Raw genomic sequence first — 72,089 nt, 5'->3', positions numbered from 1 at the left:
GTTAAACCAGAGTAAATAATATAATATTAGAAAATATATTATAATAAAAATTAATAATATATATTTTTAATAATTAAAAACACTCAATCTTTAAATTTTTAATTTTATATACTTTATTTGATTTTTCAAAATAAACTTTATTTGATTTTATAAATATTTAAAATATAATTAAATTTAATATTTAAAATTTTAGTTTTATAACTATACTAATTTCCTAACTATTTAAAATATTAAGAAAAACTAAAAAAAAAAAAACCCTCATGCTTCTCTCGGGACTCGCAAAAGGTATACATGTGCATCTCTCTCTTGCTTCGTCATTTTCCCCTTGCTCCTCTTTCCCTTTACTTCCTTCTAAGTTCTGAGTCCACGGCATTTGTTTTTTTTTTTAGTTGATTTCTGTTTAAATCAGCCGGCTGTGTCTCCCGGTTTTCGATTAGACTGACAGGGTTACCATGTTTATGACCTGGTCTTTTATATCCGAGCCAAAAAGGTATGACCAGATTGGCTTTGGACGGTTCCCAATTTTTCCGGTTGAACTGGCCGTGCCATTCCAAGTTTGACAACATTGTCGACAGTAGACTAATGAAAATACTTTCATTGATAAATTGTAGTCTTCTTGAGGATTGATCTTGTTTCCTACTTGTCACAAGCTCTCCTTGTAATGCTTTGATTGAAGAAAGCTTGGACATTATTGAACCACTTATGTGCATAGACTAATAGGAGTTTACCAGTCCTGTCATGCCCGTGAGAATCCCAAGGGAAGAAGGCTTTATAAGGATATTAACATATTTAGGAAAATATTGGTTGTAACCAAATTGACGCCCAAATCATGAGGACTATAAGGTTATGTGTAAATATCCCAAGCACAACGCAATGGAAGAACTCAACAACGAAGACAAATTACATACTCTATGGTATAAGAATCTAAAGCTTCTGGCCTAATAGAATATTTAGAGTCTCACATTCTCTCACCATTATGTTATAGAAACGGAAATGGACGCCATACAAAACTTTCTTCATGGCTAATAAATTTCCTCACATTCAAAGGACAATCAAATGGGATGGGAGAAGCATTCATATAATACAACATCCCTGGTATTTCCAAAAGTCGTGGAATAGTAGGTGTGCCATCATGAATTTTCCTTCGAAGATATATTCTAGGGAAGTGACATCCGCCCCATGCATATAGAAAATGAGAAGGAAAAATTTTCATAGGAAATCCGGGACCTATTCTATTATTGACCATGGCATTCAATCCCAAATATATGCGTACTAAAACAGCGGGAGCAAAAGCAATCTTCTTCCCATACACAATAATAGAAGCCATCATAAAAACTCCTGGTCTAATTACATTATAGTTGCTTGAAATAGAAAATCCAAAGAACCACAAAAGCAGCTAAACCAGTCTCAGTCCGTCCCAGGTACTCCACCAGTCAAAAAAATTTCTTGAATTGATGAAAATTATCTTATTAAATTAACAATATATATGTACTATGTATGTACATCAGAAATCATGTAGTGTTACTATTACTATACAATCATTTGTATCAAACAACAATTCAAGGCTAAGTAGAAGGAACTTATTTACATATTATCTTCCAAAGAAACTAAATAAGTAGTTCTTTGTAGATTTGGTGATTGACCCAAGTCCAATCACAGTTATCTAAGGAACCCTTCTTAAAAAAGAACCATAGCTCATGATCTTCATCATATCTTCAACTTCCTTCTCCGAACTTTGACTAAGCTTCGTAGTTTGTTCTATCTACAAAAGATATGAAGCAAGAAATGTAAGTTAATTAACAATAAATAATAAATTCTCTTCAATTAGCAAAGGAGAATTTTTATTTTCAGTTAAAAGAGTTGTATGCATTACATTCTCTAGTGTGATTTGTGCCACCTCTCTTTTCTTTTGTGTTTGCATTCTTCTTTGATATTCTAACCTGTCCTTCTCTGCTCAATAGGAAAAGAAAGTTCAATGAAAATTCATATATATAACATCTTCATTTCATGATAAATTGTACTGAATTTCACTTAACATTACATCGCTTTCAAACCAAAATGAAAAATTTGCATGAGTAAATTACTTTGATTTCATTTGAACCTATGGCATAAGTGAACTAAGAGTGGTAACACCACAATATGTTGAAAGAATATTGGCTTTTCAAAAAGATCATGCTATGACTAGATTAAATTGAATTATAAGCCTAAAGTGTATAATGCTCAATAGGTAATTTTTCGGAAACAGGGACATTCGTATTATAAAATAATCAATAAGCATTGAATAGTAAAGTTCTAATTCAGAAATATATTTGTATATATATATCTCTGAAAATGATTGTAATTAACTACCTTTTTGGTGTGGTTGCTCTAAACTTTCTATTTCTGTTTTCATCTACACCTTTAGATCAACTTGTATGTCTTGGATACATAAATAAGTCATAATATGAAACTAGTGTTGATTTAAGTTATAGAAGGAACAAACATTACAAAAGATATGATCAGAAAATGCATCAAGTTGAAGTGCTTTTTGAGCTTTGATAATAGTATCTGCGAAATGAGCCTTCATCTTTGCTATACGAAGAGCTTTAGATGGTGAAATTTGCTCCTCCATCAAGTCATTATTTTTTCCTGAATGTTAAAAACACCAACCATCATGTAATGTAATGTAATGTAATTTAATCAAAAGAACAAATCCATTAAATCACTAGAAGAAAAGAAATTAAACTTGTTTGTGAAAGAACAGGATAAGGATTTGGTTGAGCCTTGGCTTCACAAACTATAGCAGCATCGAGACAATATAATAATCTTAGAAACTGAGAAGCACCATAAAGTTACCAGATAAGATCATAGCATTATGCTTTCTATACAATAGGAAGGCTGGAAAGTTGTTGAATTGGCTTTACATGGATGAAGATCCAAAGGCTGGTCATCATGTTTTTCTTCTAACACAATAATTACAGCTTCCTCAGAAATTCCAATAACAATCAGCAACGTTGCTGATTGTTATTAGAAACTTTACTACAATTATCTATACCTTTGCATGCCATGGAAATCTTTGTTTCGACGATCAATCGATGAGTTTGCAAACCCTGCTTGCCCTCCATTGCTTTTGATAATAAATTTTTGTTAATAATCACAACCTATTTAGACATACTTAACGTGAATATCATGGATTGAAAAATAATAACCATAATACTTGTTATGATCAAGTCTAGCAACTAATACCTTTTGTTTCTTTCCTAGCTAAGGTTGTGTCATATCAATCCACCACTTGTTCCTCATCTTCCAACCTACATTAAATATGTTATTCAGTTCTTTGGCTTTGATATGAACTTCATCGCTGGAAGGATGGTTTTGCATTGCATTAGCAAGAGTCTGCTTAACATCTGCAGTGAACCGAGACATAGTCGGGTAGGCCTTGCAATCTAGTTTCCATTCTGTTCTGTGTAAATTCAAGTGTTTCTGAAGAAGAACAATTGTGTGATTCATTAGTTTCTTCAAAATAATACTACATTGTTTCTTTTGAGCAGGATCCATTCTCTCATTGTCTTCATTGTTGGTCAGTTGCATGATGGTTATTGATTCTGAACTCCCACTACAAGGAAAAATGCTATTTGTGTCACATAAATTTGCGACATGTAAAAGTGTTGAAAATTTGCCACACAAATTGCAACAATGTGTGACAAAAAAACCAAAAATGTTGGAGAAAGAAACAAATTGTGTCACTAAAAAATGACAATCTAATAACATTGCAAAATTTGTCGTAAAATTTTAGAACCAGCATGTAATTGGTTTTCAACACAGATTGCGACATAATATTTACAATGATCTATCAGTGTTGCAAAATGTGTAACAAAGTTTATCAATAAAAAAGTAATCAGGGGTCTATTTGTTTATTCCAAACATAATACAAACCAGAGATTTGAAATAAATATTTTTTTAAACGGATTTTAAAATATGGTATTTTTTTCTATTCAACTAACTTGGATTAGCTTGCATATAAAAATAATTCATTTAATTCAGGCAAAAAAAAAAAACCACAAAACCCTTCTACAACACTGAAGCCCATCGTCTCACGGCGAAGCCCTTCTACTGATCCCTCCCCTCCCTCATCCTCCACGGCCTCCACTCCTACATCCACCTCGACTCCCCCTCTGTCTCCTCCCTCTAAGAAGCCATATGCCATCTCGACACCCCTCTTTAACCCCAGCCATGCCGCTCCCGTTCCAAACCTCATCTCCGCTCCGACGATTTCAACGAATCCAAGGCCCAGCTCCTCCACCTCTGCCTCTCCGACTCCGACCTCCGTTTTCTCATCTGCTCCGCCTTCCTCTCCTCCGCTGCCACCCTCCCCAACCTCCCCTCCCCTCCTTCCCCTGATCCCCTTCCTTGCTGCCATCCTCGCCTTCTTCCACCTCCTCTTTGCCCTCCTCAAGCTCTCCTTCAATCACTCCTCCTCAAAGCAATCTGAGAAGAACCTGAGTCTTCTCTCCAGATTCATAGGTTTTCTATTCTTCATTTGGTTCTTTCCATCTCACTCGCTAATTAACTTCGATCTCGGCCTATCTGAGATTGCAAGACTCGCACTGGCGACGATCACAATGTGCTTTCCATGCTAATTTTCTGCCCTGCCTTGAGATTCTCACAGGCATTTTGGTTGGGGATAAAGCAGCTCCAGTGGAAACTCTCCGTCATCTCCTGCCCGCCTCCGTCCGATTCCTCTTAGGTAGTGCCCTGGATATCCCAGGATAGGGATGGGATATCCAAGACTACAACCCTATCCATGTGTTTGGTTTTCTGGATGAGGATGGCGCCCATCCCTGAAAATGGGATGAGTGGCGTCCCACCAATTTGATGGGATGCCACTCATCCCACCATTTCATCCCTTTCTCTCTCTCTCTCTCTCTCTCTTTCTCTCTTTCTCTCATCCCTCTTCATCTCTCTTAATATTTTAAATTAAGTATATTCAACTCAAAAAATTAAGTTAAATAATAAATAAATATATTATTTATTAATAATCCATTAAAATAATTTAAGTTAAATAAAATATATATCCATTAATTATCCGTTATTTAAAAAATCAAATATTTCTTAAAAAATTTAAATTTAAATAAATTAAAAAATCATCCATTAATTGAATTAAATTAAACAATTTAAAAATATTTTTTAATGATAATTTGAAAATACATTCTTTGTTTTTAACCTTCTGGTTATTCATAATAGTTTCTGTTTATTATGTTATTCATTAATAATCCATTAAAAATATTTCATGTTAAATAAATAAAAAATTTATCTATTAATATCTGTTATTTAAATCAAATGCTTACTTAAAAATGGATATCCAAAACTTTACATATCCTTATCCCTCTAACCAAACACCAAACAATCTTTATCCTTACTATTAAATCCCTCCTTCCAAACCAATGTTGTCAGACCCGGACCGGCCCGGCCGGTTCAACCGGAAAAACCGGGAACCGGCCATGTGGCCGGCCCGGGTATACCCCATTGACCCGGGTATTAAAAAACCCGGTATTAGCCCGGTGACCCGGGAGGTTCAACCGGGAACCGGTTGACCCGGCCGGGTCAATCGGGTCACAATGTTTAATTTTTTCTACAATATTTAATAATTTATTATTATTTTCTCATTAAAAACCACAAAATCATGTATATTTATTAATATTAATTTATAATTTATAATCAATAAATAGAATTACAATATATATATATACCAACAAAAATTAACATTTAAAAATAAAAATATATTAATGTATTATGTAAATACTTTCTAAAAATTTAATTTATTAAAAAATAAAACAATAAATGAGTGTAATTTTATTATAAAAATATAAAATTAAAGTATTCTAATTAAATAAAAAATATAAGAAAATTTAAAACAAAATAAAAACTCAATTGAGATATAAGAATTAGTGAATTAAATTTCTTATTTATTTTAACAAAATAAACCAATAAACAAATAAATAAATAAATAACACCGAGAGAAGTTTGATAATTATATATTAATATATTAAATTTGTAAATATTTAAAAAATGTAAAAATAAATGACAAAATTAGAAAACTCTACTGTATATAAGGTCATTTATCAATTTAAATATCAAATTTGAGTATGTTTTTATAATATAATTATGGATTTAATATTATATTTGCTTATTATTAATTATTATAATATTTTTTTTTTATATTTAATTATTGACCCCGGTTCAACCCCGGTTCGACCCGATTGAACCCATTGACCCCTGACCCCTGGGCTTAGCCGGGTCATTGCCCGGGCCGGGTCTGACAACCTTGTTCCAAACACTTAAACATGAATATTCCCATCCATGGATATTTTATCCATCGATATCTCCCATCCATGGAATATTATATCCCACTATCCAAACACTACCTTAATGTGTAATAGATTCAAATGGTAAGATGATATATCGCCGTCTATAGCACTGGATTCTCATGTTTCTGAGGATGCTTTTGATCATTTGGTTTGCTATTTCTTGTGGATTGATGGCAAGATGTTCAGTTTTATGGATATTTTGATGGTTTTTTATTTTTTATTTTCTTGTTGATCTCTTAATATGATTTTTATAATAACGACAAGAGACTAATGCAGGCCAACTTTTGCTAAATTTTTTTGTTGTATGTATAAGACATGGCACTGTTGCTTATTCCTTGCTCTATGTATGCATTATTATAATGCAAAATGCTTTTCTCATACTCATATTTTTTTATTTTGCCTTGTGTTTCAGCATGTGTTTAAGATGGAGCAGGAAGAATACAAAATAAGGAGATCATTTGGAGCTACATCGAGTTTATAGATAACCAAGATATCTTAGATTTGATTGAAAAGGTTTGTTTACTCAACTTTGAATGTTGAAGTACTGTCATCTGCTATTTTGGTCTCTTCTTGATGGATAGATTATTCTTTTGGTTTGTCCAAAAATTTCTATCAACTTTGAATGCTGACACCCTGCCATCTTTTTTGGTGTGTGTATATATATATGGTGAAAATTTTATATCTAGAATTTAAAAATCAAATTCATACTCATGTTGCTGTAATTTCTTAATGAATGTGGCTAGATTTTTTATCTGGGTTGTTCTAGTTCTAGATACCTTCACCGACATTAAAAGTAGAAATGTGTGAAACTTAAATAATGGTTGTGATTAAGATAAAAGAAGACTTGGTTGATGATTAGAATCTCGCCAATCAGATTATGTGATTTACTTTTATATGTGCATACTTACACAAGTTAGACTTGGGTTTAAATGAACTTTCAACTTTTTGCTTCTTTTCTACAGAAGCCGCTGGGAATAATCTCACTTTTGGATGAAGCTTGGTAAAGATTTTTTTTTTTTAATTTTGTTTTAATACATTCATTGCTATGCAAATTAATGAGATCTATGATCAATTTACCTCTTTTTTCAGTATGTTTCCTAAATCAACTCATGGAACTTTTCCAACCAAACTGTTTTAAAGCTTTCGAACACATCCTAGATTGGAGAAGTCAAAATTTTCTGAGACCAATTTTACATTATTTCACTATGCAGGAAAGGTATACCTTGTACATTAATCATAGTATATCACATAACTTGGATGCAGCTGTTAGATGTTAACCTGAAGAATAATATTCAATTATGCATGGTATTTGTTCTATTTTCTCCTATCATTTCTTGTGTCTTCTTGTGCTGGTGAATTATCAAACTGAATTTTAGATAAGATTCAAGATTATGTTGTTGTAGAACACTGCAATCTGCTATCGTCTTCAAAATGCACTTTCATTTTGGGACTTTTCTCTTTGTTACTAGAAGAGCCTTTAAGATCATCCTACAAATTTTCTTCTGTAGCATCCAGAGTTAAGGTGCCATTTTTTGGGTTTATGGAATCTATTTTTATCTATGGAATGCATGGTTTTCTTTTTCGGTGTGATCTTCATATGATATGATATGATACAGGCAATGAAATGGAGGAATTTGAAGATGATTTATTAAATGTGAGAAGCACATTGCATGACGATTTGTGCTATGAAATGAAGATACTTGTATTTATGATCCATAATGACTAAGGTTACTGATACATTATCTTGTATCGGATTAGGACATCTTTAGGTCAAGATGAACTCTTAAGTGGAAAAACCTCTGCATAATTTATCCAATTGATTGAACCATGTCTAGGTTTGTTGCAGCCATTTGAAATCATTACTTTTAGCTGCTTGGTTTTCTATATGTGATGGCTTACATGTATTTCTCTTTACAGTTGCCATATTGTGTTGTTAATCTTAGCTATATCCTTTTTTTACTTAATAATTTTACATTCTACTGAAATGCAACAAGGTATTCACTTATTTGGTATGGTTTGTCTTCTTTCCACGTAGCAACAACTGCAAGCACTCATGGAGACACTAAATGCCAGAGAACCTCATTATGTCCGTTGTGTTAAGCCCAACTCTCTCTGAACCGACCTCAAAAGTTTGAGAATCAAAGTGTTATACATCAATTACGTTGTGGGGCTAGTGCCATCTTGTTGTGTTTTTTCTCCTACATATTTCTTTGAGATTTATTTGAAGTCTAGTTTGATTTATTTAATTTTGAAGTACATTGAGTGATGGAAAAAAAAAACCATGGTTTCAGATATTTATATTATGCATCACACTATGCTCTAAGTCTGATTGTCATGTTATATTTGTGATTGCTAAAGAAGCCAGAGATGCTAAAATTCAGGTCAGCACCTTTTAATTTATCTAGTCTATTATTTTTTTTATTTTGTTATTGTTTATTTTTGTACATTCAATCATGGTCATAGAAAAATAGAATTTTTATTGATCTCACTATAAGTATACATATAATTACAAAACAAATAGGCATAATAATCAAACTAAAAAGATATAGATTTTATGATATCTGTTGGATAGTTTTAACTGAACTTCATAAGGATATACTTAAAAGGGCAACAATCAGATAGGTTCGGCTCACAGATGGGCCAGGCTCGATCGTTGTCTGGTCAATCTCGAGTGGAACGATATTTTTAAATCTTATACCCTCTCTCACCTTAATCGGTCCTTTTCTGATCATTCTCCGCTTTTTCTCACTGCTAATCTTTCTACTATTTCCAAAACGATCTCCTTTAAGTTTGAAAATTTCTGGTTGGATTACTTCGGTTGTCATAATTGTATTCGTGATGCCTGGAATTTTACTCCGCGGGGCAACCCTATGCATGCGTTTTCTCATCTTCTCTCTCGTACTAGATTTTATCTCAAACGTTGGAGCAATTCTGGAGTTAACAATCTGGACACTGCTATTTCTAACACTGAAAGGGATATTGCTTCTCTCGAGCTTTCTGATCTAGATTCCAATTCTCAATTTGTTCTTAAAGGTCTTTATGCTAAATTATCTGCTCTTCAGCGTCAAAACAATATTAAATGGGCACAGCGTGCTCGTTTTAATTGGGTCTCTGACGGTGATAAAAATACTAGCTTCTTTCATGCTCTTCATCGAACTCGTTCTCATCATAATCATATTTCTCAAATTGAGGATGCTAATGGTGGTGTTTTTAGGGACCCTGTTGGCGTTGAACAAGCTTTCATGAACTTTTATAAAAATCTTTGGAGCGTTCCTTCTGGCTTCCTTTCCAGCAACCCGGACGAACTCCCCCCTGATATTCCCAGAATCTCTGACTCTAACGGTGCTTTTCTTATTCATAATGTGACTATTGAAGAAGTTCATCAATCTTTACTTGATCTTCCTTCAGGTAAGTACCCTGGACCTGATGGGTTTAACGTGGAATTTTTTAAAGCTTTCTGGCCTGTTGTGGGTAGTTATTTATTTGGGGCTATCCAACATTTCTTCAAAACCTCTTTTATCCCTTCTTCTTGGGGCAAAACCTTCGTTGCTCTCATTCCTAAGAAAGATAACCCTAAGTCGGTTTCGGATTTCCGTCCTATTTCGCTTTGCAATGTTTGTTTTAAAATTCTCTCGAAGTTGCTTGCCAATAGATTGAAAAGAATTATTACTAGCATCATAGGTTGTGAGCAAGCGGGGTTTGTTGCTAATCGCTCCCCTTCTGATAACATTATTACTGCTCAAGAGGTTGCTCACTCGATTGAATCTGATACCCATAGCCCCCCTAGGATGATAATTAAACTTGATATCGAAAAGGCTTATGATACTCTAAGTTGGAGTGCAATTCTTTCCATTCTTATTAAAATGAATTTTCCTCCTCTTTGGGTTTCTTGGATTGATTCTTGTCTGCATGCTTGTTCTTTTTCCATTCTGGTTAATGGCAAACCAACTCCTTGGTTTAGTTCTTCTAGAGGTGTCCGTCAAGGCGATCCCATCTCTTCTTACTTATTTATTATTGTTTCCCAAACTTTTACAACCATGCTTAACTGTAGCCTTCAGAATAATCTTATTCCTGGTTTCAACAGTAACTTGATTCACAATTTTAATCATTTAATGTATGCTGATGACTTGATTTTAGTCACTATTGCCTCTAGGAGAGTCGCCAGAAATATCAATACATGCCTAAATTATTACTGCAGTTTCTCTGGTCAAAGGCCTAATTATAACAAATCTCAACTTTTCTTCCCCTCTTGGATGAACAAGCATATACTCAACCGAATCTGCAACATTTTGAACTTAAAACAGGAGTCTTTCCCTTTTAAATATCTTGGGGTGCTTATTTCTCCAAAACGTTTAGCTCCTATTACTTTTCAACCTATGGTTGATAAGGTGACTAGGTTGGCTCACAATTGGTCCAATTTTCACCTCACCCCTGCAGCCAAAGAGATCCTGATCAATTCTGTCATGCTTTCAATCCCAGTCTACACTTTAATTGTTTATCCCATTCCTGATTCAATCCTTTCTGATATTTCCAAAGTTGTTAGGAAATTCTTTTGGAATATGAATGGAAATGGAAAGGGCATCCATAATGTGAGTTGGAGTACTTTAACAGAAGGTAAGTCTGAGGGGGGCTTAGGTATTAAGAACCTCAATCTTGCTAAACATTCTCTCATGTCTAAAAACATCTTCAAATATTTAAACAAACATGATTGTATTTGGGTTGATATCTTACTGTACAAATATGGGACAATTAATTTTTGGCTAGACTCTGTGCCGGCTAAATGTTCTTGGTTCTTTAGGGGTCTTTGTAAATCAGCAGCTTTTATTAAATATCATTGCAAAATTAACAAAGTCAACCATTTGAGAACATCCTTGCTCTGGGATCCCTGGTTATATGATATTCCTGTTGCTTTAAAACCCACTTTCCTTAATATGGATGTTGATTTTGATGCTATTTCTTTCTCTGATATCATTATTAATGAACAATGAGTCCGATTCGGATATGAATCATATTTTTTTGGTACCAATCTTTGAGGGATTTCTCGTGTTCTCCTTCTCCTATTGCTATTGATTACAACTCTGAGAATCATTGGACCTGGTTTTCTGTTGAATCTCACACTAAAATATCTTCTGCTATTTATCATACTTTGAACAAGCATTCTGGTTGTTCTGATGACTGGGATGGTTGGAACATTGTTTGGCATATTCCAGTTGCTCCTAGAATTAAACACTTTATCTGGCTATGCTTGAGAGGTAGGCTTTCTACATCTGCTTTTCTTCACAACATTCACCTTGGTCCTGATAGCTCTTGTGTTTTTTGTGGTTTACATCGTGAGACTACTGATCACCTGTTATGCCAGTGTGATAGAATCCAAGCAATTTGGGATCAGGTTAATCGTCTGGTTAATTTATCTATTACATTCATTAATGGTTTTTCCTCAGGCATTTGGGTTACTGATTACATGCATTCTGCATATACTTTAGCATTAATTGCTGCCTGTGCTTGGTTCATTTGGTTGTGCCGTTGCGATTACATCTTCAGGGACATTCGTCCCATTTTCCCTAACATTGTTCTCAAGGCTGCTGCCCATGTGGATGAGTTCTACTGGAGCAATTATGTTCTCATGGGTAGAAAATTATTACTGTCTAACTTCTCCTCTGCCGATGACAACTTCTTGTTCACTCATGCAACAACAAATCAAACTCTTAAGGTAAATTCGGTTGGCTTTTTCTTTTCCTCTGCTAACTATAAAATCTCTTTTGCTGGCAGCTCCTCCCGCCAACTCTCTGATAGCATCTTCGCCCCGATCCTTGCCATTGAAGTTGCTCTCCAGATTGCCTTGGATCTTCATATCCCTGTGAAACACATTCTCTGCGACCACGCTGCGGTCATTCATCTTCTCCAGTGCTTTGATCACGTCTCGTCTTGGAGAATTGAAGCACAAGTTAACAATTTGAAATTCCTTCTTGACATGTGCGGGCATCCTCATATTCATATCATCCCCTCATTTGTCGATTATCCGGCAGCGAATCTTGCTTCGTTTGGCACGCTTCATCAACATCTTAATTTGTTTTTGTTCGGCAAAGACCTTCCTTTTTGGATTATGAAATCGTTTAGAAAGTTTGGTTTTTTCTTTTAAATTGTTTCTAGTTTTTCCTCAATCTGTAGTCTTGTTCTTCTTGAGTTTCTTTCAATAAATTAGCTTCTCCTTTTGGAGAGGTTCTTCCAAAAAAAAAACTGTGGAAAGTTCTGAAGCATGTAAGTATTTTCTGTGGTTTTTTTCCTTGAAAGTTCAGCATCAAATAAGTTTAGGCTGTTTTATTATTAATTAACTAATTAATTTTTATTTTCTAGATTCAACTTCAATGGTTGTATTTGTGTTTAGGATGTGGTTGCTAAGGTGCCTGATATCATATGTCAATGTGTAAGTTGAGATGAAGCTGCTTTAGTTGTGGCTCAGAAGGTATATTTCCTTCTCCCATATTTAACATAGAAAAAATTTATGTTATTCTTTTGTTCATTCTTGTTCATGTAAATTCTCCATTGGAATCTTCAACTAGCAATGAGACTGGAATCCGGGCATAATCCATGCAATACAATATCATCTATTTATTAGAATCTTTAGGATTATATACTGTCAAGTAGTGTGCAGTACTCAAACTATTTTTTATTTGTAGTTCTTCATACTGGAATTTGATACGTTACTTCTACAACATTATGCTTGATATATTTGAATTGGTTAGTTTGTTAATGTTTCAGATGGTTGATGCATTCATGGCTGTGAGACCACTTCTCTTCATGTTCAACTAAATAGAGCATCAAATAGAGCCAGGTTCTCTCCCTTTCTTTGTTCAGGGACTTCAGATCAAAGAAACTTAATTTATTGGGAATGCGATTCATTTTTTCTCAATTTTATGGGAAGTCATTTTGTAGGTGAATAATTTTGTACCACATAGAACTTTAAAATGGATGAAGTAATGGTCATAGAAATTAAGTTACACTTATTTGTCTCACCAGCAATGCTTCTCATTTGGTCAAATGAATTGTGAAATTATTAATCAACCAGTAATAAATAATCACTTGAATTTCTGCAACTTCAGCAGAGATATCTGTGTCTTTTCCGTGAAGGATTTGCAATGCTGTTGAACTTCCAGCACAAATAAATAACTGTAGCACAAGTACAAAAGGTGGGCTTTCAGCTAAATATTTATCTCACTTACTAATCACTCATTTATCTTATTTTAGTGCACATAAACAATAATATTAAACAAAATCACCAAAAAAAAAAGAAAAAAAGAAAAATTGAATTTTGCTTGTTAATAATTTTATAGCTTGATTCAGTATAGGAATTGGAGTTTGGACAAATTCTATGGTCTAACTTTTCAATGGTCTTTGTTAATTTTAATATTGAGATGTTTATTAATGTCTTTGGTTTACACTTGATGTTAGTGGTTATATGTTATTATTGAGTGAGTTATTATTTGATTGTTCTTCCTAACTAATGACATTTTATGGACTTGATTGTTATTTGTAGGGAAATGGGGCGAAAACATGTTGCATCATTTATTCATTCTGATTTTAGGTGAAATGTTGCTTCTACAACTCTATTATCTGTTGGCAGGACTGGAGAGTCTGCTTCTCATGTCCCTCATTTTTCAGAGGATGTTGGACAGCCTCAACCTTCAGCCCAATAGCAAGATAAGGGTTTCGATGAAATTTCAACAAAATGAATGTGATATTTTGCATTATTACATTAGATACTTACACTATGATATTTTTTATAAGAATGTCTTATTAGATGTTTGAACTATTACATTTCGTATTAGTTTGTTGTCTTAGACGTTTGGACTACTATATTTTATATTGGATTGTTGTTCTGGATATTTATATATCAAAATATTTATTTTGCAAAATACTATAAAAGTTATTGTTGAGTATTGTAAATAAGGCTTTAAAACATGTTTGTAAAAAATGTTCCAAAAATTATTGCAAATAATCACAAATTATGTCACAGTTTTGTTTGTTATGAGTAATTAATTTGCAACATAATTTGCTACAATAAAAATGTGTTGTAAAATGCCCGCAAAGTCACAACATAATTTGTGACACAATTTGCGACAATCAAAATGTGTTGTAAAATTTGTTGGAAAAAGTCTCACAAATTTGCAACACAATTTGTGACACAAAAGTTTTGCAACAATCAAAATGTGTCGCAAGATTTATTGCAAAAGTTTTACACATTTGTGACATAATTTGCGATGCACAAAATGTGTGGCAAAAAAGTGTTCACATATCGTTGCAAATTGAATTGCAAATACTGTCTCAGAAAACTAATGAATTGCGACGAAATTCGCAACGTTTTCATTTTGTCGCAAAGTTTGCGACACATTTTTTCAAACGTGTCGCAAAAATTTGCGACATTTGAAGCGCGACATATTTTATTGTGTCAGATTATATTGCAAATTGCGATCTGCAATACATTTTAAATTGTGTCATAAAAATATATCGCAAATAGCAGTTTTTGTTGTAGTGTCCATTTCCTTCTAATAGTAGTTGAAGCACAAGTGGATGCAGCCATCTTTCAAATGATTTTTGTTCACAACTCTATGTATATGAGAAATCAATGCAGATTAAATCAAACCGGAAGGTCTTCACAAATAAATCAAACTATTGAAAGGAAAGCTATTTCTATAGCCTATGTAGACCAAATCCTTGTCAAACCCAAACTAGATAATTCTATTCGAACTCAAACTCAAATAAAAACACTCAAAATTTTTCACATTAAAGCTTTACATAAGTTTAACCCCTAACTTATTTAGACTAAGTGATCAAAAAGCTAATCTCGGGCGGGAAAATTTTTGGGGCACTTTTTTTATAGTACCCCTGAAATATTTTGTATATATTTTGGCAAATTCATCCTCCTAAATCTGTTAAAATTTTGATTTTTTTTTCATTGATGTTCAATCAACTTGATTAAAAACAAAAAGAATTTTACAATTTGGTTCTTTTCAAAATTCAAATTGGGAGCCAAAAAATTTGCCAAAGAACACCCTAACTTATTGAGAAGTAATAAGAAACCATTTGATCTGGAAAGTAGAAGCCCAAAAAACCGAGGTTGTTTTTCATTTTGACCCTTTTTTTTTTAAATATTAAAGCAGCATTTTTAAAAATTGTTATTATTTTTTAATGGTAATAATACTTTTAAAAACCCATTTATTTTTAAAAATATATTATAAAATGGCATTTAAATATTTTTTAAAAGGTCATTTGTGTTTTAATCTTTTTAAAATCTTTTTAAAATTTTTAAACTTATTCGAATATAAAACAAAGAACGAAAACTTAAGAAATTAATAATAATTTTTATTTTATTTACAAATTTGTTTATTTGAATATTTTTTTGCAGTTTTTTAAAAAATACATTCATGTACGAATATAAAATACAACTATCATTTTATTTATATTGCATATTTTTAGATACAGAGTATGTATTACACCAAGAATTATTATATCAATGTAAACCATATAATTGCGTAAGATGTGTATCAACTTGTTATTGATTATTTTCTTTAAATAAAATTTTATACTTTAAAAAATAATTTCATAGACTTTTTTAATTATGCATCAATTACATTATAAATAATTTAACCAAACTTAACCAATATAATACAGTGGTACTGTTTTTATAGGATTTTTCTAATCCTAATTTTAATATAAATATAATTTTATTCAACATAAAGAAGATAATTATAGGAGAGGGAGATAATCTTAAAAAAAATAATTATCTATCAATATCCGTTTTTTTATTTTTAAATTCGGATAAATATAAATAAATGAAACGTTATAGAAGATTAGATTTAAAAAAATAATAAAAAAATAAATCCGAAAGAAAACCGACAGATAAATCCTTAAATAATCTCCCAATATCTTTAAAAAAAAAATATGTAACCATAGAATTTAAAATGATTTGATTTTTAAATTTGAAAAAATAATAATAAATCTTAAAAAAATGAAAAAAAAATAAATCCTTAAAAATCTCTATATAAATCTGAGAATTAAAAGAAAATCGGATTTATTATAAAAATCTAAATAAATAAATCCAAGAAGAAATATTTAGAAATAATAATTAATACGAAAAAAAAGAGATAAATGACTTATTAAAAAAAAAGACAGTTTATAATCAGAAGATACAGCATATGAAAAGCGAAGAAAAAAACGGAGACGAGGATAGACTAAAGGTCAAAATGAGGAAGAGGACAAATTTGATAGAGTGATATGTTAGATGTATATTTTTATGTATGTACATTGTGTATGTATATGTGTACATACATACATATAGTTATATTTGTATATTTATTTGTTCTATAAATATGACCCAAAGGGGTCATGGTGTGCTGGCTAAATACATATCCTCTTCCTCTATCATGGTATCAGATGCTGGTGGCCGGCGGATCTGGCGGACAGTTGATCCGTTTGTTTTCTGTTGCTCTCCAACGAAGCATTTTGTTTTGTTTCTTCTTGATTACTTAGTTCATTCTGATATTCTTGCCTTTCTGCTGACGAATCTTACACACGTTACCACAGTCAGTCACCTGAGCTGACCTGACCACAGGCACCCATCCGCGCCGGACATGTCTCAGTTGCTCTCCTCCCGCCTCCGTACTCATCATCATCACAGCTTCTAATTATCTCCATCGCTGCTTCCTCACTATCTTTGCTTCTTTGCTCCGAGGTTGCCGCCGGATCATCACTGCCTCATTCGCTTCTTTGTCCAGAGATCATCACTGCTTCCTCGCCGCGCTCATTCCCTGTATCTTTGTCTTCTCCACCGACGAGCAGACGACCAGACCAGACAACCAATGCGAAGTCCAGAGATTTTAATTTTTGTGTTTGTTTTGATTCTCCGTACGAATCTCTATATAATATATAATATTGAAAAAAGAAAACAAAAAAACAAAAAAAAATCAAAAAAACCTTAGTTTTTTTTATTCTCTTGTTATCTTTGACATATATATATATATATATATTATATTTTAAAAAAAAACAACCCTATTATGTTTCATACTTTACTAGCATCTAATATTATTTAATATTCCTACATTTCCAAAAAAATAAGAAAATTGGCATCAACTTCCGCTGCTCCACATTTCTTAGCTCAAGTCGATATCAAACTAAGCGACTCTAATTACCGAGAATGGTTTACCACTGTTCGCATCCTTTTATTTGGTATGGATCTACCTGACCATGTCGACGGTACTTCTCCCCAACCCTCCACTCCTGATATATCATGGACTCTTGTTGATCATCGTACCATGACCATTATCATGTGAGATTGATGTCCGTATGGAAATTGGACACCTTCCCACTGCTCATGCAATGTGGAAACACTTAGCTCATATGTTTGAGCATTCCAGCTCTGCTCGTCAGTATGCTATTTTACAGGACCTTACTCACATTCAGCAGCGTGAGTGTTCCGTCAGAGAATATGTCACTGACCTACGGTCTTTATGGCGTTAGATTGATTCATTGGAGACGTCTACGTGCCTCACATGCAAAGAATTTCTAATGCAGAGAACACTTAGTCTCGCCAAATACAGCGCACCTTCGAATTTCTAATGCTATTCGAATTTCTGCAATAACAATATGAATTTCTAATCCAGATTTTGAGGCTGTTCGCAACCAACTGCTCAATCGAGACCCTCTTCCATCATTTGACGATGTTATTCATAGTGTTATTACAGACCCTGTTCTTGCTGTGACCTCTCCACGTGCCATTAAAGTACCTTCTGCGCAACCAGCTCCTGTTTCATCGATCTCCATTCAGTCTTCTGTTATTTGTCATTACTGCAAGCGTCCTAGTCATATGAAGAATCAGTGTCTGAAGCTTCAGCAAAGACAACAGCAACAGTCCTCACAGTCTCGTCCTCCGCCTCAATCTCCTGCGTCCTCCCCTCATGCTGCTTCTGTCTCTGCTTCCAATTCTCCTTCCTCTATTGATCTTCTTTCTCAGGTTGCTTAGCTTACTGAGCAGATTCATGCTATGCAGCGCACTCTGCCCCCCAACATTTCCTCTGCTATGTCTGTTGCCTCTAGTATGTCTTCCTCCTCCTGGATTTTAGATTCTAGTGCCACTCATCATATGACTGTCGATACTTCTAGCCTAGTCTCCATTACTATGCTCATACTTTTTGTTCTTCTGCTCATTGTCGAGAGAAACAAACTTACTCCCCATTCTACCATGTGTATTTTTCTTGGATATAGCTCTGAACATAAGGGCTAGCTATCGCTGTTATGATCCCCATTCTCACCGTATTCGTATTTCCCATCATGTCACTTTTCTTGAAGATACCCCTTACTTTTCTTCATCCTTCCCAAATCTTTCATTTCTTCAATCTTCCACTACCACTGCATCCTCTTCTCTCTCCTCCATGGTTCTTCCGAGTTCTACCACAACTGCCAATTAGTGCCCTTTTCCAAACGTCTCCATAGACACTGCCTCTGTTCCTTCTTCCCCTTCCTCTGGGTGCATTAATAATTCTGGTGATTCTGGCGATTCGACTTCTCTCTCCGCCGACCCATCCTCTCCTGAAGATGTTCCTATTATTCCTCGTCGTTACCCAGACCATCCTCGTCGGCCTCCTGCTCGGTACACCCTTTCTCTCTCATCTTCTTATTCTCCCGATTTCCAAGCCTTTCTTGCCACTATGTGTATATACATACATATAGTTATTTTTGTATATTTATTTGTTCTATAAATATGACCCAAATGGGTCATCTATGGTGTGCTGGCAAAATACATATCCTCTTCTTCTATCAAAATCGATCGGCAACAAAACAAAGTAAGCTCTTCTTCCTCATTAGAACGCATAATATGTTGGAATAATTAATGCATGTGTTCTTTTGGCTTCGCTAGTATATATTATACACGATGCCTATATCCCATGCATGCATATGTGTAACCCATATGCTACATGACTTTCTTATTTCCTTGAGTCTATTAAAAAAAAACCTTATGGGCCCACCATTTACTACTTTGGGTAAATTTTTTAGTAGGACACTAAACTTTGGCTCATTTTCACTTTGATCACCGAACTTCAATTTGTATCAATTTAGTCACTCAACTGTAATTTTATTTCAACCGGTAATAAATCAAGGATTTCAACCCCCAATTGATTGCATGGATGTTTAAAAATCTAAGTTAGTCCTCCCATTGACACATTATTAAGTCTATTAGAGGTGTCCACATCATCGAAAAAGAGTCATATTATTCATTTGGAGGTTAAAATCTCTTGATTTACTACCAAGTGAAATGAAATTAAAATTGAGTGATCAAATTGATACAAATTGAAGTTCAATGATCAAAGTGAAAATGAGTCAAAGTTTAGTGATTTACTTTGGAATTAATCATGAAATGCAAATGTGAGACCCCTCATCACAGATGCATCTTAATCCTCTCCACTTGCACACACGTTTCTCTTCCCTTTTTCTTGTCTCTCTATCCCTTCGTTATATGTTGTCTTTTCTCTCAATTAGTGGCGGAACCAAGTGGGGTGAGTGGGGGCTTCAACCCCCCATTGGCGCCGAGAAGGCCGCTGTGAAGTTGTCTTTTGTTAGACTGTGCCTAAGAGGGAAGCCCCCTCCCAACCTCAAGGAAGAAAATTTCATATAGTTCAGCCCTTTGCCTTGGGCCTTGGAATGGGCAGTTGGGTTGTGATGTGCTCCGTAGCTCCTGAGTCCCGAGTCTGAACATCCTCATTCCTCACCATGATCAAGTCACCGGTGGGAGACTGCAGTCGGCAGGAGATGGTTTGAAAGTGTGAAGTCTGGAGTTCTGAATTCTAAATTGAAGAAGAGGCAGGCTGTAGGAATGAAGCAAGGATGAAGATGTTGAAGAGTCAAAGACTCAAAAACTCATAGTCAAAGTCACACAAGACTTTAAGTTTGGATCCAAAATCCAGATCCGATAAGGTGATTGTTATCGGGTCGTCACTTATCAGACTTAAACTAAAGTTCGATCCGAATCTAATACCCAAATTGGCATACCCTCAACAGTTCAAAATCAGGTCTTTGCTTAAAATCTCTCTTTTCTTGATGATCATTTGATTGTGAATTTGTGAGGCTGAGCAACTGAAGTTTGAGCAAGTGACTAGTTAGCATGAATTTAGAAATACAAAATCTTGTAATTTGTCTTCAATCTTGATTATTGAGATCGGTCTCCACTCACTAAGTGTAGGTTTGTTTTTTATTTCCTTTTTTTAAGTTTTTGTTTGAATTGGTTTTTTTAGTTCTGATCATTACATTGATCACTTTTTTTTATAGAAATTCTTATATTCAATCCAAAATCCAGATTTGGCTTTTTTGAGAAGAAAGACTATTTGCAATTATTTGTAAGTTGGATTCATTAGAATCATTATATACATCACCTGTTTTTCTTTTGCAAGCAATTATTCATTTATTTGTGAGTTGGATTCCATATTGTAATTATTTATTTCTTGCAATGAAACTTATGTTAATGATTGTGAAATGTGAATATGTAGTGGCATCAGTGCATGAGTTTGAAGATTTAAGCTCATTTGAGTTTCTTGTGGTTTATGTTGACAATGTATGCATTAATATGTTCTTTTGTTGTTATACTTTGTTTTCACAAGCCACAACAGTCAACAGTCATGAGTATTCAAGAATAATTTGTTGTTATACTTTGTTTTCTACCAATTGAATGTTCAGAAAAAAAAGGAAATTGGGAAGTTGGAATTGTATAAGATTTTTAAGGTTAGTGATGGCATCTTTTTTATGGTATTTTGGGATGGATTAAAATTTGTTTTTCTATTTCAAGTGAAGACTATGAAGTCATCTTTATTCATTTTAGATGAGCATTGAGCAGTCACCCCATCCTATTTTAATCCCAACAAATTAAACCATCAGATATTTGATTATTAGTGCATCAGCAAATTTTAGATAGCATGTATTGGTGATGACACATTCATGGCATGTTAATGGATTCTTACTTTGATTAGAAATACAACTTAATTTTAGTCAAAAGGTGAATGCAACTATGCAAGTGTCTATATATGTGAATGTGATAGCATAAATATTGATTTCTAGAAAGGCATCTAGTTTCCATTGTCTCACAAATTTTCTTTATGTCTTCAAACAACCAATGAATAAAATGACTTTTATACAATACCTTATCGGGATTTATGCTGATGATTGTGAAAACTTCAAACCTCAAAGTTGACTAAGTCTATGATGTTGTTGATTGGCATGGCTATGTTATATCATTATTATTATTTAGATGTGTTGTTTGAAGTAGGTTATCATTATTATTATCATTTTTTTATACATGTTTATTTTGTCTTTGGATAGTATTATATACTTTCAAAGCCAATTGGACATGGATAAAATTTTAATTAAACAACCGCGAAGTGAAGGGTCCTCTAGTTCTCCAAAAGCACCACTAGCCTCCGAATCAAGCAAGAAAAACACCAATGTGAATTTCAATTCAAATGGCATTGTTAGTGACCTGGGACTATGAAAACTGATTGAAGACTTTGATGTTGGGGTTAGAGATCAAGTTAGAAGGGAATATTTAACTAGAGGTCCTTGTCAACCAATTGGCCATAATTTCCCACAAAAAGAGTATGGTAAACAAAGGAGGAGTTTTCAAGATGCATGGTTTAAACAACATCCATGGTTAGAATATAGTGTGACCAAAGATGCAGCATTTTGTTTTTGGTGTTATCTTTTCACACCAAGTAGAGGAAACTGAATATGAGAAGATGCATTCACTAAAATAGGGTTCTATAATTGGAAAAAAGCTTTAGAGAAATTCATTGAGCATGTTGGTGCTATGAATAGTGTGCATAATGATGCAAGAGTATAGTTTCAGAGTTTCCAAAATCAAAGGCAGAGTGTGTCACACCAATTGGCTACACATTCACATGAGATGAAGGTTGAATACCACACTCGTTTAACTGTTGTTTTAGATGTGACACGTTTTCTCTTGAAGCAAGGATTGGCTTTTCGTGGACATGATGAATCCTCAAGCTCATTAAACAAAGGCAATTTCCTTGAGCTACTAGAGTGGTATAGTCTACGGAATGATAAGGTTTTTAGAAAAGTTAATCAAAATTCCCCTGGAAACAATCAAATGACTTCTCCAAAGGTTCAGAAGGAGTTAGCAAATGCTTGTGCAATGGAGATTGCATGTGCTACCATTGATGACATTGGAGATAACTATTTCTTCCTTATGATTAATGAAAGCTGGGATGTGTCAGTGAAGGAGAAAATGGGAGTTGTTTTGAGATATGTAAATAAGAATAGATGTGTGATAGAGCGGTTCCTCACTGTGGTTCACTTGTCAGATATCTCATCCATATCATTGAAGAATGCCATTGACAATCTATTTGCCAAACATGGATTATCTCTTTCAAGACTGAGGGGATAAGAATATGATGGGCTTCAAATATGCGAGGTGAATTCAATGGGTTGAAAGCACTTATCCTTAGAGAAAATCCATATGCAAGATTTATCCATTGGTTTGCTCATCAGCTCCAATTAGTGATTGTTGTTGTTGCAAAAGACAATCTAATTGTGATTGATTTTTTTCAATATGTTACAATGATCATTAATGCGGTTGGAGCATTGTGCAAAAGAAGAGACCAACTTCGGCAACATCACCATGATAGATTGGTTGAGCAATTAGAAATGATGGAAAATAGTAAGTGGTAGAGGAAAAAATCAAGAATCCAGTTTAGCAAGACTGGGGGATACTCGTTGGGATCACATTACACTACTATTCTCCATCTAATCTCAATATGGACTTCAATGTTAGAGGTACTACAAAACATACATGATGATGGTGTTGCTAATGATAATAGAGGTATAATGGCAAGCTTAATTGAAAAAATGAAAAATTATCAATTTGTGTTTGTGATGTATTTGATGAGGCGTTTATTGGGGATCGCAAATGAGTTATCTCTTGCCTTACAACAAAAAGATCAAAATATTGTTTAAACTATACGTTTGATTGAAGTTGTAAAGACTCGACTTCAAGACTTTAGGGAGACAGGATGGGAGACATTTTTGGAGGAAGTTAGATATTTTTGTGAAGGAAACTCAATTCTGATGCCTAATATGGAGGATAATATGCGAATCCATGGTCCTTCAAAAAGGGAAGGGCAAGTCATTACTCATTTTCACTATTATCGTATTGAAATTTTTTGTGAGGTCAGTATTTTTAATATTTATTATGCTTTTGTAAATATCATTAATGTATTATTTTAGTAATTTTTGTGATTTTATTATTGTTATGATGTTAGGTTATTGATTTAATTGCTCAAGAAATGCAAAAATGTTTCCCAGAAGCTAGCACAGAGTAACTTCTTCTCATGTCCTGTCTTGATCCAAGGGATTCAACATCCACAAGTTACTTCATATTGCAGAACTTTATCCTGAAGATTTCACAATAACTGAGCGCATGATGCTTGAGGATCAACTTACTACTTTCATTTACAATGTGCGGAATGATGATGATTTTATAGATATAGGGGACTTGGGAGGCTTTGCTAGAAAGATGGTTGAGACAGGTAAACATGCTATTTATCCACTCATTGATCACCTAATCAAATTACCGTTAGTTTTACTTGTTACGACAGCTAGTGTTGAGAGGGTGTTTTCAGCTATGAATGTTGTGAAAATTGACCTGCGCAACGAAATGGGGGATAAGTGGATGAATGATATCCTTGTTGTCTATATCGAGCGGGAGATTTTTCAACTATTGATAATGAAGTGATTCTACAACATTTTCAGAAAATGCAAACTCGACGAATGCAACTACTTCCTCTTAATCGCATACCTCGCATTTCTAGCAATAACACTGGGGTTGGTTATAGTTCAAGCGTCTATCAATAGCTATTTTATGCTTTCCTGTCCAACTTATGTATTCAAAGTATGGTTGTTTTAATTAAAACTTAAATTATCTCATTATCTTATATTTTAGACAAATGTTTTTGTAGATGTAATTTCTATTTTACATTTTGAATTAGCCCCCCTTCTAGTAAATCCTGGTTCCGCCATAATGATGGTGCTATTAAGGCTTTCCGGTGTGAATTTTTTTTAGCACTAACCTTTTTTGATAATTCCTCTGGCTAGTAAATAGTGTACAAGCTTGCACTAACACCTATAAAACATGTGAGAACCTCCCCCTAGCTACTTTCATCATCTCTTCAATAAAATATTCCACCCTTTCATAGCACAAGAACCACATTCACCTACCTTCTGGTTACCAGTCTAACTATTTGATGCACTAATGCATGTTTCTCTCAGCCCCTTTTTCTAGAATCTCCAACTGTTTCACCTACAATCATACGGGCATGCTCTAAGTATGCACCTTGTGGTTTTACTTATCTTGGAGCCATGATTAATAGAATAATGTGGTTCTTATATTGATTGTAAAAAAAAAGGAAGTTGGATATGACAATACTAGGTTACCTAGTTCGGATCATTTGTTAATCTTTAGTTAGGCTTGCATGCTACTCCTTATTTCATGAATGGTTAGGCAAATATGTTTTGATTGCTTAATTGAAATGTTGTAGTGTGTGGATTCTTAGAGGTGTTTAAGTGGATGTACACCATTATCCAAATATGAATTAAAAAAAAAAAGAGTTTAGATTTTGCTTGTGAGGACATAATTGTATAACGCATGGCAGGGAAGGATATAGAAATATGAACATAGGAGGGTTTATTACCAGATTTACAAAACATGGTAGAAAAATAAATAAATAAATAAATAAAAGGGGCCACATGAAAAGTTCCAACAAAATAACAAAGAAAAGTTATTATAAAAAAACTACAAAATATGGGCTCCATGTGCAAAATCATCAAGAAAATGTGAAAAATAAAAATTCAAGGTGTATTTGCAAAATTTTTAGGGCCTAATTACATAAATCCTTAAATTTGTGAAAAGAAAGGAATTTGAGGGCTAATGTGCAAAATTATCATGAGAGGGGTTAAAATGAAAAAAAATGAGAAGAATGGGATTCTAGTGAAAGTCAAGGGTATCAATGTAAATTTGCATGCCCATTTCCACAAACTTATGCCGAGTCGAGTGTAGTGATAGAGAGCTCTCCTTGAGAGTTTTCTCATTATCTCTTGAGACTCTCTTGAGTTAAGTGGAATATTTTGAAGACCACAAACTCATGCTGAATCCAATGTAGTGGTAAAGAGCCCTCCTTGAGAGATTGCTTGGTTGGGGGCTTTTGGAGCGATGAAGTGTGTTTGGTTGTGGAGTAAGGAAGAGGAGCAGTATGGAGAGGTGCTTCACCCCTCCAAACCCCTCTTATCCCATCCCTCCAAATTGGAGTCTTTTGGAGGGGTGGAGCTATTTAACAAAAATTTAAAACTTAAATATCTATGAAAAGGCCAAATTGCCCCTTACCAATTTAAGAAATTACCATAATATCTTTTTAAAACCAAATTTTCTCTCATATTATTTTTATTTTCTCTTTTTTTTAATGTGTCAATTTAAAATTAATAATATATTTTTTTAGATAATAATAATAATAATATAAAATTATAAAAAATTAGTGATTATAGTATTAATTTAGTAATATTATTATACAAATAATATTATTACTAATATTAATATTAATATTAACAAAGTTTGTACAAAATAATCCTAGAAGTATAAAAAAAAATTAATATGATCAATTTTATATAAAAAGGTAAATTGGTAAAATGCGCATCTCACCCTTCCTCACTCCTCTTCAATCCTCTTTCTAACCAATAAAAAAAATAGATTACCCCTCCACACACCTCTATTTAACCAATCATAAAATATTTCAAACCCTCCATTCTCCTCCCCTCCTTACTCCCCTTCACCCCCCTCCTTCCTCTTCCTCCTTTGAACCAAACAAGGGGTGAGAGTTTCCTCATTACCTCTTAAGACTCTCTTGAGTGACCAGAATATTTTGAAGACCACAAAACTCTTACTGAGTCCAATGTAGTGGTAGAGAGCTTTTCTTGTGAGAGTTTCCTCATTACCTCTTGAGACTCTCTTGAGTGAGTGGAAAATGCTATGAAGGCCACGAGTCTCATACTGAGTCCAATATAATGGTAGAGAGCTCTATTTGTGAGTTTCCTTATTAGCTCTTGAGACTCTCTTGAATGGTTGGAAAATGATATGAAAACCACGAGTGTCATGCTAAGTCCAATGTAGTGGTAGAGAGCTCTCCTTGAGAGTTTCCTCATTACCTCTTGAGACTCTCTTAAGTGAGTGGAGTATTTTGAAAACCACAAAACTCTTGCTGAGTCCAATGTAGTGGTAGGGAGCTTTCCTTGTGAGAGATTCCTCATTGTCTCTTTAGACTCTCTTGAGTGAGTGAAAAATGCTATGAAGACCACAAGTCTCATGCTGAGTCCAATGTAGTGGTAGAGAGCTTTCCTTGTGAGAATTTTCTCATTACCTCTTGAGACTCTCTTGAGTGAGTGGAAAATGTTTTGAAGACCATAAACTTTTTCTGAGTCCAATGTAATAGTAGAGAGCTCTCCTTGGAGTGTTTTCTCATTACCTCTTGAGACTCTCTTGAGTGAGTGGAAAATCCTATGAAGACCACAAGTCTCACGCTGAGTCCAATGTAATGGAGGCTCTTCGTGTGAGAGTTTCCTCATTACCTCTTAAAACTCTCTTGAGTGAGTGAAAAATGCTACGAAGACCACAAGTCTCATGTTGAGTCTAATGTAGTAGTAGAGAGCTATCCTTGTGAGAGTTTCCTCATTACCTCTTAAGACTCTCTTAAGTGAGTGAAAAATCCTATGAAGACCACAAGTCTCATGTTGAGTCCAATGTAGTGGTAGATAGCTCTCCTTGTGAGTTTCCTCATTACCTCTTGAAACTCTCTTAAGTGAATGAAAAATGCTACGAATACCACAAGTCTCATGCTGAGTCCAATGTAGTAGTAGAGAGCTTTCCTTGTGAGAGTTTCCTCATTACCTCTTCAGACTCTCTTGAGTGAGTGGAAAATGCTATGAAGACCACAAATCTCATGCTGAGTCTAATGCAGTGGTAGAAAGCTCCCCTTGTAGAGTTTTCTCCTTACCTCTTGAGACTCTCTTGAGTGAGTGGAAAATATTTTGAATACCACAAACTTTTGTTGAGTCCAATGTAGTGGCCAATGTAGTTGTAGAGAACCCTCCTAGTGAGAGTCTCCTCATTACTTCTTGAGACCTTCTTGATGAAGTGGAAAATATTTGAGTGAGGAAAAAAAACTTCTTAAGTAAAATTATCTTAAAGATCTATATTCGAAAATAGTGGTCTTTTCCAAGCAACAAAAAAATTATTGAATGATGCTCACACCTCACATGTCAAACAAAAAAAAAGGGAAAAAAAAAGGGCACTCTCAAATTGGCTAAAAAAAAAGATTCACAGAGTAAAAAAAAAGAAAGATATTTAAGAAGCAGAAAAAAAAATGTTTCGAGTGAATTTACAAAAAATGTTTCCTTGATAATGATAAAGAAAGAGGTTTCACAAGTGTGAGACACCGAGCCTTCAAACTCCAAAACTAAAAAAAAAAATCAAGTTTATGATTCACAAACAAATGGGGATCATCATTCAAAATCCATAAAATATTCTTAAAAAAAAAGGCAAAGCAATCAAGTTAGTGAGCGAATCATATGAATGGTCATGACTCAGAGATGCACAAGCTAATGCTCAAAAGCATAGAGAATCGAGGCTTGAAAAGTTCAAATGATTGGACAAGTGAGTTCAGGAATCTCGAGACATCAAAAGTCAAAGAGTCAAAGAGCTTCATGAGTCCAAGACTGAAAGCTTCACAAGCATGAAATGCCAAGGTTTTCAAAAGTCTAAATCAAATGAAATTAAGTTTGTGATTCACAAACATAGAGAAGTCACAACTTGAAAAACAGTTGATATTCAAGAAACAAGCAAGAAAATAAGACTAAAGTCAACAAAGTCAAAGGAGACATCTTCAGCGCAATCCCCGGCAGAAAGTTAGGATAAAACAAAGTCAATCTAGATTCAAATTATGTAAAGCTAGAGAAAGATTAGGAAAGTAGAATTATGAGAGTTAGAGTCTTCTAATTCTAATTCTTGTATTTTTGATCAAATTTATGTAATTCTTTCTTTCCTTTTGAAATTAATAAAATTAATTTCTCGCATATTTGTTGCTTCTCATTCACACTTGTTCTTAATCTGAGGTTCTCATGACTTAGTCTGGGTTAATTAACATTAGAGGCTTTCCCCCTAATGGAAGTCATGAACCAACACTCCCTTGAAGTCATAAAAAAAATTAAAATTTGATTTATGATCCATGATTTTTAAACGGTTAATCCTAATTAAAGTCCTGGTAAAAAATAAGAACCCACTGGTACCTATTTCTATGTAGTAAGAATCGACCCAGATTTTATAAATAAAAAATATATAATGTAGTATATTAATTAATAAATTAAGTTTTAAACCAAATATACACAATAAATAAATAAATAAATAAATAAGTCTCACCTCATTTTAAAAAAAAAGTTTTATAATATCTAAACTAAATCCATATCTGTAACCCTAAGAAAAATTTATATTAAATCCACAAATATTGGTTAATGTTGTGGTCAATATATTTCATATCATCTCCTTCTTCCAAGTCTTCCTGTTGATAAGTTAATAATAATAATAATAATAATAATAATAATAATAATAATAATAATGGAAAATTACTTTTTAGTCCCTTGGAAGTTTCATTCTTCATGTTTAGTCCCTCTGACTTTTCTATTTTCACAAAAGTCCCTCCTTTAATGTTTGCATTCCACTTCAGTCCTTGCCGTCAAAGCCGTCAGTTATTTGGTTGTGAAATGGCAAGCTTACCCTTGTCTCAAAAACAAACATTGGAGGGCTTTTTCCCTCCATGTCAATTCACCTTTTGGAGAAAAGGAAGAAGGTAATCCCAAAGAAGCTACCAATGTCAGACCCTTTTCATTTTTCTTTATGTAAGTCTTCTTCTTCTTCTTCTTCTTCTTCTTCTTCTTCTTCTTGGTGCTGAAACCGCCCATTTTTTTGTCCTCCTTCAATTCGTTTTTGTCCTCTTTGTATTTGTGCACCTTCTTGAGGCCCGAAAAAGAACTTTGTTAAGTTCGTCATTGTCTCATTTTTTATTCTCCATCCTGTGGAGGCCGTGGGGAATACTTTTTGAGGTTCTTCATCTTTTCATCTTTTATGCTAACTAACAGCCGATAACCTTTGTAACTTTTTCAAATTCCATGTAGGTGTTCATAATCAATGGAAAGCTTTTGTGAAGTGGCACGATACAAAAGAGAAGGGTGTATGCTTCAATTCACCATATTGAGTTCATGGGAAACAGTAATGGATGACATAAGTTAGCGGTGGACACTGGACGGTTCTAGGGTCAGGGTGAAGTTCATGACACCTGACTCGTGCAATATATTTTTCCCAATTGAGTCGGATGCTGACTTTCAACGTATGTGCCATATACATCATAATTTCAATAAGACTGTCATCAACATCACCATCGAGAAAGCAAGTGGGTCAACATATGGCAACTCGGGCTCATTGATTCCATCGTAATAACAATGATAATTATTGCATACATGTTTATTAAATTGTCCTCATGTGTATTATAATAGTTCTCTATGTAGTAAACCTTCACTCTGTGTAATATTATGTTTTACTGTATAACATTGCCAGTTCTAGTGTAGGTTTGAAGTTTTTTGTGTAATAAACCATGGTATTGATATTGTCCGTGTTATGCATTGTTATGCAAAGACACCTGCTCAGCAAGTATGAACGCAGATGTTGAGACATATCTGTCCCAATATCCTCTGGTAGGGGCACTCAATATTGTTCAGTCTTCACAAACACTTGATGGGTTGACCTTAAAAGTGAGCCAACACTTTAACAATGCAGAATAGTTCAAAGATTGTCTACGCAGCAATGCCATAAGACAAAATTTTGATTTTACATTTATAAAAAATGATAAACTTTGGATGACCGTCAAGTGCGCTGCTCCAGATTGCCAGTGGCGTGTGCATGCATCAAAAGAGGGAAATGTTGACATCTTCCGGGTGAAGACAATGCAAGCAACAACGCACAGTTGCGATGGAGGCATTGGTACAATAGCACACCCTAAAGTAAGCAAAAAATGGGTATCTGAACATGTAATGCAGAAACTCAAGGAACAACCATTATGTAAAGCTGTCAACATTCAGAAAGATATATTACAAGACCATGGTGTTTACCTACCATATAAGCGTGCTTGGATGGGGAAGGAGATTACACGGGCCTCCATTTATGGTAAGGAGGTTAGTAGCTATGATCTGCTTCTATGGTATGCGGACAAAGTAGCTGAGATGAATCCCGGCAATTTTGTAATCGTTGAGAATGACGGTGAACGATTTAAACACGCTTTCTTCTCTTTTTGGGCATGTTTGTTCTGGTTGAAGCTGGGGTACAAGCTATTACTTTTTATTGATGAAATTCATTTTCTTGACAAGTACGCCGCATGGTTACTGTCTGGGCCATTTGAAAGCCAACTTCATGAAGGCTAATGGAAGCCTTGGGAAATCATTGAAAGAATAATAGTGGGCAGTAATCGTAAAAATTGCATATATGTACACGTCCAAAGAGTTCGATGATGCAGTTAGTGAACTTGTAGCTATATCGACCGATGCACATGATTGGTTGTTACACATGTCCGACATTGATCATTGGTGTAACTATTTGTTCAAGTGTTTGTGGTGGTGCGAGATGTACTCGAATGTAGCGGAGTCTTTCAATACTTGGATCAAAAAGGCAAGGCATCTATCGGTAATGAGCATGATTGATACTATGGTAAGATTAATCTACAGTTCAGTGTTTAATGTGTACTAATCAACAATACTGCGTAACAATTGTCGTTATTCTGTAAAACCCTCTTTTCCCTTGTAGTTGACAATGGTCATGTGTAGAAATACTAGTGGATGCCCAATAGTTTTAATACATGTTTAATATCTGACGTTATTATGTAAAATAATAGTTTCCTATGTATAATTTAAAGTACATATGTAATAGTTAAAAATACTATGTAGTATTTAACGTTAATGGGTAAAATTGTGAAATGCTATGTATGATTACAAACTCATGTGTAGCAAATTATGTTTATGTTAATTACTAACTCTTAACTGGCTTCGCACATGTTAACACGCAAGTTTAAACTTATGAACATGCTGAGTGAGCGGCGCGAAGTGTCCGCCATGTGGGACACATACCTTTCCCCTAAGATACACAAGAAAGTTGAATAAATCATCGAAAGCAGTCGGTATTTGCGGTTACGCGCCTTTGCGGTGTATCAGCTTTACCACCTTTGGGGTGGAAGTCGCTATAATAGGTGCAGGCTCTGTAACAAGCTCAAGTTTGAAAACATGTGCAAGATCTGCAACGGGGAAGGCGCTGGGGCCTCAAGATTGGTATTCTTATTTGTAAGTGAATGCTCTGCAACAAGGGAAGATGCTAGGGCCTCTCAGGTGTCATCAGCATCAGGAACCTTAGGGATCGTTTCTGAAGTGTCCCTTTCCCGAGTCAGGCTAGACCGGCCCCTAAAAGAATGCACAACCCGCTTGAATATCCTACCTGAAGAAAAAGAAGGAAAAGGATCCGTTGATTCCCGCTATATGTTACTATCAGGTGGCAGTGACCTTAATACGGCCCTCCGTCGCCTTTTATCGTTCACGTCGCGCTCGTCCAAACACGCACGCATCTTGCGAAGTTCCTCTAATACCCCCTGCAAGAGGCTGTGCACATCATCGTCGTCTCCCTGTGATTGACGTCGAGAAAATTTTGATGAGTTATCAGGGGGAGAATCCTCCCGGGATCACTTCCTTGTCAGCTGTCTGCTTGGTTTTGCAGAGGATTCCTTGGGGACCTGTTTTCTTTCCACATACCTCATTGGCGGGGAGCGTCATTCGGCCCTTTTCTTTCTCTCGGCCACTTCAGATGACCTCTCATATCCTTGCTTTCTGCTTTCCCGCCTTGCAACACCAATCAATTCAATCTCCTCATCATTGGCTAGAACAAGTTCGTAGAACTACAAAATTGGTCATATATTACACAAGTAAGACTTATTATACACATGAAAAACTAAATATACACACAAACTATTTAATTTACACATGAATACATTTTGTCACACAGGTAATCTTTATTATGCACATAAAAATATATTTCTACACATATAGAAATTATCATACATATGAAAATATTTTTATACACAGATAAATTATATTATACACGGGTAATAACGCAAGTCGGATGTTTTGCAAAAATTTCACACAGGTAGATCACAAACTTACTTCTATCCCTTTAAGTGACTTCAACAGAGGACCAATTGAAGTCACATTGATGTAACTGGCTTTCCCATAACAAATTATACGAGGTGTCCTTCCTAGCCGCGGTTTCTTCACACTACCAGTTACCTCATAGAACCAAATGATGAGGGTGAAGATGCACCCTTTCAAATAACCTGCAGTGGTGTAGTTTCCTTTGCACCGCATCTGTACACGTCCCACTGTTGTTGGGAGATCGACCATCAGCCACCTGGGAATGGCATGGGCCCAAGCATAACAGCCAAGTGAGGGAAGATCATTAGTGTACCTGGCCGCAAATATTAGCGTGTTAAGAGAAGTGCTGGGGAAGAAGATGCTAGCCATGAAGTAGACCACCAGAAGCTTCACAAATGTCTCCTTGTCACTGTCTTTCCTTCGTACGAGCCTGCATAGGTTGTCTTTAATTACGTCACGGTAACGATGATGCATTTTACTGAGGAATGTCTCCTCAAACTCACATTGGACACTCTCGTGCCTGAATGATACGATATCCCCTTCACAGCGTGGACCAAGAATGAGTCCCACGTCTTCTGGACTGAATGCCAGCATGCTCTCTCCTATCTCGAAGAGCTGGGTGCGATCATCATACACCTGCGACAGCATGTTAAGCACCCCTCTCTCCTACATGATGGGTGCGACATCCATGAAATGGGCAAAAGGAGTGCCTTGGAGTATCTCCCAATGCCACTTGTTCATCTCTTTCCTCAATGCGAAAATCAGTTCCACAACAGGAGCTAGCTAACACCGTGCATTTATAGACGTTGTCGCCATTGTCTGTTGTGGAAATAAAAGCAAAAAAGAACATCAATATCTTAAACACGAGCGTACTTATTTTACACACGAACATGATATTGTACACAGGAACACCTTATGTTACACAGGAACTCAAATATTACACAATATGATGCACAAATTAAATGACAATCTGAAGTAAATACGCATCATGATAATGTTGTATTTCACACACAAAGAAGCAATGCTACAACATCTAGACACCACATATAGCACTATCGTCCTCCTGCTTGAAGGCCCATTTTCTCACCTCTCGGTTGCAATTTCCTTTGAGAAACTTCTTCAATGGCCGGTCTTCAACGGAAGAACAATAGATTCGGAGAAGATGAAAGCCAATGCTCGCGAGGAAGACGACTGCTGGAAAAGGGTTCTCCACCGGCTTCACCACAATGTATAGAAGACGAATAGTTGCGCCACCATTGGAGAAAAGCGGTGCGGATCCCAACACTTCGCAAATGCAACCGTCCAACAGTGCGCGATTACCAAGATATTCAAGGGCATACTCATCATTTCGCGTGCCTGGGAACTTTCTCCACACATGAAGGGCAGTCTGGTAACTTCCATAGCCATTTAATAACCCATCTAACACTGTTTGAGGAATAAGGCCTGAAAAGTAAATGCCCAATAAAAGAGGGACTAAAAAGGAAATGAGAAACTTGCATGGATTTAGAGAAAAGTGCAAACTTGGGAGGGATGTTTCAATACTTTCCTGTAATAATAATAATAATAATAATAATAATATTTGAGACCTATATAAGAGATGTGAACTAGACTTAGATCAACAAGTTCACAATTGAACTATATGGGTCACATGGCTTACTAACAAGTCTCAACCTAGCCTCCGAGTCCTGTTCAATTAAGTCAGACCAGATGGGCTCGAAAATATAAACTGAATCCTAGTAAAATTCAAAATAGATAATTCTATTAGAACTCAAAATAAATAAATACGCATAAAATTATTCTATTTTAAGTAAATAGGAAATTTTTCTTTTAATTATTTTAAAAATCCCTGATTTTTTTATTTGTTATATTTTCAATAAAAAGCTATACTTAACTTTTTGAGCTATGTAAACAAGTGAAAATCTAACCTTGTGCGGGAAAAAAATTGAGGTTTTTTTTTCAAATAGTCTGCCCTAAAATTTTAACATTTGTTAATGCTTCCATAATTTTGTTTTTACTTGAAAATCATTGAAATATTTATATTATTGCAAATTCATCCTTGGAAATCTTTTTGAAAGTTTAGATTGTTCGGTAATGATGTTCAATCAACTTCATGAAAAATAATAATAATAAAAGGTAGTTTGGCATATTTTACGGTTCAATTTGGACTCTCAAAAAATTAAAAATCCAATAACGTATTTAAAAATTATAAGTTAATTTAAAAATAATTTAAAGTATATTTAATTTTTTTTAAAATAATTCTAAACCATGATTAGCACTGACAGAACACAGACTTAATGGTAGGGGAGCTAGAATCAGAAGGCAAAACCTAAAAAAAAAAATCCAATAAAATAATTATCTTCAATAAAAAATAATGTGTTAATATAACCAAATTTGTAATACACATATTGAAAAAACTGAAAGCATAATTAAATTTTTGTTATTATCGATAGTAAATATATGAGATTTTTAACAATTCAACAAACAAAAAAAGTAACTACATCTCACAAGTCTGTACTTTTTAAAAAACTGGTTAAATCGATCACATATGATACATTATAACATGTATATATGTTATGATATATTTGTTGGTCCTAATGATCAATTTCAACTTTTTTTTTATATTGGTAAATTTTTTTATATAAGATTTTTTATAAAATTTTATTAAATTTTGAAACTCTAGTAATAATTAAAATAAAAAGTGAAATGTGAAAAAAAAAAAACATGCACCATGTGTTATGATATATTTGCTAGACTCATGATCGATTTAAAGATTGCTTTTAATTACTATTTTTAAAAATAAAAAATGGAATATGAAAAGTAACACCAGCAAAATTCAAACTAGTGTGAATAGATGAAACCATTTTTAGTCAAGCAGAAAGTTATCTGATGAGTGCATTTTATATAGACATTTAGTATACCCTATTACATGAATTACTTATCTTTACGCATATATTTATTGTAAACGATGCTACTTTGGGTATGTATGCTTTATTGTACAGGAAATCAAGTCTGGGAACGAAAAGAAATGGAGCTTGAACACACTTTTCAGGGCAAGCACAGTTAAGAAGCACAACCATGCTTTAGGCCGTGCAGTTTCCAAGATTTGGAGAAATTCAACTAAACTAATCACGGGCAGGAAGCACCGGTGTGCTTACACTCATGCACTTTACTAAAATTTTTAGAAAGAAAAGAGCACGACTTCCTTGCTCCTATCACCATTGTACTCTCGAAACATGGGCAATAAGTAGGGATGGCAATTATCCCCAAACCCGGCCCGGCCTAACCTACCCAACCCAAGTTTGGCAAGATTTTGGGTCGGGTTTGGGTAAAACCAAACTAATATAAAATGGGAGTGGGGGCAGGTATGGAGATCCTGATACTCGACCTAAACCCGAACCCAACCCGAAAATAAAAATATAAAGTTTTGCAAATATAAAAATATATTGGGAGTTTTGGATTAACATTTTTAATTTCTACTTGGTATTGCTTTTTGTGATTTTGAATTGGGATTGAAATTTCCAATTTTTATTTTAATATTATGAATGTTTTGTCAAAAAAAATGCCTACTTTTCATAATTTTATAACAAATTATTGAATTAATTAAATATTTTTATGTAGGGTTGCGGCAGGGGTGGGGATCCTTGCAGGTACTAGATTCCCCATTGGGTGCAGGTGTGGCTTAAGGTTTTAAAAACCCGATGGGTTCGGGGGTAGCGGGGCGGGGATGGAGCTGGGTAGGGAAAATCTGCCCCCCGACCTAACCTGTTGTCATCCCTAGTAGTAAGCACGGTCGTGCTTACGTTGGTGCACTTTACAGTTTATGCTATAGTCATGCCAAAAACAAGTTTTAAGAAATCCCGAGAAGAGCACGAGCAAGAGCATGACCATGCTTGCATCCGGAATTGCGTTTTTAAGCTGAAAGTTAGATTTCTGAAGGGATCATCTTCCTTTTTTCTGGGAGACAAGGACTAGGGCAGAGCTTGGCACCATCTAGGTGCGGTATCTGGAAGGAGAGATTACCGTGGAAGTGGAGGAACGCCAGCAAGATCTTCATTGGACGCTCTCCGACAAGGATTGAGGAGGAAGAAGGGAGTTTATGTATTCGATTTCATTCTCTTGTTGTTTTCTTTGTGTGCATTGTAGAACCATAAAGGGCTAACCGTCATTCGGTGCCCCGAGTTATGAGCCTCAACATTTGATGTTCTAACTTTGATGCTTTCATTATTGAGCTTCCATGGGAAATCCTTTTTTATTATCTTGGTATGTAAAACGCCTGTGTTGATTGCCTTAATATACATGTTACATAGCTTAGAGTGGGAATTGTCGTTAGTTTGCGTTAGCAAAACTTGATGGGCATGTACCCCGTAGTTGTGATTGCAATCTTGATACCATGTTAACCATAGTTGTGTTTGATAATATCGCAAAATTATATAATACCATCAGAGGCATGTTGAAACAAGAATAAAATTACGATATGATCTAATTGTTTTAATAAACACTCTATTTTAATTGAAAGGTCTAGAAAATTACCTCTTGATGTTTGAAAAACCTTATCTTTGATGTGCTGAATTTTCCCTCAGATTGTCGTAGATCTCCTAGCACCAAACAAAAGTCTCACGCCTCTAGATCACACACCGGAATTGAGCAACAATCTGCTTTTCTTCTCCAAATAGTGGCTAGGGTTAGAGAAGAAGAGAGGGCTTGGGGATTTTTCTCACTAGAGAATTAATTGATCTTATCTAGGGTTAAAGAGGAGTCATATTTATAGAAACTTTGTAAAACATGATAACTAATTTTCAATTATGAAGTCCTATTCAAAATATGAACCTTCATAATATGATAAACATTATTATAGAAATTCTATTAGGAATATGAGTCCTAATGTAACTAAAAACAATTGTCTTTAAGTCCTTATAGTTTTGATTAACTATTCGACTCCATCGAATTTAAATCAAAATTTAAACTTAAGACAAAAACTCTAGATCAATTTATAATTTCACTCATCCCATGAAGTAAAATTATAAATTAAAAATTTTACCCTCGTACTTAAAACGAGACTAATTCTTTATCCCTTCAAGCGTGACTCCTTAGGTTTGTTCCGATTGGCAATAGGAGGATACCAAAGGAAGTGGGTGACATCTAGCTAGCCCTGTGGCCCCACGTTGTAACCCAATTAAACACGAATAAGTTGATCATTACGAACTGTTCCAATTATGATTACCATATGTATATTCGTTCTTTTATCCCAACCAAGTGAGAGCCATGGAAACTCACTTAACTCGATCGTATGCTAATAACCATATTAGAGTAAGATTACCAAAGTACCCTTCGTGTCCCACACAATTAGTTTGAATGCCTTAGCTAAGGTCTTCTAAAGTCACATACTTATAATCGCATAGGATACTAACGTGTTTACTTCTGAGAGAATGAATTCTTGGTGATCACTCACAACTATTATTTGCTCGACATAGTCGCACTTAGAGGTTAGCTCTACCAAAAGGTAAATTGAGCCTATCAGCTTTAGTAACAGGCTAGAGTGTGATTGTGGAATGGATTCAGATCCAAATTTTTTATAAGGGTTTAAATGTGGAGACTAAGCAAATGATGGATGCAGTATCTAGAGGTTCTCTATGCAGTAAACAGTCCAATGTCACCCATACTTTGATTAAGGATATAACCTCTAATGGTTATCAATGGAGTTCTGATAGGAACAAACCAGTTAAGGCAACTGATGAAATTAATACCTTAACTACATTGGCGGCACACGTGGAAGCTATATCAAAGAGGTTGGACACAATTCAAGTGCAACCACAAGTCCCGGTTATGAGCTGTAAGTGTTGGGGGAATCAAGCCAGACCTAGTTGTTCGTCATCTGATTGGGGGTGCCAGTGCTAAACAGGTTGACTATATGAGTTAGAACAACCAATTTCAAAATAATCCTTATAATGGTACCTACAATCCAGGGTAAGAAACCACCCAAATTTTTCATGGAGCCAACCAGGGCAAGGACCACGATACAGTTTAGGCCATCGCAGCCTCAACCTCCATCCTCTTGATAACCTCCTCAAGAAAGAAGGGGCATTCGCTTGAAACTCTCCTTGCAAGATACATTTAAGTGAATGATGTGTTGTTCATGGGACATGAAGAATTACTAAGGAACCAACAAGTGTCCCTACAGAATCTAGAACACTGACCTCCAGATTCACTCCCGAGCGATACTGAGATTAACCCCGTGAGTCTCTCAAAGCAGTCACACTGAGAAGTGGCAAAGAGTTAGCACCCCCTATAGCCTGAGAAATTGAGAAAAGATGTACGGAAGGTCAAGAGGTTAGAATTGAAGACAAATCTCTTGATTATGTTGTTGAGGAGAATAAAAAGGGGTAGAACAAGGAAAAACTTAGTGTACCTTAGTAGCAACCCAAGGTGCCCTATCCTGCTAAGGTGAAAAAAGATCAGTAGGAGGAACAGTTCAAGAAATTCCTTGAGATGTTCAAAACTTTGCATATTAATGTTCCATTTATGGAGGCCCAGGCTCAAAGCCCTTGCTCAAGTTCCTTACTATGTAAAGTTCCTCAAGGAATTATTAACCAACAAGAAGAAGTTGAAAGAGGTTACCACTATCACATTGAGCGAGGAATGTTCCTCTATCATCTCCAATAAAATCCCCAAGAAAGTAAAAGACCTGGGAGGATTCATTATCCAGTGCACACTTGGTGGTGTAGTAGATGAAGGCGCTTGCCGATCTTGGGGAAAGCATTAACTTGATGCCCTACAAAAAAAATTTTAAAATTTGGGGCTATGCGAGCTTAAACCGACGAAGATGACACTTCAACTCGTCATCGATCTATTCACCATCCAATGGGTGTCATTGAAGATATTCTTGTGAAGGTGGATAGATTCATTTCTCTGGTAGATTTTATCATTCTGGATTTAGATGGAAAGGCTGAAGTACCATTGATTCTTGGCGACCATTTTTGGCAACTTCGCAAGCTCTAGTTGATGTCAAAGATGGTCGAATGGTTTTAAGGGTTGGAGACGAGGAAGTAGTGTTTAAATTGCGGGATGCAATGCGCCACTCTATGGATTTCGATGACACATGTTATGCATTAGACATTGTTGATGACTATGTTTCTGATTTATTGTAGTACATGTAGATGAAGGATGAACTTTCCGAGCTTGAGTTCCTTGATGAGGAGGAACCACCTAATGAACCAAAAGAGGAAAACCACCACCACGATGTCAAAGTTGAACAGGTGAAAGACCTTGAAGAAAGTAATAATAAAACTCCTCGCCACACAAATAGGTGGAAAATATTTTCTGCCAAAAAAAGACAAAATGTCCATCCACCACTCCTAAAGCTTGCACATAACTTACAATATTGAGTAAAGGTAAGATTTGCGTGATTGCAACATTATCTCCTTACTCATTTTCTCATACTACAGGAAACTTTGAGTGGAATTAATCTCATAACCCTCATTGATTTGAGACCAAATACGTAAAGCTAGTGATGTTAAACAAGCGCTTCTTGGGAGGCAACCCATGTGTTTTCGTGGTTGTTTTACTCATTTTGCCCTCTTTGTAGTATTTTGTTTTCTTGTGTTTAATTTTCATTAATTGAGTGTTTTCTTTTGTTGGACTCAGTAAACCTTGTGGTTTTGGCAAATTTTGGTCTTCTTTTGTTGTTCTTTTGTTGCCAAGACTTTGCAATTAAGGCTTAGAGTTGTTTAGGTGAGGATTTTTGAGGCTCTGTAACTCTGCTGAAGTTTCCAGGTAAAGCACGCCATGCTTATGGTCATGCATTTTTCAAGAGATAGAGAAAAATGGGGAAAAGGGGGAGCATGGGCGTGCTTCCACCCGTGCTTCAAGCACGAGCTCACTGCTCCTAGCAGGGTAGTGCTCTCTTGTTTTTACAACTGTGAGGTTTTATATTGATGTGCACCGCCGTGATCATGGTCTCAAGCATGACCGTGCTCTTCCAGGGCACTCATCCTATTTAGGGCAAAGCACGATCGCCAAGCAAGACCATGCTCCTTGGGCGTGTTTGTGCATGACTGTTCATCTTTCGTTTTTTCCTTTTTATAACATGACCGCCGGTGTGCTCTGTCATGACCCTTTTCTTTCTTAGAGACGCTCTTTTGCGTGTTTGTTCTTTTGGTGGTATTTCTGCCAACTTTGTTTCTTTTCACTATCGGATTTGTGGATCTAAAGCAATCACCCGTTCTTTCTTCTTCTTTGAGCAAAGGTATGATCTCTTCCTTGAATATAGTTTATTTAAATTATATTTTTATGGTTTAAATCTCTTGTGAATAATCCATACATGTTTTGCTTGAATTCCAATGTGTATATCGTGGATTTAGTGCTAGAAACCATGATTCCTTGTTTAATTTCTCGGTTGTGAAGATGATCAAGCACAGCCATTCTTCCCTAGGATTTAGTTTGTTTCCTAGGAAGCACGCCCCGTGCTTTTGACTACTCAGCACGCTTATGCTGCTTTCAAGCACACCATTGCTTAGTTTTAAAATCCCTTGTGTTTTGGTTTGTATAATAATTTTTATATAGGATATTATGTTGGGTAGAAGACACTGACATCTGGGTCCAGTTCCAAGCGGGCAAGGGGTGAGAGCAGTTCCCAGGCTGCCTCGATAAGGCCCGAGTTCAGTATACCAACACACTAGGTGTAGTATAACCGTTTGATTACACGACGCATAGGTGAGTATCGGGAGATAGACTGGGAGGTCCTACATGAGGTGGGACTCGCTGAGGAGGTTCAGCACCTCTTGAGCATCTAGGCATGGCGTCAGCTTTTTTCCATCAAAGACACCACCTATCGAGAGTTGACGATAGAGGCCCTTGTGACATTTGAGCTGGAGCGGGAGATGATCTGCACAATCTAATTCCAGGTGTTCGGGACCCTTCAGCGTATAAGCCTGACTGAGTTTTTTGTCAAGATGGGATTATATGCTGAGGAATTCACCCAAACCCCAACTTGGGGGAGCAAATTGATGGAGGAGCAAATTTATTTTATTTTATTTTTTATTTTTTATTTTTTATGTTTACATAACCCCTTAAATCTAGGAATGTGGGTGGGGCGGGGAATCCCCGTTCCCCGCGGGGCCCCGCCCCGACGGGGCGGGGATTCTCCGAAACATCCCCCCACGGGGCGGGGAGCGGGGAAAAATTCCTCCCCGCCTAGCGGGGCGGAGCGGGGGCGGGGAATGGTCTCCCCACCCCACGGGGATCCCCGCCCCGCTCCCCGCGGGGATTCCCCAAAATAATATATTATATATTTTTAATATATTTATTAAAGATTATTTCAACATTAACATAATATTATATATATATATATAATCAATAAATATTTATTTGAAAATATTTTTAGTTATTATTATGGAACTCACAATTATTTCATACAACTTATTAACCATTTAAATTTATATATTTCATTAAAACATATTTATTTAATAAAAATCTTAAATTATTTTTAATAAAAATTATTATATAATATATCTACAAAAATTAAAAATTCAAACTTCTAATTTTCAAATTTCTAATATTCATAAAAAACTAATTATTTATTTAATTTAAATGAATTGGATAATTAGGTAATTGTCTAGATTTTTTTTTATTCAAATATCCATGTGTTAGTACATATAAGAGAGTACTGACATATTATTAGATCTTCAATTTTTTTTATTAATCATTAGATTCTAAAGTTATATTCTCTGAAACTATCTCACATGATGAAATTACAGATGTGAGAATTAAGATAATTTTATAGAGAATGTGTGTTCATATCAAACTGTTAAATTAACTTTATATATATTTCGATAGTCGGGTTTTTCATAAAATATAACAAATATTGTAATTTTTACTTTTGCACGAAATGTGATTATAGTAAAAAAATTCGCTCACTATAAAAATTTTTTTCACTACAAAAACACCAAACGACCAACCAACCATTTGATGCCAAATCTCATGTATAATAATCCATCATTAAATATTTTTTAATTTAGTTTTAAACTTTATGTTATTTGTACCTTAATGTTGTTGTTTCATCAAACATTATATTATGACTTGTTAGGAGAAATATTTTGTGTGAATTTTTATTTTATATATGATGTACGTATGTTGTACTTTGGTTGAGAATTTTTATTTTATTTAATCATACATTATATTTTTTATTTTCAATTGTATATAGCATCTTTAGCATGTGTAACATAAATGCATTAGAAATATTATAGTTATTTATAGAAAATTTTTATATTAATGTTTTGGGCGGGGCGGGGATTCCCCGTGGGGCGGGGATCCCCGCGGGAGAGTGAGCGGGGGAGGATTTTTCCCCCACGGGGAATTTTAACCGGGGAATCCCCGCCCTGTGAAGAGCGGGGATGGGGACGGGGATCCCATTCCCCGCCCCGCCCTGCCCCACCCCCATTCCTACTTAAATTTTTTTACAACCGTATATGATTTATTTTTTGATAAATGAAACAAAATTTTATAAAAAACTATTATTTAAATGAAGTATAGGACTAGATTATTATGGAATAAAATAAAGACTTTTACCTTCAACCTATTTAAAATAAAATTTATAAATAAATTATTTGTAAATAATTGATAAAAATAAAATATTTTTATAAGTATTATAAAACTCATTTTGGTTCAGAAAGAAAGATGGCTGGCCCTCCCATAAAAATATCTAGATAGCTAATTTTATTATTCTAGTACTCATATTTGGGTCAGTGAGTTATAAAAATTTCAATTGGTCACTGGAGCTCATGCGTTTAACATTGTGCTAACGTGATGGTATATGTCACTTATTTCTCACCATATCAGTATTGCCATCTATCTATTAAAAATATCATTTTCCTTTCTAACACTTTTCACATGCCTAATGATATCATGTGGAATGCCATGTCAGCCTATCATTAATGACATTGGTGTCAGGGAGCTGCAATCCTTAAATTGGATGACTTAATTGAAATTTGTTATAATTCAATGCCCTAATTAGGAGTTCTCTAATAATTAGGTAATTATCTAGGTATTTTACCCTAAACTTTAATTGAAGTTTTAATAAATTTTTGATAAAACTCTATACTTTCTCATTTATTTAAAAATCCCGTTTAGTTTCAATTCTCTTCATAAAACATTAAGATTATCTTAATTTAAAATGCCCTAGATTTAAATAATAAACTTCTTTTTTTTCTTTTTTCTTTTTAATAAAACATGTTAAAATAATTAAGATAAATTTACAAAAATATTAAAATGAACTTTATAAAAATCCCCTCAAGTTAAATTCTTAAAATAACCTATCAATAAATATAAAATCTTAGACTCCACTATAAACATATTTAATTAATTAAAACAACTTTTCATAGAAAGCCCATTTAGATTTGTTTCCTTCATATTTATTTGTATTTTGTATTATAAAAATATTTTAAAAATTAATTTTAGTATTTTAGAAATTTATTTTAACTATTAATTTTATTTCCCTAAAAAAAGGTAGTTTCATCATTTTATATGTAAATTCCAGATGGAATTATGTTAATACTTTAACCAAAGCAGTTCTCATTTTAAAATTAATTTTTTTAGAAATTTATTTTAATTTTTTAATGGTTTTTTACAAACGGATAATTTGGTCGTTTCACTTTTTTTTAAAGTAAATTTCGGAATAAAAGAACAATTAATTGAAACACTGGTAATATATTACCATCTTCAATCCCCCAAACACCCACTCTTAAGTCCATTTGCTAAATTATTGGCCCCTTCCCCTATCTCTTTTTTCTTCCTGATGTCACAAAAAAAAGTAATTTCTATATTTATAGATGATTTACGTAGTAACATATTATTTGCATTAATTTAGTTATATTTGTATAAAATATGATGTTATCAAATTAGATTGATGCTTTATTATGTAATTAGTAGTTATATTATGCGTTATCTATCACAAACATGTAATTTTTGCTTGTTAAAATTTTGATCTTTAAAATTTTTTATTATTATAATTAAAATTTTGACCGTTTTAAATTTTTACAGTTGTAGGTTTTACTATTGTAATTTTTACGGTTAAAATTTTAGTCAAAATACTAAAATGGCCCCTTTATTTTGTGTTGTTCACCCTTTTAATTTTTCTAATATAAAATCCACCATTTTGGTCCTCATATTGACACATTTCTGTTTTTTTGGTCCCTCCAGCCGCTCTTTTGGTCCTCGTATTTGTATATTTTTCGTCCTTTTTTGTCTCTTCAACTGACGGTCATTCATCGCTAGAAAAACCAAAAGGATGAAAATATACAAATACGATTACCAAAAAGGCGAATTTTATAGTAGAGGGACTAAAAAGACAAAAAAACACAAAGTAAAGGGACTATTTTGGTATTTTCACCTAAAATTTCTTATCGTTGCATGCTTAATTTTTTTAGTTGTTAATGTTATAATTTTGGCAGAGGCTATTTTACTATTGGTAGAGAACGTTGTATTGTGAAGGTTCGTTAGAAATATAAATGATAAGTCTATCATCGATTTTGATAGTTCAAGATAAAAATATTGCTATTTTATAATTTAAAATAAAAATGATAAAGTCCTTACCGTTTTTGTGTTGCGTAAAGCGGGTAATTGCTAAATAAATTTTATATTATAATATTCTTAAAAAAATAAAAGCCAATTAGTAAATTTATAAAAGTATATTGCTTTATTTAATAATTATAGATAAAGAGGACAACAAACTACCATACATTTAATAATTATAGATAAAGAGGACAATAAACTACCATACAGTAATAAAAAAATAACCAAAAGAACTACAACATTAATAATTTTTTACTCATAAGTTTACATAATGAGTTAATTAAAATTAATAACAAGAGAAATACATTAATAATACCAAAAAATTGATTCAGGAAGGTGGTATTTAGCACCACGAAAATAAGGAATAATGAATAAAGAATAAAAAAATAAAATTAGGTATCATAATAAAATAAATTAGAAATAAATAATTATTATTTTTAACCGAAGCTTTAAACTTGGCTTGAGAAAATTAAAAGAATAATGCTATTTATGCCAAATAGATTGACCAAATTAGTAGTCCGAATGACATAGATGTCAAGTTAACAACTATGTTAGCATCCACGTCAAGTTAACAACTATATTAGCATCCACGTCATTCTTTATTTTTTTTTTAAAAAAATTCTTTTTATAATCTGAATCTTTAATGTTTTATAATTTTTAAAGTTTTGAAATTTATACTAAAGTCTAAACCCTACCACCTAAAAATTTTTAACCCAAATATTATAAAATCTTATATCTAAAATTAAAAACATAAACCCTTAATCCTAGGCTCTAAACCCTAAGCTGTAAACCCTTAATCTTAAACAGGAAACAGCAAATTAAACAAGATTTGCAATTTAAGGTTTAGGGATGGTTTCCAGGTTATAGTTTACATTAAGGTCTATATGATAAAAAAAAATAATTTAAAAAAAAAAAACAAAGAAAAAATGACGTGGATTATGATATAGATGTCAACTTGCCATCCACGGACTACTAATTCAGCCCATTTATACAGCCTAAGTATTAGTATTGAAATTTAAAATGTATGAATACAGTTTGAGAGGTAGATTAGTTTTTTTTTATTTAAAAACAACTGAGCTGGTGCTGATGCTAGGTGGTGAATGAAATTTAATCAGATAAATTTAGGAGTTCCGTGAAAGCTCAAATTAATGTGTGGATGCATGTGTATCTGTGGTTATGCAACTAGTCATCATATATATAATAATGGACTAGTAGCTGTGTGTAATGTTTGGTTAAAGAAAACATTGATTAGTTATTCTTCGTACCAATTCTCAGTCCACCCCGTGTATTCCACCAGTCATAATTTTTTTTGAATTGATGATAAAAAATTATCTTATTAAAAAAATAATATACATATATATATGCACTATATATACAAAAGAAATCAAATCTAGAACGAATCTCTGGGGAGAGAAGGCGAAGATGAGTCTTCTGGAGGGGTTGTGGGGCGGTGGAACGGCGTCGGCAAAACTGCAGAGGGCGATGGAGATTGTGGAAGGTTGTTCGTCAAAGAAAGGTAAGACTTTTGCGGAGGCTGTCAGCTCATCTTCGGAGGAGTTAGGGTGTTCGAAGAGTGAGAGGAGTAAGATGCTGAACAAGGAGAAGCCGACAATCAGAACAAAGCGACCTCGGTCACCAGGGGATCAGTCTTATGGTCGTTGCTTCCGGACGACGCATAAAACTTCAGAATGCCGCCATCAAGTTGTCTGTTTAGATTGCTCGGGAGTTGGGCATGTCGCGGCGAATTATAAACTGGAGCCGCGTAGGAGCCCAAAGAGGAAAAGAGTGCATGTTCGAACCAAACGCACGGCGGAGTTGGAAGATGTAAATCGGGTGGAGCCTCCTGTGTTACCGAGATTGCCGGAGTCGCGCCTCCCGTTGATCGGACATGCTACCCTTTCTCTTCCACTGACTCCGGAGATTTCTGCTATTAGAGAGGAGCTAGCTATGGTGGTGGTGATGACCATATTATCAGGCTATGCGACGAATGCTGGACTGAATGAGGTGCTCCCATCTGTTCTCAATAGATCGCTCGCCGGACCACTCACCCCTCTGAATGATAACATGTACCTCATCCCCTTGTCGAGTCGAGCGGATGTGAAGGATGCATGTAAGCTCGACGTGACAAAGTTCGCGACTAAGGATGGTTTGTGCTTAGCAAAGTTCGCTACTTGGTCGGCGGAAATCGGAGTGGTGAACCGTGAGTCAGGAGTAGGTCTTTGGGTTCGTATTTGGAACTTACCTTTGCACGGGTGGTGCTGGAGCGTGATCTTGGAGATCAAGAAGACGGTGGGGGAGATGGCGGCGCTGTCGCAGGAGTTTAAAACTAACAAATGTTTTGTCTCGGCGCTAGTACGTAGACGGCCGGGGACAGTGCTTCCCCTGGAACTCGAGCTCAGCCTGGGGATGCGCAAGTATATGGTGCTCTTAACGGATGACAGAGGAGAGAAAACGAGGTATCGAGCGGACCTTGGTCGCTTTGAGCTCGTTTGCCGTAGCAGTGACGGCGACCCAAGTCAACCGGTGCAGAAGGCCATGCTTGTGTCTTCCTCAAATGAGATGAGGCCGCGGGTCTCCGAGGGACCGAGCGTGAAGGTGAAGAAGGGGCTGGTTGAGCGCAGCTCCCACCCTGAGATTGAGGAGGGTCCCGGTTCTCTTGGGAAGGAGATCCAACCACCGGCATGCATGTCGGTAGAGTCAGCTTCGTCTATGCAACGGAAGGATTATTCTCGGAAGGAGGTGGAGAAGAGACCGGCGTTGGTTGAGTGTGACTCCCACGTCGAAAGATTGGGAGGCTCACGGCGTGACGAGGGGAACGTGGTGGAGCGGAGCTCCCACGTGGTCGATGGCTTGGACCCGCCAAGGTTGCTCGTTCGAGGACCGTCTGGCCGAAGGAAGTTGCAAGTAGGGACCGTTGGCCGGTCGTCGGAAGGTACGGAGTTGCAGAGTAGGGAAGAGTTGAGGCTTGGAGCGGTGGCGAGAGAACCAAGGAGGCTCGCTGTCAAAAGGTGGGTGGCTCGCAATGTCGTAGGGACTGAGAAAGTTAGCGCTAGACCTGGCACGCATTTATTGGCATCTGAGGTTGATGGAATCAGCACGTGCAAGCCTTTTGACAAGTCTGAGGTTCTCCCTTCCACGCGGCAGAAGGAGAAGGTAACTGTTTGGGTGGATGATCCGGTTCTGGGATTCGTGGACCCGCTGGAAAAGGTTATTGTGCTGAGAACTGAAGTGGGCCCAGTTGATTGCTTCAAAGGTTCTGGATTTGGTTTGGATCCGGTCTTGGAATGTGATTGGGGCTCCAATTTGGGCCGGCCCACCTGGTTAGATGAGGTTAGGGGCCATAGTGAATTATCTAGAGGCTCTTTAAAGGGGGACTGGGCCGGATTCTAGGCCCCCATTGACAGGTGAGGTTACAACTGTTAATGGGCCTAAGGATGGCCTGATGATTGTAGGGGTCTTGTCCAAATCTAAACATCTCTGTGAACCGAACATTGGAGGGGTGATGGCCCAAAGCTCTTTGCGTGATTCTGGGTTATTACTGGAGGGTGTGGATGTTCTGGACGGCAATGCTAAACCTACAACTGTTCCTCCAATGGGCTTTGAGTGGCAGTTCCTTGCTAATGTTTGGGTTCTGGCTCGTATTATAACTCCCAAGGATTCTAACCTAGGGATGGGGGTGGGAGTTTCCCATGCCTCTGAGACAGAAGACCGGAAGGAAGAGTATACTTCTAATGGCTCTATTTATGAATTTGAAAGATCGATCAAGGAATTATTACCATGACTGAAGGAAGGGAGTTCATCACCCACTATTGAAGCACCAAAAGGGATCAGGAAGATTGAACGTCCCAAGAAACCATCGTCCAGATGGACTGAGGAGGCGGGTTACGTGGCGAAGCCTCCTAAATCGACCAAGAAGAAAGTCACACGCAATGTTACCTCTGAAGGTACGCCTTTAGAGCCCCTTCTTATTTCTGATTGGTCCAATGTTCAAATTGCTAGCTACTGTAATACGTGTGGTATTTAGTTTGATGGTTCTGGTTCACATGTTAATGATTGTATTGATTTTATCCGTAATGTTGAAAAGACCCGTTCTTTGTCATGTGTTGTCTCCAATTCGGAGCAGGCGGAGACCTCATTGGAGGTCCGCGGTAACTAGTTAGTTTGTTTATGAATATTATATCTTGGAATGTTAGGGGTCTAGGTAGACCTGCGAAATGATTTCTTGTGAAGGATTTCTTGAATCTTCATTTTGCGGATGTGTGTTGTTTACAAGAATCTAAACTAGATGATATTTCGGGCACAAAGTGGAGAGAGATTGGAGGACCAAGACTAGATAAATTTGCCTTCCTTCCTTCAGTGGGGACTTCAGGGGGCATCATTGTTGGTTGGAATAGCGTGGTCCTTGTGGGTACGGTGGTTAGCAGAGGCACTTTTTGTTTAACAGTCGAGTTCTATTCTAAGAAGGACAACCTCTCTTGGCGGTGCACCTCAGTCTATGGACCGAACGCGCGGCATCTAAAACGCACTTTCTGGGATGAGATTAGAAGTTGCAGTGTTGACCCGGATGTACCTTGGATAATTTGTGGTGATTTTAATGCAATTTTTTCGCCTGAAGACAAAAGGGGTGGAAACCTAAACTTAGAGTATATTCGTGAATCGAACACCCTGATGCAGGATCTTTGTCTCTTTGAACCCCCGATGACGGGGAGGAGGTTTACATGGACTAATGGGCAAGATAATCCTATTTGGGTTAAGCTAGATAGGTTTGTTGTTAATAGGGCTTGTGTTGACCGTTTCCCAAGGATGATTCAAAACTGTCTCCCGAGGCTTGGATTGGACCATGTTCCTATCAGGCTCGAGGTGGGGATGCATTGCGCTAAACCTAGGTTGTTTCATTTCGAGAAAGTTTGGACGACGGTGGATGGTTTCTCAGATCTGGTAGCTGGTTGGTGGGCAGAGCCCAATCCCCATGGTTGTGGTGCTTTCGTCTCGTCCTAGAGATGATTGATGTCATCAAAAACTGGCTTGGCTTGGCTTAGGGATCAGCTCCGAAGATGGTCGAAAGAGAGTTTTGGTTCCATTAAACTTCGAAAACTGGTGACGTTGCATGACCTAGAGATGATTGATGTCATCAAAGAGTCTAGTTGTCTTAATCCTGAGGAAATTATCCAGGAGTGCGGCCTTATGGAGAGTTTAGCGGAAATCCGAAGACAAGCGGAAGTTTACTGGAAGCAGAGATCCCGGTTGCAGTGGCTGAAGGAGGGGGCTGAAATCACGAGGTATTTTCATTCAGTGCCAAATGGGCGGAAGAATATAAACTTTATTCCTTCGATTTATGCTGGAACTGGCTCAGTCTCTGATGTCAGGGACATTGGTAGAATCTTCGAACAGAGCTTTAGGGGTCTCTTTGGTCAGCGAAGGAATTTTCGCTTCAAGGTGGATCTCGGTAACCTTCTGAGGAACAAATCCTTTGTGGACTTATCCTCTCTTGAACGTCCTTTTACTCTGGAGGAAGTGAAAAGAGCGGTTTTTGACTTAGGAAGTGACAAAGCCCCAGGGTCGGACGGCTTTCCTATGTTTTTCTTCAAGTCCCACTGGGAGATTGTCAAAGGTGAGATCATGCAACTTTGTCAAGACTTCGACTCGGGGACGGCGAACTTAGAGTGAATTAATTGGGCCTATATTGCTCTTATTCCTAAGGTCTTAAGTCCGACCAACCCAGGGGATTATCGACCCATTAGCCTTATTAACTCATCTTTGAAAATCCTTAGTAAGATTCTGGCCTCGAGGCTCAGTATGGCTATGGACTCTTTGGTGGATCACACGCAATCTGTGTTCCTCAAAGGGAGGTGAATTATGGATAATATTGCAATGGCGGAGGAGACAATCTTTAGCATACATAAAAGAAGGCTGAAGGGGCATATTCTTAAGGTGAACTTTGCCAAAGCTTTTGACTCGGTTGATTGGGACTTCTTGTTGGAGCTTCTGAAGGTTAGGGGTTTTGGACCTAGTTGGATACGATGGATTTCCTCTATTCTTAGCTCGTCGAAAGCTTCTATCTTAATCAACGGGTCCCCTAGTGGTTATGTGAGATACCAAAGAGTGTTGAGACAGGGTGATCCTCTGTCGCCTCTGCTTTTTGTGCTTGTTTCAGATGTGATGTGCACTATGTTTGATAACACACTGAACTCAAAAATTCTGATCGGGGTACCTCTGGGGAAGCAAGGTTGTGTCTGTAACTTACACTATGCAGACGATTTGTTGGTCTTGACAGTGGCTGGAGCTGAAGACCTTAGGGTTATCGTTAATTCTATTGATCTTTGAAAGCCTTTCCGGTTCGGAAACTAACTTTTCCAAAACTTGCCTGTACACTACGAATATGCATCAACTTCCTCAAGTGAGTGAGGCCAAAATGGTCAACTGTGATGTGGGTCTTCTCCTAGTAACCTATCTTGGTATACCTGTTTCGGGCAGAAGGCCTCGTAAGTAGGACTGGGAATGCATGATTGCCAAAGTCAGAGGGCACCTGTCCTCCTGGAATTCTTCTTATATCACTATTGGAGGACTACTCACCCAAGTTAACTCGGTTTTATCGACAGTTCCGACGTATTGGATGTCACTATACCAGTTACCTAAGTGGGTGATCAAAGAAATTGATAGGATCAGAAGAGATTTCCTTTGGTCTGGTCCTGACATTGAACATCCTGGGTGTCATCTTGTGGCTTGGAGAAATATCTGTCGCGTAAAGGAACAAGGAGGTTGGGGCATCTTGGAGCTTTCGTCCTTTAACTTGGCCTTGCTGGGGAAATGGAGATGGAAACTACTGATTGACTCGCACTGGGGGAAAACGAAGATCCTGAGATTCAACTATAATGTTACTACCTGGAACCTATTTAGGGGTCCGGTTGGGAGAGTCTCTTTCTTTTGGTCTGGGGTTTCCCGTTGTCTCCCTGCTTTTAGGGGACGTGTAACGGTCCAGATCAAAGAGGGATCTAAGTCACTCTTTTGGAAAGATAGATGGTTAAATGGAATTGCGCCGATGTATATCTGGCCAGATGAATTCTTGGCGTCTCTTTCACCTAATGGGACGGTTCTGAAGTTGGCATTGTTACTTGGGAGACCTCCATTCGCAAATTACCCGGGGGTTGAGCAGCTTTGCTCTAGTTTAAATGTGGGGACTGGAGGCGATAGTGATTTAAAGGTTTGGGGACTAACAGCCAACGGATCCTTCTCTGTCAGATCCTTCTACTATCTGCTGAATAATTGTGGACTTCATTGAACCCTTGCCAACTCCTTTTGGAATTCCCCTGCCCAAGGAAGGTTAACATCCTTAACTGGCTTGCTTGGAAGAACAAGATTCTTCCTCTGGAAAATCTTGCTAGACGAAGATGCAATAGACTACCAACTGACACATATGTTCTGTGTCATTTGGATGGTGAATTGGTTAACCATATGTTCTTAAAGTGCCAGTTCTCCCGGGAAGTTTGGTCTTATATCAGCAGGTTCTTTTTGTTACCTGATCTGCCCTTGTCGATGGGCCTTTTATGGGGTGACTGGAGAGTTGCCTTACGGACAGCGGTGCGGGTGTTAGGGGATTGGATTGTTAAAGCTTTTGTGTGAACTATTTGGCTTATGTGAAATGATTATATCTTTTCTGATAAATGTGATAATCCCCTTGTTGTCATGAAGAAGACTGCTCATTTGATGATATCTTGGTTCTCTGCAGCTACAGACAGCTTGAGGGTGAAGCTGGAGGAACCTATCTCCTCCATCAAGCGGAGCTTAGAGTTCGCAGGACCTCGTTCTGTTGGGGTGGAGGCCACCACCACGATTGAGGTCGATCAGGCTAGTGGGGAAGAGTAGTTCTTCTGTTCCGAGAGGGTCAGGAGGAGACCCGTTGTTCCTCCTTTATTTTCTTCTGTTGTTTTTGTTTCCACAACTAGTGGAAGGGTTGTTGTTTCTTTTGGTTCTTTTTTCTTAATGATTGTGGTTTATCCACCTTTTTAAAAAAAAAAAATCAAGTAGAATATTACTATACATTTATCAATATATATATATATATTACTATACAAACATTTGTGTCAGGCAATCATTCTCTGCCAATTAAGAGGAATTTATACATTTATAGATATTATCCTCCCAAAAAAACAAATAAGTATCTATTTATACATTTGTTGTCTAACTTAAATCCAAAACTTTTGCCCACTTTTCAATTCAGAGTCATCCGAAGCACCCTTCATAAAAACAGAACCATATCCCATTATCACCATCATAAGTTCTACTTCTTTCTCCAAACTTTGATTGAGTTTGGCAATTTGTTTTATCTACAAAAGATATGAAGCAAGAACTGTAAGTTAATTAACAATGAATAATAAATTAACTTTAATTAGCGACGGAGCATTTTTTCCTTTATTTTCATTTAAAAGAGTTGTATGCATTACCTTCTCAAGCTCAATTCAAGCCGCCTCTCTTTCCTTTTGTATCCGTGCTTTTCTTTGATATTCTAACCTGGTCTTCTCTGCTCAATGGGAAAAAAGGTTCAATCAAAATTCATATAACATCTTCATTTCATGATAAATTGTTTTGAATTTCACTGAACATTACATTGCTTTCAAACCAGAATGAAAAATTTGATCAGTAAGTTACTTTGATTTGATTTAAACCTACTTCATAAGTGAACTAAGAGTGGTAACACCATAATATGTTGATAGAATATTGGTTTTTTAAAAGATCATGCTATGAGTAGATTAAATTGAATTATAAGCCTAAAGTGTATAATGCTCAACAGATAATTTTTCAGAAACAGGGAAATTCATATTATAAAATGATGAATAAGCATTGTATATATATTTAAGTTCTAATTTAGAAATATATATGTATGTATATATATATCTGAAAATGATTGTAATTGACTCCTTTTTTGTGTGGCTTCTCTAAATTTTCTACTTCTATTTGCATCCCACCTTTAGATCAACTTGTATGTCTTGGATACAGAAATAAAGCATAAAGATATTTAAAATTGGTGTTGATTTCAGTTATGGAAGAAACAAACATTACAAAAGATCTGATTAGAAAAATACATCAAGTTGAAGTGCTTTTTGAGCTTTGATAATAGTATCTGCGAAACGAGCCTTCATCTTGTTAGAAGAAGAAATAATGAAAGAAGAGGAGAAGAAGTGAATCAATGCTCATCTCATGTGTATAAACAAGTGTGATCATGGGGCTTCATATAGAAGCTAAGTATACAGGTATACGCATGTATATACATACATACATCTAATATACATACACATATCTAACATCCCCCCCTCAAACTCAAGGCGGATCATGTGCCTTGAGTTTGGACAACATAAAAAGATGCTGATCACGTGTCTGGGCTTTAGTGAAGAAATCAGCCACCTGAACCTCGGTAGGAAGATAATGGAGCGACACAGTATGAGCACGGACATGACAACGAGTGAAGTGTGCATCCACACCAATGTGTTTGGTCAGCTCATGCTTGACCGGATCAGCAGCAATCTGAAGGGCTCCTGTACTGTCGCAGTGAATAGGAATAAGAGAATGAATCGGTACACCAAAATCCTCTAGAATGGAGCGAATCCAAAGCACCTCCTGAACGGTAGAAGCCAAAGCACGAACCTCACCTCAAGATCTGGACTTGGCAGCAGTCTCGCTTTTCTTAGTCTTCCAAACAACAAGGGAAGACCCAAGAAAGATACAAAGAGTGCAGTGATGCAGACTCTATCATCGGGGAGCCGGCCCAAGTAGCATCGGAATAGGCCCCAGTAGCTAAAGAGTGGACCGGGTGTGAGTAGAATAAACCACGCGAGACAGGCTACGCTAAGATATCGCAAAGACTCAAGAAGATGTCCATAATGAATGCAGGTGGGAGCCGAAACAAACCGACCGAGAATGTGCACGGCATGAGAGATGTCGGGGACGTGTAACGAAAGAAGATATACCAAGCTACCAACAAGATGCCTATAGCGAGTAGGATCTGGTAAGGGAGTCCCATCAGAAGCACGAAGCTGCAAATGCAACTCCATCGGTGTAGCGGCAATACGAGTATCGGTCAAGCCAGAGCGAGCAAGAAGATCAAGAGTGTAACTGCCGAGATAATCGATAACCATCAAGATGAGATGTGATCTCGATACTGAGAAAAATAACGAAGCGGACCTAGATCGCTCATCAAGAAGGTCTCCACACGGCTCGCTTCACAAGAGTAATATGAGCAGAATCATCACCAGTAAGAATCATATCATCCACATACAGAAGAAGAATGGTCCGGCCACGAGGTGAAGAATGAATAAAGACTGCCGGATCATGAATGCTCGGAGTAAATCCAGCAGCCTCAACAACTGTACTGAATCTTTCAAACCAGGCACGAGGAGCCTGCTTGAGACCATAGAGAGCATGGCGAAGATGACAAACAGATCCTGGAGGCACCTGAAGACCAGGAGGAGGAGTCATGTAGACCTCCTCTTTCAGGTCCCCATGAAGAAAGGCGTTCTTCACATCAAGCTGATGAAGAACCCATCGACGAACAGCGGCAACAGCAACTAATGTACGAACAGTGTGCATGTGGGCCACAGGGGCAAAAGTCTCCTCATAATCACGACCATACTCCTGCTGAAATCCGCAAGCAACAAGACGCGCTTGATAGCGCTCGAGAGATCCATCAGAACGGGTCTTTACCCGATAAATCCAGCGACAGGTAATGGGAATGGCATGGGCAGGGAGAGGGATAATATCCCATGTGTGAGTCCGAGACAAGGCATCAAGCTCCTCAGCCATGGCAGTCCGCCACTCAGGGGATCGAACCGCTTCCCTGTAGGTACCTGGCTCAATGACATCTGAGATACTAGTGCTAGAAGAAGCATAACGAACAGGTGGATGTAAAGTGGAGCGATCTCGTAAAGAGTAAGGAGGAAAGGATACCTCAAGAGCTGGATCAATAGTAGGGGATGCGTCAGAGAGGACCGGAACTGGTGGAGTCACAGTGGAATCTCGACAATGGTAAAGTAAACGAACTGGCGGGTGAGCAGGAGGGAGTGAAGAAGAAGAGGTAGACACGGCAGGAGACTCAACAGATAGTAGAGAAGGAGGATCAAGAGAGGAGTGACTAAGAAGCTCTGGAGAAGTGAGGAGAGGAGGAGCGTAAGGCATAGGGGAGTCTGCAGGAGAAAAGGAAGGAAAAAGAAAAGAGAGAGGAACCGAAGGAGAGGGAGACTCAGTAGAAGAAGGAGAGGTATAAAAGAGGTTGGCTTCATCAAATGTGACATCTCGAGAGATACGAACACGACGGGTAACAGGATCATAGCAACGATAACCTTTATGCTCAAGACTATATCCCAGAAAAACACAAGAGATGGATCAGGCGGTGAGCTTGGTCCGCCTCCCGAGGTGAGAGCAAAAACAAAAACAACGACAACCAAAAACACGAAGATGATCATAGCGAGGAGGTGTTCCATGAAGACACTCTCCCGGGCTGCGATCATGAAGATGAGAGGAAGGTTGAAGGTTAATTAGATAAACAGCCGTACTAACAAAGATTAGCCCTGTAAATGAGGAGGGAGAAAAGCACCAAGAAGAAGAGCATGAGCCGCCTCTAAGATATGACGATGCTTATGCTCAGCCTACCCCATTCCGAGGATGAGCCCCAGGACAAGATAATTGAGGCAAGGTGTCCTCGAAGCTAAAAAGAGCACGAAAAAGCCTTTAGAAATGTATTCACCACCCGAGTCAGATCGAAAAATCTTGACTAAGGCAGCAAATTGGGTGTGAACCATGGCTATAAAAAGATCGATAAATAGACAATAACCGATCTACGATTATGCATAAAGTAGATCCAAGTAAAGCGAGTGTAGTCATCAATAAAAATAACATAATAGCGGTTACCTCCTTTAGAAACAAAAGGAGCAGGACCCCAAACATCAGAATGAATAAGTTCAAAAGGAGCAGTAGTCTGAGATGCACTCATAGGATAAGGACGTTGGAGCTGTTTACCAAGCTTACAGCCAACACAGACAACATCAGAAGAAGGAGAGACAGCTCCTAAGACGCCAAGACGAATAAGAGATGACAGACGAGAGGGACACAAATGACCAAGACGATGATGCCACATATGATGAGATAAAACGGTAGTATGACAGTGATGAACAGGCTTAGCGGAAGAAGATAAATGAAGAGTATCCAACACATAGACTACATCATGGCGGCGGCCCGCTCCAATCACCTTCCCACTGTGATCCTGCACACGACATGAGGTATGGTCAAAAATAACCTGACAGGCAGAATCAGTAAGCTGACTAACAGACATAAGGTTCATGGATAAACGAGGAACATGAGAGACAGAGGGAATAGAGAAGAAAGTAGAAGAGAAATGGTCAGTAGATGAAATAGGGAGGAGGGTGCTATCAGCAGTACGAACTCGTGTAATATTTAATGGTGGACGTGAATGGTGAAGATAAGTGGCATCAGGAGTCATATGAAGAGAAGCACCAGAATCAAGAAGCCAGAAAGGACATGAACTACCTGGAGCAGAAGGAGGAACCTGAGCTGACCGTGCATGGCCAGAGGAGTCGGCGAGATGAGATTGCTGAAACTGTCGAAACATCGCCAACAACTGATGATCGGCAAGAGACAGTGAAGGAGAAGATGATGTAGCCGGAGACGGTAGAGCAGGAGAGCCCTGGACAGAATGTGCCTGCTGATGGGAGTGAGGTAGTGGTAGAAGAGGTGGTGAAGGAGCAGAACGCGGAAGTCCACGCTGCTTCTTCCGACATTCACGCTCGAGATGACCAAACATACCACAGTAGTGACAAATCACAGTGCGTTTCGGCCGTGTAGAAGAAGGCCGAGATGAGACAGAAGAAGCCGGGGGTCTAGTAGATGAAGACGAAGAGACAGGAGAAAGGCGAGGGACAGCAAGAGCACTACCTCCCCCTGTAATGGAAGCCCGGAGACGGGTTTCCTCAGCACGAACAAAAGTGAAAGCATCATCCAAAGAATAGACCGAAGGGGCATGTAGTAACTGAGCCCGAGTTTGCTCAAACTCAGGACGAAGGCGCATAATAAACTCATACATACGTCGTGTCCCATCATGACTACGACGACGTGAGCAAGACTCAGAACAAGTAAGGATCTGGGCAGCATGAGTAGCACGATGAGGGAGGAGTCGAGCATCAACTCGACGCCATAAGGCACAATACCGACTATAGAGCGGGTCGACGTGATCCTCGCCTGCTCGAAGACTAGAGAGGGACCGATATAAGGTGTAAAGTTGTGCTCGACTGGAACCACAGATGGCGGGCGCTCAAGATAGTCCCACATCTCCGGAGGCAGAGTGGAAAGATCGCCAATCTGAGTACTGAATATCAAGAGTGACCGTCCCGATGCAGTTATCATCTTAGTCAGAGATCATCGCTGACCCATTTCTCAAACTGCTGCTCAAAGACTTTGAGAAGAACAGAGGCCTCGGTGGAGGAAATGGTGTCGTGATAGAAGGGCGATGGGGAGCGATGACGGGTACCATCAACGTGATCATAGGGCTTCATATAGAAGCTAAGTATACAGGTATACGCATGTATATACATACATACATCCAGGCTGGGCGCGTGACTGGGGTCGTGGGTCCGGGCGAACAGGGCGTGGCTGGGTTCTCGCGCGTGCTGGCGAGCAGGGGCGCACGTGCGTGGCTGGGCGAACGGACGCGCGCGGCTGGGCGAGTAGGGGTGCGTGGTGGGTTCGCTGCGGCTGGCGAGCGGTGGGCGCGCTGCGCGATCTGGGCGAACGGACGCCTGGCCGGTCGAGCAGTGGGGCGCGGGTCGGGTAGCAGGGGCGCGCGTCGGGCGAGCAGGGCGCGCGGGCAGCGGGCAGGAGTCGCTGTCGTCGCACCGAGACGCGATCTGGGGCTGAGCAGTGGGGGGCATGGAGCCGAGACCCGTAATTTTTTAAATGAATGAATGAGGGGATGAAAAAGAAGAGGTACAAGAAAAGAATGAAGAAGAGGTATAGAGTGGCCGGAGAGATGACCGGAGAGATGGCCGGAGAGGAAAACCTGTCTCTGATACCATGTTAGAAGAAGAAATAATGAAAGAAGAGGAGAAGAAGTGAATCAATGCTCATCTCATGTGTATAAACAAGTGTGATCATGGGGCTTCATATAGAAGCTAAGTATACAGGTATACGCATGTATATACATACATACATCTAATATACATACACATATCTAACACATCTTTGCTACACGAAGAGCTTTAGATGGTGAAATTTGCTCCTCCATCAAGTAATTATTCTTCCCTGAATGTTAAAAACACCAACCATCATGTAATGTAATGTAATTTAATTTAATGTAAAAGAACAAATCCGATAAATCACTAGAAGAAAAGAAATTAAACCTGTTTGTGAAAGAAAAGGATCAGGATTTGGTTGAGCCTTGGCTTCAAAAACTACAGCAGCATCTGAGACAACATAAAAATTATATTATCTTAGAAACTGAAGCACAATTCAGTAATTAGATAACATCATAGCATTATGCTTTCCGTACAATTGCAAGGCTGAAAAGTTGTCGAATTGGCTTTGCATGGATGAATATCCAGAGGCTGGTCATCATGTTTTTCTTCTGCAACACCATCGAAGATACCACAACAATTACAACTTCTTCAGAAATTGCAACAACAATCAGCCACTGTAAATAAATACACATAGCATTAGAAACCTTACTAGTATTATCTATATACCTTTGCATGCCTTGAAAGTCTTTCTTTCAACAGTGAATCGATGAGTTTGCAAAGCTTGCTCCTCCTTTGCTTTTGATAATAAATTTTTGTTGATAATCGCAACCTGTTTAGACATACTTAGCATGAATATCATGGATTGAAAAATAACAACCATAATACCTATTGTTATCAAGTCTAACAACTAATACCTTTTGTTTCTTTTCTGGCCGAGGTTCTGGCATATCAAACCACCACTTGTTCCTCATCTTCCAACTTACATTAAATATGTTATTCAGTTCTTTGGCTTTGGTATGAACTTCATCTGTGGAAGGGTGGTTTTGCATAGCATTAGCAAGAGTCTACTTAACATCTGCAGCGAACTGAGACGTAGTGGAGAAGGCCTTGCAATCGAGTTTCCGTTCTATTATGCGCAAATCTAAGTGTTTCTGAAGAAGAACACTTGTGTGATTCATTAGTTTCTTCAAAATAATACTGCACTGTTTCTTTCGAGCAGGATCCATTCTCTCATTGCCTTCATTGTTGATCAGTTGCATGATGGTTGTTGATTCTGAATTCCTTTTCCTTCTAATAGTAGTTGAAGCACAAGCGGATGCAGACATCTTTCAAATGACTTTTGTTCACAAACTCTGTATATGAGAAAATCAATGCTGATTAAATCAAACCGGAAGATCTTCACAAATAAATCAAACCTTCCAAATTTAATCCATTTCCATAGCCTGTGTAAACCTAATCCTTGTCAAACCCAAACTAAATAATTCTATTAGAAATCAAACTCAAATAAAAACAATCAAAATTTTTCAAATTTAAATATATAATAAACTTAATTTATTTCAAATAATGTAAATTTAAGGAAAACCTTTTTTCTAAAATTATTTAAAAATTCTTGATATTTTCTATTTTTATTGAAAAGATTTACTTTATGTTTAACCGCTTAAGATTATTTAGATTAAATGAAAAGCTAATCTCCGGCGGGAAAATTTTGGGGCTCTTTTTCATAGTATTCCTGAAATATTTAATATTTGTGAATATTTCTAAATATATCTATATCATGAACGAAGAAGCTTTAATTACTTGTGAAGTAATAAGAAACCGTTTGATCTAGAAACCGAAAAAATGAGGTTATTTCTCATTTTGAGCCTTTTGTAATTATTAAAGTAGCATGTTTACGCCTTTTTTAATCTATTTTTTAAATTGTTATTTTTTATAAGGTAATAAATTTTTAAAAACCCATTTATTTTGAAATATATATTATTAAAATGGAATTTAAACATTTTTTAAAGCTTATTTGTGTTATAATCTTTTTAAACCCTTTTTAAAATTTTTAAAGTTATTCGAATATATAAAAAGAATGAAAACTTAAGAAATCAATAATAATTTTTATTTTATTTACAATTTTGTTTATTTGAATAATTTGTTTGTAGTTTTAAAAATATTATATTCATGTATAGATATAAAATACATCTATCATTTTATTTATATTTCATATTTTTAGCCTATGCTGGGTAAGCAGTTCTAATAATGCTATGATTGTTTAGATACAGAGTATGTATCACACCTAGAATTATTACATAATAAATAGATTTAAATCATATGATTGTGTAAGTGTATCAAATTGTTTGTTATTTGTTATTTACTATTTTCTTTAAATAAAATTTTATACTTTAAAAAATAACTTCCTAAACCTTTTTTAATTATACATTAATTACATTATAAATAATTTAACCAAACTTAACAAATATAATACAGTTGTACCTATATCTCTATGTAGCAAGAATCGGCCCAGATTTTATAAATAAAAAAATATATAATGTAGTATATTAATTAGTAAATTAATTTTTAAATCAAATATACCAAAAAAAAAATTTTAAATAAGTCTCACCTCATTTTTTTTTTTAAAAAAAAGTTTTATAATATCTAAACTAAATCCATATCTGTATCCTAAGTAAAATTTATATTAATTCCACAAATATTAGTTAATGTTGGGGTACCGTAATATAGTCATTTTTCATTTTGAATATTGAACTCCAATTAGTATTATTTTGGTCATTCAATTTTAATTTGTATTCACCAGATGGTACTAAAAAGGTTACGATGAGAATTTGATGATATATAAGTCAGATTTACCACGTCAACATCAGTTCGACAAATCATCTGCATACGTAGACATGTTACATTATCAAAGAGAGCTATATGACCACTTTTATATACCAGTTTGTCGGATTGACGTGGTATATGACGTATTAATAAGAGTGGTCATATGGCTCTCTTTAATAATGTGTCATGTCCGTGTATGTAGATACTGTGGAGAATTACTGCTAATATAACAAATTGAGTATAAACGTCCTCAAATTATCCTCGGAATCTCTTTGGTACTCTTTTGATGAAAATAAATTAAAGTTAAATGACTAAAATGATACAAATTGAAGTTTGATTCTCAAAATAAAAAATTGACCATAACATAGTATCCACCAAATATATTTACCCGTTAATGTTGTGGTCAATGTCCTCCATATCATCTCCTTATTCCAAGTCTTCCTGTTGAAAAGTTAATAATAATAATATTTGAGACCTATAAAAGAGATGTGAACTTAACTTAGATCAACATGTTCACAATTGAACTAAATGGATCAAATGGCTTAATAACAAGTCTCAGACAACATAATTTTTAGGGAATAACCGGGCCAGTCCGAGTCCTGTTCACTTAAGTCAGACCAGATGAACCCTATCAATTTCATATTGCATAACCATATTAAATTCTTTTTTAAATACTTTTCTCAGTTACAACACATAACTATGTAAGCATCCTTTAGAAAAAGAAAATAAAAATAAAATAAAATACTTCAAATAAATAATTTTTTCAACAAGGCTAAATTGGCAATTAAAAAAATAAATTTTAATGCGCATGTACTAATATAGCACTCCAGGTCAATTGGTCATACCAATCAGCATGCCTGCATGCGTGTTAATTTTTGGATTTTACATAAATGAAGAATATGACTTCTATCTCACACAAAACTTATATTATTTTTTTGTTTTAAAAATAATTAAAATATTTCTCTTGCATCAAATATCAACCATTTGGCATGCCATGATGTGTTCATTGTGAACGACTAATATTATTCATATGAGGCGAAGTAATAAACTCATGAATTATTTGTTCGTGTATATATATATAGATATGTTAAAAGAGGGAAACAAAATTGATAATTTTGAAAATCGCGTACTATTTCAATATTATTACTTATGAATTAATTAACTACTTGCGATATTGGGGAAAGATTGAAAATACATTGGAAATGCATAATTTCACCAATTTTTTTTTTGTTATATTTTAAAAGTATCATTATATTTCTAAAATGCCCAAAACAAAAGAAATAGATTTTTTTTTTTTGAAAAAGTGAATAAACCACATCTATTGATAACAAAAAAACAGTACAACGAACTCTACCAAAATTAGAGCAGGAAACAACAAGAAACAACAGGCAAGTCAAGACCACTAGAAGTGGTTACAAAATAGCTCCCGTAAAGATAGCACACAAACAAAAAACATGAAAATGAACACAACCTCCAAGTCCACCGCCAAGACCCCTAACCCGCGCTCGGATCCTATGCCTCCCCGGATACCGAACTCCCTAAAGGCTCCTCAGCTCGAGGTCCCAGAAATTCCAGGCTACGACGGATGCTAACCAAGGTGTCTTCCAGCTTTGCGTGTGATCTATCTGTGACTGAAGAACACCAGAATAAAAGCATGCAATCAATTCTCCAAATAACAGCATGAACATGCACTACATCCGCATTAAAAATACAGTCATTTCTAGTAAGCCAAACATTCCACACTAGTGCTTTCACCACTAAGTCTCCTATGTCCCTCAGAGAATGTCGCACTAACGCCCTCCACGAGTCCCATAGATTGACCATAGAGACAAGTGGATTAGGTATCTGCAGTAATCTAATGAAATAATCCTAGATTTGACGGACAAAAGGACAGTGAATAAAAAGATGATCAACAGACTTAACCCCCGAGTGGCATAACATACAAGTTGCCGTTGGTAACTTGTTACACCTACATTTCTCGAGATTTTCTAGTGAAAAAATTTTATTCTTCCACACCAGTCAATTAAAAAGGTTTATCTTTCTTGGGCATCTGTTTCACCAAAAAAAACCTCGACAATGGACAACGCAGTCTATCAGAAAGTTGTAAAAGGACTTCACCAAGAAAGAACTATTCCCCTAAGCTTCTAAGATTTTTTATTCCCAGACTCTCTAACATAATCCTTTAGCCGATCCCTGTACAGCTTAGCTTCCAGAGACTCCGAGTAAGGGGCCACCTTCAGGAGATAGGCGAGATCCCCCTCAGTATTATTTGGCTGTTGAGAGATCCTGAATTTTTCCGGACATAAGTGTAATTCCATTTAACCAGGAATCTTTCCAAAAACAAGTGTTTCGTGTCCTGAGTGGATATTGTGTAAAGTACAACCTCTTAATGCCAGCACACCGTTGAGCACCTCTTTCCAAAACAAAGAAATTTGGCCTGCCTAGGGCACAGATTCCAAAAGAAATAGACTTCAGTTTACCTCACCTTCCATCAATATTAATAGACAACATGCAATAGATTTTGTATCTGTTGAAAATAAAAGTAAGAAGAAATTGAAGGAGAGATGGTAATACCAATTGACAGAGAGACAAAAATATAGAGCATTTAATTATCCAAATCTAGTCTATATTTATAAACTATATTAACTGATTCCTAGTAAAAATCAAAATAGATAATTCTATTAGAACTCAAAATAAATAAACACACTCAAAATTATTCTATTTTAACTAAATAACAACCTCTTCTTTTAATTATTTTCATAGTCCCCCTAAAATTTTAATATTTGTGAATAATTCCATAATTTTTTTTACTTAAAAATCACTGGTATATGTATATACTTTTGCAAATTCATCCTTTTGAATCTTTTGTAAATTTGGATTTATTGGTAGTGATGTTCAATCGACTTCATGAAAATAATAATAATAAAGTTATAGTTTGATTTATTTTATAGTTCAATTTGGACTCTCAACAAATTAAAAATTCAAAATATGAAAATGTATTGGAAAGTATAAGTTAATTTAAAAATAATTTAAAGTCTATTTAACTTTTTTTAAAAATAATGAAAAACATAATTAGCAGTAGTGAACCAGAACTTGATTAGCACAATACACTTTTTCAAATTAAATATAAAAAAAAATATGATAATATAACAAAATTTTGAATACATATATTAAAAAAACATAAAATATAATTTAAAATTTTATTATTATTTATTACTATAGCAAATATATGAGATTTTTAACCATATTTATCTAATTAAAAGTAACTACATCCCGTAAGTTTGCATTTTTCTAAAAACATGATAAAATCGATCACATATGGTACATTATTACATGCATATATGTTATAATATATTTGATGGCCCCATAATTAATTTAAACTTTTTTAATTACTAAATTTTTTATATAAGATTTTTAAATTTTTTTCATGAATTTTTATTATATTTTAAAATTAAAAAAAATTAAAAAAAAAATGGGATGTGAAAACAACACATGTATCATGTGTTATAATATACTTGCTTGGCTCATAATCAATTTAAGTTTTTTTCTAAAAATCAATTTAAGTAAATTACTATGCACCATGTATGATTCAAATCGATGGAAGCTTCAACCCCTGCTAGCTCCCTGGTTCCGCATTGATTAGGCTTCTAGAACTTTTAGCAACAACTAATTTATTTTAATTAATCTCTTTTGGTAAGTTCAATTTGGTTTGGGATTTAGTTAGGTTCAATAAGAAATAGCTTTTTGGTATAATACTCGAATTGGTTCTTTTTACTTTTTTTCTGTGCCTCTACTCAGAAATACACCCCACTAATCCCTTTACTCTTAAAAATGACCCAATTTAGTCCATCTAACCTTAATCTCTTCCCATCTAGTCTCTCTATTCTTGAAAAATACAACCAATAATTGGCCTATTTTAGAGTAGAAGGGACTAAGTAGAACCATTTTTAAGAGTAGAGAACTACTTGGGAGCATTTTTGAGTAGAGGGACCAAAAGGGAAGAGAGAGAAAAGTAAAGGGACCGCTTCGAGTATTATACCTTTTTTTTTCCCATATAGGCCAATTTTATTTTAAAATTAATAAAATGGTCTTAGGCCATTTTATTTGCTAAAAACACCCCAATTTATTGAGAAATAATAAGAAACCATTTGATCTAGAAACCAATAAGACGTGGTTGTTTTTCATTTTGACACGTTTTTTTTAATAGAGTAGCATGTTTTCGCCTGTTTAATCCAAATTTTTAAAAATTGTTATTGTTTTTTAAAATGTAATATTTTTTTTAAAAACCCATTTGTTTTTAAAAATATATTGTTATTAAAATGGAATTTACACATCTTTTTAAATATTATTTGTGTTTTAATCTTTTTAAACTTTTTAAAAACTTTTTAACTTATTTGAATATAATTTTAAAAAATTTTATTTCCACTTATAATAATTTTATAAAAAGAATGATTTTTTAAAAAAATTAATAGTAAATTTTTATTCTGGAAATGAACAAAAAGTCCCTCCAAAGTTCAGGTATTCACAGAAACACCCTTTTAGTTTGAATATTCACAGTTCATCCCTCCTTTTTCTGTACATATGAATATTTGGTCCTTGCGGTTGCTAACTCCATGAATTTTGAGGAGAAAAGACCGAAATGCCCCGCCAGTTACATCAATGATGTGTTCTCTCTCCACGTTGGAAAGTGGCGGGTTAAGCGGCCACGAATCCCGAGAGGGAAGTGTTGGTTCCTGTGCGCGCCTTCTCTCAGTTGCCCCTTCACATTCTAAGACTTGCCCCTTCAGATGCTGAGAGTTTACACACATTGAAGCCCTGCGTTCAACTGAAGGTATTGAGAAGAAGTTTGCCAGAGCTTTCCCGGGTCTTCATTGTTGTTTCCTTGACACCATCTCCATACTCTTGAATTAGTGAACCTGAAGGTATTAATGGAAGATTGTAGGGTTGTTTATATCGCTGTTTTGGGTTTCTAGGGTTTTGTAATTGAAGGTTTTTTAATTTTTGTTTGTTGTGTATGATCCAGGCTTAAATTTGGAAAGTTGTCATTCTTTCTCGAATGGAAGATGATGTTTATAAACGTTTGGTTTTAGTTTTAGCTTTGTCTTTTTTTGCCTGTGTTGTTTACCCCTTAAATTAATCGGTTTTCATTTAAATAAATGTGTTTCCACTTATAATTTCTAGTTTTCGCTTAAATATTATTGATAGTTCTTTAATCCTTCTTGGTGAAGGTATTGGACATATGGCAACCAACTTTATAAACGGCAGGTGTTATTTGGTCTCTATAGTGGAAACAATTGCTGAGTTAAGATAAAACATGAGTTGTAGGCATTTAGAAATCATCCGGAGTACTCCTTTCGCATCGTTAATGGAAATTGAACCTGTACTACAAGAGAGGTGATTGCTGATGGCCACAAATGTTTTTATGTTATAACGCAATGGCCACAAGTATTTTTTTTGTAACCGGGCGGCCATAAATATTTCTTCCGGGAGCACGAAAGGAAACAAGGGCCTGTTTCTGGGCTGATTCCGGTGATAATGTTGATGTGGCTGCTAGGTTAACATATTAAATTCAGAGAAATATGTTACGTGGCAGTCCAGCACACCTCAAGTTAAGAAATGGCCATGTCATCGCCAACTCATCGCCAGCTCAGTTAAAGTCTTCTTCACCTTCTTGGCAGCCTAAATCCGGCATCATTCCAAACTAGGGCATTATTCTGGCCCTAATGTAAAGGCGCATCCTCTCTCTGGCAGCCCGTGCTTCCCCTTCTTCTTCTTCTTCTTCTTCTTCTTCTTTTTCTTCTTCTTCTTCTTTGTATTTAATTTGTGTCTCTGTTGTATGATCTATGTATGATCTTTTTCTTCTTCTTCTTAGTATTTAATTTGTCGCTCTAAATATTTGGTTCTACGAAGTAACTGGCACCGGCAAGAAGGTGCGATTTGGTAAGACTCCCCGGATCCTGTGTTACGGGGTGAACAGTTTCAAGAAGCAAGCATCCATCGGTTCATTGCTATCATCAGTCGAGGGGAAAGAGGTATTTAGTTTACACTTAACTTATTTAGTGTCCGCTTAATAATTTTCTTTTCCGATTTAAATGTTTAGTTTACACTTAACATATTTAGTTTTCGCTTAAGTTTTCTAGTTTTCACTTGCACAAAAATGTTTTCAGTTAACTTTTAGGTTTTGCACTTAAAATAGCATTTTTTTTTTTGCTTAATAAATTAAAGTTTACGGTTAAAATATGTAGTTTAGACTTAATTTGTTAAGGTTCCGCTTAAGAATTAATTCTGATTGTTGTTTTAAGTTTTTCGTTTGAGTATCATTGTTTATCTTCACTGTATGTCATTTCCACATTATTGTTTTCCGCCCTCGCCCCGGCTAACGCCGAAGAAGAAGCTCTCGTTAGGACAAGCCACTGTGGAGAAGAAGTGGCTAGCACAATACGTCTTGGCGCAAAATCTGGGGAGAAATCCACAGGGAAACGTGGAAGGTCTCCCTCACCACCGAGGAGCCCACCACGTCGGGGTCGACGTGGTTTTGTTTTTGTTAATCCACCGAGGGGGGTAATTGATGAAGACATTGGGTTACGTTTACTGAAAGGTTTTGAGAAGTTATCCGAAATTGTTGGTGGGCTTCAAACCAGAGTTGAAGTAATTGAGGGTCGTGGCCCTTCCAATGTCGCACCGATAACTGACGACACCAAGGATTTGCTGCCGAAACAAGCGGCCAGCAAGAGATCTCAAGTGAAGAAGGTTTCATGTAGGCGAAGACAACCATTGCCTATTCTCGTATCTAATGTTTCTGATTATGCTCCTCTCAAGCCAGTTACACGGCAATCTACAAGGTCTGTGATTTCGCAAGCCGATTGCCGACCTAAAGAACGGCCTCCAAAAATTGCCCAAAAGGGCAAAGTCAAGACAAACTCAACTCCCTCATCACCGAGTTCGTCTTCCGGACCCACAGCACCATCCCCACGCCCTTCCTTCTCCGCACCAGCCAAGCAATCTCCACCCGCTTCCCATCGGCACCTGCCATGCCATCCCCACCCGCTTCCCCCTCCGCATTCAATCCGTCATCCCCACTCCTTCCCTCCTCCGCACCCGATAAGCAATCCCCACCCGCTTCCCCCTTCACACTCGATCCGTCATCCCCACTCCCTCCCTCCTCTTCAACCAACAAGAAATCCCCACCCGCTTCCTCCTCCGCAACTGATCCGTCATTCCCACTCCCTTCGCCCTCCAGACCCGCGTCATCTTTCCCAATCCCCTCCCCCTCCGGATCCGCGCAACCTTCCCCCGTCCCTTCCCACTCTGGACTGGCACCATCTTGTCCACTTTCTTCTTTCTCCGAACTGATGAAGCCATCTCCACCCATTGTACCACCAGTCGATGTCGCCGAAAACATCGACGTCGAGTTTATAATCGAATCACTAACATCCTTGAGAAATGATCTGCCCCTTCGTCAGATGAGAAGTTAGGAAATGTGGAGGACATCCACACTAACCCACCAACTGGTCATGAGGTACCGAACGTGGAGGACATCCACACTGACTCCCCGAATCCAAAACTGTCTCCATCGACAGGCGCGAAACCATCAACTGACACTACTGATGAAGCGTCAGCTGTCATCCCAAAACCAATACCGGAGACGTCATCAATTGACGAACAGGCAGTGGTACCGACCGAACAAGTTACTCAGACTTTTAGGGTACCACAGAACAAACGTCCTGCCGGATTTATGAGATTAAATAAAGTCGAACAACTGACAATCAGCCACTTTCTAAACTGTCCGATGGACATGTAAGCATCCTGTTTATACTTTTATTGTCTTCACTTCATTTAAGTTTTAATGTTTACACTTAATTTTAATATTTTACGCTTACGTTTTAGTTATTCTAATTAAACTTACATTTTTCCGCATAAGTGTTAATGTTTCCACTTAAGTTCCTAATTTGCCTCTTAACTTCAAAGTTTTCCAATTAAACTTATATGTTTCCGCATAGGTTTTAATGTTTCCACTTAAGTTTCAATATTTTCCTCTGGGTAAGTTTCACTGGTGGCCATAAATATTTCATCATTATAACGCTATGGCCACAAATGTTTTTTTTGTAATGTTGTGGCCACAAAACTATTCTCCGGTTGCACTAATAGCCACATTGGCATGTTTGGGGGCTATTTCCGACGAAGTTGATGACGTAGCCACAAAACACATGATCCACGTAGGAAGCCTTTGTGACAACAGCGTTATATTAATCAAACATTTGTGGCCACAACGTTACAAAAAAAAATATTTGTGGCTATCAGAGCGACTGGAGAATAGTTTTGTGCCCACAACGTTACAAAAAAAAGAAATGTGGCCATAGCATTATAATGATGAAACATTTGTGGCCACCAATGAAACTTACCCATTTTCCTCTTAACTATAAATGTTTCCACTTAAGTTAAAAAAATTTCCGCTTAATTTACAATGTTACGCTCAATTTTGGTGCTTTGATCCGGTAGGACTTATGTCTGGAAGAACGATGTGTCATACACCACTCGGGCGCGTGTCTACTCTCTGTTGGAAGGGAAGGAAATGGTCGCTGATGATGTGATGGACGTATATGTATTGATAATAATAGAACAGATGAATAGCGAACTGTACCCTTACAATGTACGCGCAGCAATCACCCGACCACTTGCTCTTTTGATGTCCTCATCAGAGCACACAGGAGAAGAGTCATTGGTCATGATGGCTGATGTTGTACGCCGGTTTGCAGATGTCGACGTCATCTTGATGCCTATTATACTTCATGGTCACTTCCATCTCCTCGTACTCGATAAAGTGGAGAAGGAATATATTCATTATTCCTCTTCTGTTAGTCTAAAATATGATCAAGATACCATCCACAATCTTTCGATGTATGACAGGACATAGACGTCTCTCCTATCTGTGAGATTGTTCACGTCGATGACAAAACATGCTCATCAGCTTAAATCTTTGTACAAAAGAAGAGTCATGAAATAATAAGCGGAAATATTAAAACTTAATCGGAAACACTATAATTTAATCGTAAACGATGTAACTTAAGCGGTAACAATTAAACTTAAGAGAAATATTTGAAACTTAATCAGAAAATTATAATTTAATCATAAACAATGCAAGTTAAGCGAGAAATCTTAATATTAAGTGATAACAATTAAACATACGCGAAAAAAATTTAAACTTAATCGGAAAAATTATAATTTAATCGTAAACTATTTATATTAAGCGGAAACAATTAATATTAAGCGAAATAATTGAAACTCAATCGGGAACAAATAAATTTAAGCGGGAACAAATAAATTTAAGCGGGAACAAATAAATTTAAGTGAAATGGTGCGTACCTTATCGAGTCAACCATGTTTGTGACAGGGAGATGTCGTGCCTCTTTTATCCATGCATTAAACGACTCCGCCACGTTTGAGTACATCTTCCCCCATTTCTCACCTTTGAACATGTAGTTCGCCCAGTGCGCCAGATCGGATTTCTGCATCAACCATTAATGTGCATCCGCCGATGTGTTTAACAGATCGGCAACAGCGTCATCGAATTCTTTTTCAGCACATGAAAACGCAATTCTCGATAATATAGACCAGCACCTTTCTTTCAGTGACTTGCCAAGTCTGACATTTGCTTTCATGAAGTTTGCTTCCAAGTGGCGCAAACAATATGCATGCGGTGAGGAAGGGAATACCTTCGCGATAGCATTAATAAGGCCCTTGGACCTATCAGATATAAATGTAATAAGTTTCACATATTCGTCATCATCGTATATAGTATCTCCAAGCTTTGACAAGAACCATGTCCAGTTCGCATCCGTTTCATTATCTACGATTGCAAATGCCACATGAAAGAAACCATCGTTCCCATCTTTTCCCGTTGCACCTAACAAAGTGCCCCCGTATTTACCGAGCAAGTGAGTTCCATCTAGATACAACAATGGCCTACATCCTGTCTTGAAACCAATGACACATGCTTTGAAGGCAAAAAATG

At 36.5% G+C, this 72,089-nt stretch overlaps 1 protein-coding gene and 1 long non-coding RNA gene across 2 annotated transcripts; both read left to right on the top strand.

Moving 5' to 3' along the window:
• Nucleotides 1–12,734: 12,734 nt before the first annotated feature.
• Nucleotides 12,735–14,130, top strand: LOC120273037. Its single transcript, XR_005540497.1, has 3 exons — nt 12,735–12,810; nt 13,107–13,179; nt 13,882–14,130. It is a non-coding gene; the product is annotated as an uncharacterized LOC120273037 (long non-coding RNA).
• A 36,119-nt stretch (nt 14,131–50,249) lies between these two features.
• Nucleotides 50,250–50,909, top strand: LOC120273121. Its single transcript, XM_039279769.1, has one exon. It carries the CDS (start codon nt 50,250–50,252, stop codon nt 50,907–50,909), a length of 660 nt encoding a protein of 219 aa, XP_039135703.1.
• The last annotated feature ends 21,180 nt before the right edge of the window (nt 50,910–72,089 follow it).

The sequence above is a fragment of the Dioscorea cayenensis genome, chromosome 12 (assembly GCF_009730915.1).
Source record: "Dioscorea cayenensis subsp. rotundata cultivar TDr96_F1 chromosome 12, TDr96_F1_v2_PseudoChromosome.rev07_lg8_w22 25.fasta, whole genome shotgun sequence".
Lineage (NCBI taxonomy): Eukaryota > Viridiplantae > Streptophyta > Magnoliopsida > Dioscoreales > Dioscoreaceae > Dioscorea > Dioscorea cayenensis.
The sequence above is the reverse complement of the archived record's forward strand: the minus strand, read 5'-3'. Positions and strand labels throughout refer to the sequence as shown.

Coding starts and splice junctions, on each gene's coding strand:
- LOC120273121 (XM_039279769.1), top strand. CDS start 50,250: ATGTCATCAAAAACTGGCTTGGCTTGGCTTAGGGATCAGCTCCGAAGA.